The sequence below is a fragment of the Phodopus roborovskii genome, unplaced genomic scaffold, assembly GCF_943737965.1.
Source record: "Phodopus roborovskii unplaced genomic scaffold, PHOROB, whole genome shotgun sequence".
Taxonomy (NCBI): Eukaryota; Metazoa; Chordata; class Mammalia; order Rodentia; family Cricetidae; genus Phodopus; species Phodopus roborovskii.
In genome coordinates this window covers 33,202,089-33,274,177 of record NW_026126480.1, presented here as the reverse complement: position 1 = coordinate 33,274,177, position 72,089 = coordinate 33,202,089, and positions in this window count along the sequence as shown.

Below are 72,089 nucleotides of genomic sequence, written 5' to 3'. Positions count from 1 at the left end.
GATCCAGAAATAAAGGCTGCTTGGCCAGGCTTCCTTCAAGAAGCCCACGTTATTAGAGGAAGGAGCAAGCAGAATCCCAGAGGGAAGTTATAATCCTCTTTGCTGTGTCAAAATAGAAAAGTGAGTTTAACTTCTGATTTCCTGGTGTCTGTTTGGCTACAGGTGTTTGAACATGAGCTTGCAGAGAAGTTTCCAACTGCTTAGACTGGAGGTTGGGCATGAGGTAGAGCTCCCAGCTTTAGGATTTGTCTGGACACAGTGTTGTGGGCCTAAGCTGTTTACAGGCAAGGTGACTGATGTTAATGTTGAGTATAAGAGCTGACATTTAAGCTGAGCCCATTTTATAAGATGCTCTTAGCTCTATCTAGATATCGGAAGTATCAGCAGATATATTTAAGAATCTGCATATATGCACATTGGTATGCAACGAGCCGCCAACTAACAATTTGAGCATCCGTGGAAAGGCTACAATAAATGCCCTTCCCAGATAGTGAGATCAACAACTAACTTATCCATGGACCCCTCATCTAATACCTGTTGGAAACTGAAGCAAACACCCATACCTAAACACTGAGTCGAACTAGAACCTAGACGCAGATGGAGAGGACAAGACCAGGTTGCAGAAACACATAGAGACAGCTGACCTGAACAAGGAGGAGCTAACAGGCCCCAAGACTGATAGCTGGGAATTCAGGCCCCCCTGAATATGTGTCTCAGCCAGAAGGACTGAGCAGTCTAAGGGACCAGTGGAACCAGGTTGTATCCCTGGTACACAAAGGACCTTGCAAACACATTCCCCATGGAGGGATACTGCCTTAACCTAGAGAGAGGAGAGAAGTCCTAGTCCCTACTTCAAATGACCTGTCAGATCTACACGACCCCACCTGGATGGCATTGCCCTACATGTGGGATTGGGGTGGGGGAATGGGATGGGAGGGTGGTCAGGGTGCATGTGAGGGGGCAGAGACAGTAAAAGGGAGGGAAGGAGGGAGGGAGAGAGGGGCAACTGGGATCGACTTGTAAAATAATAAATTGAAAAAAAAAAAAAAAGAAAAGAAAAGAAAAAGAGGCCATAAATTTGAAAGAAAGAAGAGGGTGATAGTACCTGGAAGGGCTTGGAGGGAAGTAAAGGAATAGGAGAACAATATGTTTATAGTATAGTTTCAAAAATACTTTTATAAAAAGAAAAGAAAATTTATGGTGAAGAGATTCCACCCAAAGTGAGGCTGGGAGTAGGATGTTTTTAAAATTACTGATTTTTATTTATTATGTGTGTGGTATGATTTATACTACACATGACATGCATATGCCATGATGCAGGTATGGAGAACAGAGGAAAATTTTGTGGAGTCATTTCTCTTCTTCCATATTTACATTAGTTCCCAGGACTAAATGTAGGTCATCAGGTCTGAGCATCAGGCAGTCTTTAACCATCTCATCAGCCTGACACCTATTTTTTCTTTTGTTAATTATTTTTTCTTATTTTACATATCGATCTCAGGTCCCTTTCCCTCCCATCCTCACATGTCCCCTCCCCCCCCCATCCCATTCCCCATCCACTCTACAGGGAGGGTGAGGCCTTCCAGGAGGAATCATCAAAATCTGTTAAGTCATTTGGAATAGGGCCTAGGCCCTCCTCCCTCCTGTCTTTAGGTTAAGGGAGTATCCCTACATGGGGAATGTGCTCCCAAAGTTCTTCTGATGGCTAATTTTAAACACATTCCCAAATGAGTTTCTAGAAATGAGAGAAGGAAACTACAGATAAGATTCTCAAACTTTGGATTGTTGATACACTACATATTCTGATTCAGTAGTCTAGAGTAAGACTTGATACTACCTTTCTAGAAAGTTCTCAGATTATGCTAAAATTGCTGTTTGTCTAGCAGTGTTTCTCAAATGTTGGTGTAATTAAGACTCACACAGGACTCACACAAGTTTGTTTTTTGTTTTTGTTTTCTTTTTTTTTTTGAGGTATAATTGGGCACTAGCCTCTCTATAGATAGTAAGGTTTCAGATGCTACACCATTTAATGCATTGATTCTCAAACTTGGCTGCATGTTAGAAACATCAGGAAACAGTGAGACATTCTAAATTTAACCTGCATCCAATAAATGTTAAAATGCAGCTACAAATTTAAACTGGCATCAGCAAATTCTACAAACTTCTAGAGTAATAAGGATGGCAGTTTCTTTTACCAAACTGGAGGCATTGTAAATTTTAATCAACCAGGGACTCTGTATTTTTTACAGGCACCACAAGTTATTTTTCAAGCAAGTCAAATTTCAAAGTAAATACACACATGTTGAGTATGGAACAAAATGACTCCAGGAATCTATGATAAAATGTTTGTACTTGTTTTCATCCAGGATTATGTCCATCTCTCTAACTGCATCTTGAAAACTTGGACACCATCTAAACATGAGTCTTTGTTCACCTTTGTTTTTGCTGTTGCTGAGAACAGTTAGTGGTCTTGAGATTCCTAGGATCTGTTAGCTTCATTTACAATGGGAAGCTTGTTTGCTGATGAATGCTCCCCAGACACCTACATATTGTAAGGAATCAAAACCTTTAGGAGGTGGGAAATGGTGGGCTGCTTCTAGGTTATTAAACAGTTACCATCATGGAGAAGGCTTGCCCTTTCCAATCTCATTTTACTCCCTGGTTCATTACGTAAGCAATAAGCTCTGATGAATCCACCACCATAGCCAGAGGTCCACTTGGGGCATCTGGTCTTAGACTTGAACCTCCAGAACAGGGAGCCCAAATAAACCTTTTCTCTTTATCAGTCAATTGCTTCAAGCATTTTGTTATAGTAATCCAAATCCGACTGACACAAGAGCCACTCCACTATTAAGTCTAATGACTTTTCTGTAAATCTGTTATAGGAAGGTCACTGTAGCTCACTTCTGTTGTCTGTTTCCAGAAAGTTATTATACTTTCTTCCAGTATAATTTGAGGATCTTTTTTCCTTCCCATGTTCCTATCCAGATTCAGGAGTTGGCACACAAACTAGAGTCAAATCAATCAATGCATGGAGGATATTTCAAAGATGGTCATGCACACAAACTTCTGACACAAGTAAAACTGAAAATGAAACAGTGAAACAAACAAAGGGCTCCTGCTGCTGGGATGTAGGCATATTCCCATTATCTGAATAGGATAGGGTATATGCGGGGACTGCTGAACATACTCCATTCTGTGGGAGGACATCCATCATTGAGCCTGACACTGCAGGGCTCTGTGAAATATGAAAACTGAAAGACAGGGAAAAGTTAAATTTTTGTTATACCACTTAGCTACTGAACCCAGCTATGCCTGAAGGCACAACCCTCTGTTTTATGCTATGTGAACCAATTTAAGTTTTACTCAAACTGAATTTGTAGATTTGAATGTTCTCTCACTTAAAAGTAAATGTGATTTTACTGGTGCTGTTAGTGTTGTGCAGATGACACAGATAAAACCCTCAAGAACATGGAACTTGACCTAAATCTTTAAAAAAAAAATGTGAAAACTTGAGGTGAGCAAGAATGTCTGTCCTCTGAGTACTTCCCATCTTGCAACAAGCACTAGATCGCTGACACAAAGTGCCATGCCTGGCTACTGTCTGAGCTACTCTCTGAGCAGCGAGGAGAGACAACTTCTCTTGCCCATCTTGACAGCATCTGAGAAGTTCAGTGCACTCCCTGAGATGTGCCTCTTGATCTCACTTCAGCAGCCAACCACCATGTGATCAGTTAGCGCTATGAGTTTGGGGCATTTTTGAAAGATTCATGATGAAATTTAAAGTAATAAAGCCAGCATATGACACCTCATTAGTTATTAATACGAACAAAATGGCTTGTCCTCACTAAAGCAGCCTCCTTAGCCAAGAGCTGTTCTGTGCCTGGAGGCACTGATGGTATCTAGAGCTGTGTGCTACTGGACTCTTCTGAAAGATCAGGACTTCTGAAGGTTCTGCTGACATCCTGTCCCATGCACAAACACCACTAACTATGAGACTATGGAACTCCCAGTTTTTACAAAGCCAAGGCTGCCATATCCCCTGCTCTGGTTTCCACCACTCACCTGGATGAATCCTGGTTGAAACAGCATAGGTGAGGTTCAACACCCAAATTTCTCATCATCTTCTACCCAATCAAAAAGTCAGGGCTATTAAGTTAAAGGTCACTGAACATAATATATTTACTAGCAGTGAAATGTCGCCTCCAAAGTTCCTATGATGAGGGTGCCTGCCTAAGTGGTGGCTCCACTGGAGATGATTGGATCACAGAGGTTCTGGCTTTGTCAATGAAGGAGTCCATTCATGAGTTCATAGTTGAATGGGCTATTAAGAAGTGAGAAGAAAGTCATTAAAGGTGTGAGCTGCAATGGTAAGTCTTGGGCTTCTCTCATCTCTCATCTGTCACCCCTTCTCCACAGCTATCTTGAGTGAATGACATATCCCTACTGCAGCCCAGGCTGTCCACTTCACTATATCCCAGATCAAAAGATCACAGAATGCAGTTGGGGAGATGGCTCGGTATGTAAATTGTCTGCTATTTAGGCAGAAAGACATGAGTTCTCAGATTCCTAGCACTTGTGCAAAAGGCAGCATGGTGGCATGTATCTGTAATCCCAATGGTGGAATCTGGTGCAGGTGGAAGGCTGATGGTGCAAGACAGGTGTATCGTGGGAGCTCATTGGTTATTCAGCTCCCGGTAACGAAAGACTGTGTCTCAAAAAGTAAGGTCACATCAATAATGAGCATACTAATATGGAACGGGAAAGTCTCACAGTGGGCTCCCACCTAGACAAAGAACAACAGGTAGTTAAGGAATACTTAGAATGATAAAGTGAGGGAAATATTTCTTCCCCAGGGAAGAGTCCCAAACCACTTATCATCAGTTATCCAATACCAAATTGTTGGCCCAGAAATCATAAAGATTCAAGTAATAATAGACAGACTGAACAGGATGCGCACACATACACATACACACACACACACAACACACACACAGAGAGAGAGAGAGAGAGGAAGAGAGAGAGAGAAATATGTTGTCTCACAACAAACAAAGAAAAATATGTAATGAAAATGAAATATCAAGAAAGAGAATGGAGGGAGGAAAAGGAAATTAAGTCATTATATTTTAACTTAAAAAAAACCACAGTAATAAAGTCAAACAAGACAGAAGAAGATACCCAGTATTGACTTCTGGCCTATGCACACAAGGAACATGTGCACATATGCACACATGCACATACACACACACACACATACCATGAACATGTATACATATACATTATGTACATGTACACTTACACACCCCAAGTACACATACAAACACACACAATGTGTGCACACACATCATGCACATGTGGACACATACATGCCATGGACATGTACACATATACATATATACATCATGGACATAATGCACATGTGTACACACTCTGGACATGTGCATGCACACACACTCATACCATGGACATGTATAGACATACACACATACACACTGTGACACAGACAGACACATACACTACACATACATGCAAACACACTCTCACAAAAAAGCCCACAAAGACAAGAAGTGACCAGGAGCCAAAATATAGGCTCCCTCCTTTAGAGGAGGTGGTTTGTTATGGTGAGGAGAAGCAACAGACAGGATGGCTGTAGTTTGTATCCAGGAGATTCAGAGCATAACAGTTGACTAAAAGCTACTTGGAACTGAGACAGAGCACTTGTTTTCTTCATCTTGTGTTTTTGTAGGCTAGTGTTTGTGATGTTTCTCCTTTTCTTTTTCTTCTTCTGTGCATCTGTTGTTTTGTCTTCCTTCTGGCAGGCCAATGTCCTGCATATTAGTTAGGTCAAATTGGTGAGGGTCATAGTGGCACCAGTGATGCAACCAAAAACACAGCTGTGGTCTTCCTTGGAGAGACAACTCACCAGCAGGCATAAGTTAGTGATGACAGCTCCTTCAGTTTTAACAGTTCTCTAAGATCCTTGTGCAATCCTGAAGAAAGATTTAAAACATGGTGCCAACAGAGAAATTCAGCAAACGAGGGTTTACTAAGTTGTTTTCTTTTTCATATGTTGCAGCATAAAAATAAACAAATAAAACACAAAAATAGAACTGGAGACTACTATTATACCCCAAAGCAATCCCCCTACTTGTTTCAAACTGTAGAAAAGTGTGTGTATACTAGTAACGCAGTGGAGGCAATGGAAAGAACACTTGAAACTCCTGACTCATGAAGTAATGATCCTTAACCTTGGAGGTTATTAAATCACTAATTAGAGACTTCCCCTAAAATACAAGAGTGCTGGGGGGGGTTAGGATGTGAGGACTGTATGGTTCATACATTATCAAGGAAGGCTGGAAAAAGGAGGAGAAGAATGAAGAGTAGGAACAGGAAGAGGGAGAGTAAAGGGGAGAGAGAAAGGAAGAAGGAAAGATGAAGGATGATCAATAAGAAGGGGAGGAGGGGAGGAAGAAAGAGAGGATAAAGAGCAAGAGGGGGTAAAGAAAGAGGAAGAAGAGAAATGTGGAGAAGAGGAAAGAGATGTGGGGAAGGTAGAGAAGAGGACGGTGGAGGAGGAGAGAGAGGAGGATAGGGGTGATGAGGAGAAGGAAAACTATTAACCTGGAGCTTAAAGACATCAGAACATTCATAGGCACTAAGGACTATCTCCTACAAATGTGATTTTCATAAAGATCTAAAAGCATATGTCATTGGTTTCCAAAGCATTTTGCCTATACTGGGGTTGAGCACACAGTGTGTGCACCCTAGATGAGGAGGGCCTGATTTCTCACTATTAGAGGAAGAAACATTACTTTTGGAGGAAGAGCAAAGGCTAAACACCAAGTGAGAGACAGAGATAAGTACAGTCATGTTAAAGAAACATGCACAGGTCAGAGATGCAAACTCAGGAAGGTGGGGGTATGGGGCATCACAGCAGTGACCTAGAGGAAGACTTGTTTCTGCCCTATCTTGATTTTTAACAGCATTAGGACTGGGTATGGAAGCCTTGTGTCTAGTAGTACAGAAAGCAGGGGATGTTCAGGAAACTAACACTAATCTGGGTGATATCAGAGGGACATAGGAACCAGCCAGAAAAAAAACCAAAAACCAAAAAAACCCTCTGAGGAGGCTGCATCTATTTGAATGAGAAAATAAGTGACATACCAGGGGTCCTGAGCCAAAGTGTGAACTAAATGCCCCTGATCCCAGTCTGTCCCATGTTAGTGTTTTCTGAATGAAAGCAGACTCCTTACAGGAGGATTGCCAATCACACCCATGCTCCTCCTCCAACTAAGAGATGGGAGTTAATTCCCTGCTTGTGAACACAAGCTGGGCTCACTACCTCCACCCCAAAGCAAAGGGGAAATAGTATCTTTAAACCAGGTAAGATATGGGGACAAGGCCAGGAGCTGATACCTGCTTGCTAAGAGCAAGGCCCTGGGTTCTATCCTCAGCATTTCAGGAAACAAGAAGGAGGTCAATGAGTCACAGTTGCCAGCGACTGCTGGGTGCATGGTCTATGAAGCCACACGATGGGAAGGGCTGTTCACAACTGGCTTTCTCCAGAGTCTTAATATGTAGCTTAGGCTGGCCTGGAACTCCTGATCCTCCTGCCTCAACTTCCCAAGTAGCTGAAATTGTAGCCATTCATTGTCACTCTTGGATTTTTTTTTTTTTTTTTTGTGAATGTGTTATTAAAAATAGGGGAAGTGGTATGAATGATACCTAGTACATCCTGTCATCTCTGGAAAATCCTTTCTTAAAAACCTGGAACTATTTCAAAATTAAAGATTTTGAAAATATATAAAAATATATTTAAGATGGCAGTAGCACAATATGAGCCTATGTGGCAGCTATGGGGAAAACTTGCCTGTCGGTCCAAATATTTAATCAGGTTTGAGAATTGCCTCTCCAACAAAGGGTAAGAGATCACCCATAAGCTAGGTAGGATGGTGCAAATCTGTAATCCCAGCACCTGGAAGACTGAGGCAGGAGACTCTCGGGTTCAAGGCCATCCTGGGCTACAAAGTGGAACTCAGCAAGTAAATGGCAAAACATATAACTGTCTACACCAATCTCTACAGCTAGATGGGAGCACAAGTTTGTTTGTCCCAATCACTGCTTCCTTTAAACAGTCCATACTGTGAACAATAAAATTCATCCTTCTCACTTGGTAGTGTGAAAACCCACAAGGTTCGTGTCTTATTTGATCTATCTCTCTGTTCGTGATATAGATTCAGGTTGCCACACGTGGTTTTCCATATGTCCATGTCTTTCCAGGTCCAATGTGTCAGTGATATCAGATCGAATGCTCAGAATTAGTACACTTGGGAGCTGGTGTATGACTTCTCCCTGGCAAAGGGGACAGTGATTTCTTATCTGATGTAATTCTTTTTCTGGCCCCAATGGGACAGTGGCCTTTTCTGAGGGCATTGCCCACATTTTTACTCTTGGCTTCATTCTTTACCGTTTCAAACCCCTGAATGGAAAAATTATTATTTCCTGCATTCTGGGGGGCAAGAAAAAAATGGAAGAAGGACCCAAGACTAGTCAAAAACACCTCATAAGGCAGGACATAGGGTGAGGGACTGTTACACCTGGGTGTAAACATGGCAGTGGGTGTCCCAGGTACAGGATGTTCAATGCTGGTGTGAAGGGCATGTCAAAGGTATGAATTGGATCCTGCCCCTCCACACTGTCTGCTCCTTCAGCTGTTCTGATTTCCATTTAGAAAAAAAAGCACAGCCCTGATGGAGGGAGGGCCTGCATTGCCACCTGACAGGGATGATCTTCTGTACATATGTTCCTCTTACTGGTTGATGAAAATAAAGCAGTTTTGTCAATAGAGGCAGAAAGTTAGATGGGACTAGGAGACGAAAAGAATTCTGGGAAAGGTAGACAGGAAGAGACCCGGAAGAAACATCATGTAGAGACTTGGAGGATAGAACGTACCAGGTGTTCCCTGGTAAGATAAGACCATGTAGAAATACATGGGTTAGTAGTTATGGGTTAATAATTAAGACAGAGCTAGGCAATAAGCAGCCTCTGTCATCAGCCAACAGTTTAATAATTAATATAAGTTCTCTGTGTGTTTATTTTGGCTCTGAAAAGGCGTCTGTGGGACCAGGCTGAAAAGAAAATTCCAGCAACACCCTACAACTTTTCTCACCTCACCAGCATGCTGCTGTCACTGGTCCTACTCTACCTCCACTGTGCATCAGTCTTAAGCTGATGAGCACTCCAGAGCTCCACATTGCATCAGCATTTTTGCACACACATTCCCCTGAATTCTTGGAGGGCAGGCACCATCTCATTAGGAGTGCATCTCTTAGTGCGCTCCTGCTCCCTCAAGCCTACACAGTGCCCTTCCTATGGAACTGCAGAGTTTGACTGTTAGTGCTCATTCCCCACATATTCTTCACTAGCAGGCAGGCAATACCATAAGAAGGATGTGAGTACTTTACACATGCTTTCCTAGTACCTAACACTCAGTCAACAATCACTAAGTGTTTGATTGAATGGATACTCATGCCAAGAACTGTGATATGCCTGAGGTATTTCCATTTGCAAGAAGCAACTTAGCCTGCCACAGTGTCACCAAGGCAGCTGGAAGATACAAACCCTGGACCTGAAATAAAAGGAAAAGGTGTTGCTCACCAAAGGTCAGGTTAGAACTGCAGCTTCTTTAGTGAATCTCTGGGTACATCTTCACTGGCTGATGCAGAGTGCCCAGAGTGACACCTGAACAGGCAGATGAGGCACTACAGGAGAGGGAGCCTGGGCTGATCTTCACAGCAGGCACCTGCTCTACTTCTTACTTCAGGGGAAAACTATCTCTTAGGCACGTTGGAAAGTTCCCTGACACTGACCAACTATCCATTTCTCTAATTACTTACCTCAACAGAGCATCCGTCAATTAAACTGAATTCTGGCATCATGAGAAGTCAGCACAAATCCACAGGCTGGAGGATCCAGCTCACGCTCCACTACCAAGACAGGCCCAGTCCCAGCACTTCTGACCAACCATACATACCCTCAGTGGGTCAGATAATTTAATTTGCTCTAGGAGCCACTTCATTCATTATCACCAATTTATTACAGAAGATACAGTCCAATTTATTGTAAAAGACAGAGTTCTGAAGCAACCAATGGAGAATAGAGAATATGCAAAGCATGGGTGTGTTGGCAGAATTTTCATATTACTCAACACCAACTCCAAAGACCCCAAATTACCTTGTTTGGGGTTTTTAATGAATGGCTCATTATGCTTGGATGATTTGTAAGTTCATTGACCAGTAGTGCTTTTTAAAAATTCTAAGTACATAGTAGTTGTACAAGGTGGCAGGCTTCATTATGAAGCTCACACAAGTGTGTCATGGGCTCTGATTGTATCCACCTATTGCACTTTCCAACCCACATCCTTGTTCTTCTTCCCCTGAAATGGTGCACTTTCACTTGCATATTCTCTTTTTAAGTATGGATTTTACACACAGGAGGAAATAAATGATTTTTGTCTTTTTCAAGTCTAGCCCATTGCCTTCAACATAATTATCTTCAGTTCCACCTATGCTCTTACAAATGATGTAATTTCTTCCTTTAAAGCTAAATCAAACTCCACAGTATATCCATTCGCCTACTGATTGATACCCATACGGATTCCATAACTTGCCTACTGAGAATTACGTCATACTGATGATCAACTCAGTCTCTACCTCCCTCATAAAACAGAAAAAATACAGAAGTGTTCAACTCTCTTTTCACATGGTTGGTTGCTCTGGCAACCAGCCTCCATCCTGAATCTACAGGTACCTACCATGATAACCCTTGTTATCACTGTCTCGGGTTTGGTGGACAAAATGATATTCCTGTCCCTCAGGAAGTCCTAAGTGCTTCAGAAGCTCTGTGTCAGGGGAAGAAATACATGATGAATTTTTAAATTATCCCATGGGGTTTCTGTTTATCAATGGTTGCGTAAATAGGCCCTACGACACTGGAGGAAGATGCTACTTCTATCATGAGACAGTCTCCAACCAAATAAGTCATGGTGTGCTCCCAAGAAATGTAGACATGGAGGAGACTCATGAAATCTCTAGGGAAGAATAGTGGATATGTACTTGCAAGGCCTAGGAACCTCTATTCTAAAGTAGTTTAACAACTGCAGTTAAAGCAGTATTGGTTACATTTTCAAAATATTCAGATACACCCTGTGGAGTTCTCCTAGCAGGGATGGAAGTTTGAAGCAGTAAAGAGGTCTGATGCCTGGAACTGGCGGCTTTGCAAAGGCCAGCACATGAGTCTGAGTGCAATTCTTGGGGAAAAGATGATCAGCAGAAAATAGAAAATGGAAAAAAAGAAAAGTGACAGTTGAGTCCATGGAGCAGGTAGCCAGGAGCCCGAAGTTCTGCGGGGACAGGACAGTATGCATGTGGTGACAGCTCTGTGTCCCTATGACTTTTTGCCATGCCAGCAAATAAAACTTTCTCTCCAAGTATTTGTTGAATTAGGACCTGGATATTGGGATTGAAGAGTAGCCTCTTCAACCACAGAAGCAGGAAGTCATTGGGTTGGCCTTTGAAAACAAGAACCCAGCCCTATCTTGGGCTTTGAGTGCAGGCAGCACATTTACCTACCTGGAAGTCATTAGCAGACAGCTGAGAGCTTTGGTATAGCACTATTTATCCATGGGCTCCCTGGTAGGGAACAAGGCCCTTTCCATGTGAGTCAAGCACCCAGAAAGGAGAACAACACTAGAGAAGTTGCCAGTCTGTTTCAAAACTGGGTCAGGACTGTGAGCCCTTCATCTACTGCTTGTTCTCACCTTAGAGAGTATGCTCTCCTTTTCTCAGAAACAAATTCTCCCTGCATCTCAACAGTGTAGTATGGATGGAGTCTACAAAACCTAGAATTTGAAGATGAGATTTCAATGACAGCAGGATGCGACTGTAATCCTACCACTCTATGGATTGGAAATTGAGACAGTGGTGCTGTGAGTTTGAAGCCAGCCTGGGCTATTTACGGAGACCCTATATCAATCAAATACAGGGACTGGAAGCAAGAAGTCATTAAAACTCATTTTACAGAAGTGAAGAAAAGGCTGAAGAAATCCCCCACACAAGCATCATTGCAAAGAATGTAAGTTGGTGCTATCTATTGAAGGATAAAGGGCCTCTGGGGTGCTGCAGTTGCACTTTGCCTTCGAGACAGACCTGCCTGTGTGATGCTGTGCTATTTAATTTAGTAAAATATCAAAATCAACCTGTCTGTCAAGAAAGGAACCCCTAAATAAAGCTGAATGAAGTGTTAGATAGCCACAAGGGGCTGCTTTTGAATGGAAATGTAGGAATGATTGAGGATGATGGTTTTGGGCTTAGAAACATGGTGATTCTATTTATTTTCTTATGTGTGAAAACTTATTTCCCAAGATGACTGTAATGGTTAACTTAGGGCAAGGGAGGGAGAGGCTGGGGAATGGGGCTGGTGATGAGAGCAGTAGACTTTAGCTTTTTAGGGGAAGTATCTAGTTTTGTAGAAGAACATATAAATATGTTCTATGTGATCTAGCAGTTAGACAGAGACAAATTTTTTTCAGTTCCTTGCTTTGTCCTTCACTGTGTGTCTTTGGGTACTTTTGAAGCTTCTCTGTATCTCACCTTTCTCGTCCATAGGCAGCAATAATAACAATGGTGATGATGTTGAAAATGATGCCAATGATAATGATTACATTAATAATACCACCCCATATAACATTATAAATATTCAAAGTGTTGGTGCAGGTACAATGCTTAGAACCATGTTGAGCACAGAGGGAGCCATCATTAAAGGTTAGCTATTAGTAGTGCATTTCATATTACCAAACAGTTTATAATACCAGTCAGAAAATGGATGGATGAGAAAGGAAAGAGAAGAAAGGTTTTTGTTGTTCTTTCTAGAGTACAGACAGACTGTGACCAGCATAGCATATTTATGGAACAGAGTCCACTGTGCTCTCTTGAAGAGACAGTGTTTCACTGGAGAGAAAAAAAAAATCCCAGGGTCCTAAGAATCTAGACCACAAAGTTGTCTAGTTTCCTTCCAGGCTTCTTGGGTGAGTCGAGTCGTCTAGATTTTATGCACTTTGTCTACTGAGCTACAAGATAATTTGAGACTTGCCTTTGCTGATCTCTGCCTCTTTGGTTGTGGTTCTAGTTAAATCATCTCTTCATGGCTGTGGAAGGAAAAATTTCCCATGAAAATCAATTCTGTAAATGTGCAGCCTTCTTTTGCTGAGTATACAGGAGGGTAAGCCAGGGTTTGGCTTATACAACCCAGGTTACTGCGAACTCATTATTTTCCTGCCTGCTGAGTGTTGCAATTCCAGGTCCACTCCACAGTGCCTGCTCATGCATATCTCTTCTATATGGACTGAAGCCCATGTGTCACAGGTAATCTGACTGAAATCTGCGGGTAGGATGTTCAACTACTTAGAAAGTGGAGATAGGACAGTGGGAACACATCCTATTTCAGAACACTCTTTTCTGGCTTGCAGATGTGACTCTGTATATTGTAAATAAAAATTAAAGAAGTGAGCTGGATGTGATGACACATGCTTATATGTAAGCACTTTGAAGGCTGAAATATGAGGGTCTGGAGTTCAAGATCAGCCTGGGACATGTAGGGAGATTCTATGCAAAAATATGTGTCTGAGTCAACAGATCTTGTGACAACAGAGGATGGCATCTTTCAGTTAGTGCTCCATCCTCAACATCCAAGGTAAGATTGTTCTTTGGAGACTGTGTGCTTTGGGCATCTGCCTTCCCATCTGCTCCTGTACCTCTCCTCTGTGGCTTATGAGCAGGTGTTTGATATATTTGGGCTGTTTAGGTACAGTTAGATAAAAGAAAGAGAAAAACCACTCCCTGCAATTCTCCATGTTTGGTGTCAGCTCAAGGACATTTGCCTTAATAGTGCCCCTTTAATGTCTTGGGGGACCATCTCTTCCAAAGATGTCCTCAGACCCAGATCTAATTGGAGACATTAGGATGAATCAGCTAAGTCCCAGGGGAAAGGAGTGGCCTAGGGACCTATGCATCATTGATGTTTTCTTGAACATGACTGTGGGCTGCTCACAAAAGAGCCAGGGAGGTCCCTATATCAGCTAGGCTGACAGCCTTATGCCCCTGTGGTTCCCAGGGAAATCATGCTTTGGTTGATCATGGTATTTCTTGGAACACTAGCTCAGGCATAAATACACAGCCGGAAAATGATGCCATCCTGGAAGATATACACTATGTTTCTGGCAAGAGATTCTGGGCATATCTCTTCCACTGCCTGCTGCCCTTCACAGTACCCAGCTGCATAGGGGGAGGGTCCACAGCTTTGAGGCTGAAGAAATGAGGGAACTGAGCATGCATACTCCCTGCTTCCCCCAGTATACAGATGATCCTGTAAGCACCTGTTTGAGGCCCTGTGTAGCTTGTACCCAGCATCTCCCATGATAACTGACTGACCTCCTAAGAGAACAGAAAGAAGTCTCCCTCAGGTCAGAAGTGTTCCTTACCCTACCCCATCTACACAGGGCTGCAGCACCTCCTTCCAGAAACACAGAATCACAATATATAAGCAATATAGCTACTTCTGAGAAGGGAAACAACACACATTCACATGCACGCACACACACACACACACACACACACACACACACACACACAAATAATCTTGGAGGACTACGGATGTAGATTGGAAGCTGGTCATGCACTGGGACCTGGGTTTGGTTCCTAGAACTGTAAGGAACCAGGTTTGTAATTAATCAACTGTAGAAATTGCCTTATCAAATATATTTGAGTGCATAATACTATACATGGTAAAACATTTTGAAATACAACTGTGCCCAGTGACAGTGATTTCCCAAGACAGAGTAGTTGTTCCCAAAAAGGAGATGTCTACATCCTCAATCCTGGAGCCTGTAGTGCACAACAGGGAGAGCAAGATAGCCCTGCTGCAGCTGACTTCCACACTGGGATGCAGAGTTCAGGTAGTCACAAGATCCCTCTAGGGGGAAGAGGGTCACAGGGACAGAAGTAAGGATGGGATCTAGTGAAAGGATGCAGGCCTCCAGTGGGAGAATGTATGTTTTCCAGAGGAGGAGATTGGGGTCCTCCATAGAGGAATGTGGATTGTAGATTCTAGGAGCTGAACAAAGCCAGGAGGGGACTCTCTCCTTAGGACCCAGTAGGGCATTGATGTGACAACTTACTTTAGGACTTCTGACATTGAAAACATCAAGTAATGTGCCTGTCTGTTTTAAGGGTCTAAGCCTAGGTTGTTTTCTAACAATGCTGCCCAGTGTCTGAAGATACTTGGTTCCCTCCCCAGAAGCTTCTCATGTAACAGGGCCCTGGACCTCCATGGAAAAGACCTTAGTACAGCTGACTTCATGCTAAAGCCCCCCTGTTGATCTCAGAGTCTAGCATGGAGGCCCCAGTACTCTGGAAACAATGATCAAATCCACCAGAGACCTATTCCATTGTTCCAGGATCTGGGGAAGTCTATAAATGCACTAACCTTGTTTTTTAGCTTCTGTGAGAACTGGGATATGATTTTTGTACATAAGTTGTAAAGAACAGTGAGACCTGGGGCTACACAGTTTGGGCAAGGTCCCCAGTGTAGCCTGCTGGCCATCAAATAAGGACTTTGTATTGGCTTTAAGAGTCCATGTGCTTGGCTGTGGATCTCTACATCTGCTTCCATCAGTTACTGGATAAAGGTACTTTGATGACAATTAGGGTAGTCAGTCAACCATACAATTACAGGTTATGGCCACTTCAAGCACCCTCTCCATTGCTAAGAGGAGTCTTAGCTTGACCAACCTACTTTTCTGCATGTGTGTGACAGTTGTGTAGCTTGGTCTGTCTGTTTGTGTAGCTTCTAGAAGTGGGATCAGGACCTGTTCTGGCACTTAAGCTGGCTTTTCAGAACATATTCCCCATGCTGGGTTGCCTTGCCCTGCCTTGATGCAGTGGGAGGAGCTTGGTCCTGCCTCAATTTGATGTACTATTCCTTGTTGACAGCCATGGGAGGCCTTCCCCCCTTTGAAAACAGAGGAGGAGTGGATGGGGAGGGGGTAGATGGGAGGTGGCAGGTGGAGGAGAATGGGAGGAGAGAAGGGAAACTGGTCGTTATGTAAAACAAATCAAAAACTTTAATTAAAAAAGCCCATGTGTTTTCTGAAGGCGTTACCTTGCAATACTTGTTCCCAGCAAATGCAAACATTTCCTATAATTCATATGTATGTGTATGCGCATGTGCATGCACATCTCTGCATGTGTATGTGTGAGAGAAATAGCAAGACAGAGACAGAGAGACACAGAGAGAGAAACATGATGAAATACATATTCATAATGGAAAAGAGGGAGCAAGAAGCATAAGAAATGTGGATATCTTACATAAAAAAAGATTGCATCATGTATATAAAGGTGTGTGTTTGCTTTTACTTTACAAAAATACCATCCACTGTTCCTCTTCCTGTATCTTGTTTTTGATCTCCCTGCAGCAGCCTGTACTGGAAACCTTCCCATATCCGTGCACACAGATAAGCTGTATTCTTCAAAAAAATTGTTAATATAAAATATGGAAGGAAATCAGAAGCTACAAATCAGATTTGAGACTCAGCCTGTTTGCTGCTCTGGTCTGTGAGGGTCACTTGTTTCCTTCTGTGCACTCTGGCTGGTGCCTAGAGGAACTTATAGATAATTCAGCAGGAGGTGGTGGAGAGGGAGGATGCTGGCTTGCTTCTGGTATTGTGTGTGTGTGTGTGTGTGTGTGTGTGTGTGTGTGTATGTGTGTGTGTGTGTGTGTTTTGCTTCACTCACATACCTAGTACTTCTTTCTGACAGAAAAGAGGCATGGTGAGTCTATAAGAATAGGTGTCATTAGTGCCTGGATGTGAGTAGTGTGTCTCCACTCAGTTCTTTCAGAAATCACTGGCACAGACAACACTTGTTTCTCTGAAATTCAGCAGTTCCCACTCAAACTGTGGTAGAACACTTCATATCTGCTTTTTGGAATCTAACTTCTGGGCATATCAGCTTCATGACAGTACTCTTGAAGATCAAGCTAAATCAGATACCACAAAGAAAGCTCCTCACGTCAGCCAGGAAACCTCAAAGCCATCCCAAAAGTACTACAGCTCACAGAACTAAGAAGACCCCCTTTGCTCACAGTCATGACCTCGGTAAGGTGAAAGGAAAGACACTCAAGTTCCCCTGTGTCAGAGTGTTAGAAATCACACTGACATTCTTTATGGTATATTATGGTGGAGACCCACAAATAGCACTTAATTTCCCAGATTCTGATGATACTTGAGAAGCACACCTGATCAAGGAAGTTCAACTGAGCCCCAGCATTGAGGGGCTTTCTGGAAGTCACTCATAGCATGGGATGCCAACACGGCTAGCCTCTTCTACTGTGTCTCTAGATTTCATATGTAGCATGGTGGAACATTACTTTAGTGTGGCCCTAGGCCCAAGCATACCCAAGGATTATTTCATGTAAGTCACCTTGACATACCTACCGAGGAAGATATTCCAAAGGACACAGAGCATTTCCTTGGAGGAAAGCATGGGTCATCATGCAGGACCTTTAGAATGTGCAGGTTTGGTCAGCTCAGGTCTGCTGAGCCACAATTTCTGCACAGTACACAGTAAAGAATGTGAGGAAGTCCTTTCCTTCCCAGACAGCCTTCTTCTATGCTGACCCCCACCCAAAGACTGCTACCACCCTACTAAATGGCTGTCATCACATACTTAGTGACATCTCAGGTGATCTTTGAGATGATTCCCTGTCCACCATTCTATAGAGACGAACACACAGTTCTAAGAGCTTGGATAATTTATTTAATGTCATACTGCAAGTATGTTCACAAAGATGATGCAAAGAAGAATCTGAACAGAGGGACAGATTGTAATACCTGATGTGTTGCTCACAGATATCAAAAGTGCCACCACAGACAGCTATCAGAGTGACATTTTTTTTCGTAAATACCCAGAAAAACCATTTATTTTCATGGGTTTTTAGTGTTACTCCACCAGGAACATTCTATGGATTTCTGAGTTTATTTCAATTTCCCTCATAGCACAATCATGTGCACATGTGCACATGTGTATTGAAGAAATTTAGGAAAAACTCAGGGATGCAAACAGGACCTCCCCTTTGCTGAGAAAAGCCATTGACCCACAGAATGGGCACAGCTCTTTCTGTCAGCCATCAAGGACACTCAAGTGAGATAGCACCTGCAGTCTCTGAGACTGGCGACATCTGGAGGCTTGGAGAGGGAAAAGCTGCTGAGCAGAAAGGACATGGCATCTGATCAATCTTGGAAATATGATTTTAAATGTTACACATTTAAATTTCTTGGGCCCTGTGCCAAATCATGAATCACTGAGTATTTAAAACTCCCCTGTGGTGCCATTTACTGCTTCTTTGAATATATAGGAAAACTATAATAGTAATTATTTCAAATTTGTAATAGCTATTTTCCTAATCTATATAATAGGCTATTTGAACATTGGAATAATTTCTGACTTATTCATTGTCACATTTCCAACATTCAAAACAGTGCCATGTATTTAGTGGTTTTTCAGTAAATACTCTGGGATGGTTTGATGCAGTATGACAGGAGATATGTTCACTCTAAGATTACTCTTTCTCTCTGTGTGAGAGATAGATAGATAGATAGATAGATAGATAGATAGATAGATAGATATGACCACTTACAGATGATATGCTGTTTTGTTCAAATGGACATCAAGCAAACAGGTTCAGAATCCACTGGTCTGAGATTGACTTTCAGCTGTGTGACATTTAGGATTATAACTTTCAGGACACAGATTGAGCATGCCTAAGTTCTTGGGACTGATTTTCTTTTAGTTTAGTTTTAGCAAATGATATCTAGTAGATAAGTCCCAAGTCAAAGCATAAAATTAAATTTTGTTTCATAAATGCCTAACACATAACTTGAAGGAAAGGGTTATAACTTTTTATTACCTCTGCATTTTATCTGAAATATCTAGAAGTTGGGTATAAACTTTCAACACCTGGTACTATGCCAGTGCTCAAATATTTTAGATCATGGACCATTTAGATTAGACCTGTGTTGATTATTTTACCTGTGTCTTTTTCCTCATTTGTAAAGATGGAGATAAAAATCAATGGCTTGCAAAGCTGAGGACTCAGAATGTAAATGTAGATGATGCAGGCTATGCCTCCAAATGACGCAGGCTATGTCTCCAAAGATGGCTATAGCATTGTTTTCATCCCATAGATGCTATGGCACCATGAACCCTAACCCTAACCCTAAAGAGTACACTCTTTCCTGAAGGACTTTGCTCTCTTGCTTCAAATATGGGCTCGCCTTGTCATGCATTCTGTTCACTTGGTGACAGTACACAAAAGCTGGATAACTAAGTCTTAAAAGACCTTCTGTTGCCATCTTCACCTCTTAGCACACTGCATTTTGGAAACCAACCTCCATGCTGTGAGGAAGGCCAATCAGAAGAGATTCAACGCCACACTGGTTTTACATTGTGTACAGAGAGCAGAGGATGAATTTCATCAATGAAACTGTTACAAAGTATGAAGGGCAATGAGGTAAATGACTATTGGAGTTTTTATAAAGGAAACCTGTGCTATATGATGGAGCAACACCTGGTTTTAGTTTACCTAAGGTGGGAAGTGGAAAACTGGACCAGATAAGTCTTAAATTGTTGGTATTTTCAGCAGAATACTGAATGTAGTAATTGACTTTTTCACTATATTAAAATATGGAATGGAGGAAAGCATAAAGAAACAAATGTTCAATGTTCAAGAATAATTCATATAAAATACTGTCAAGCATGAACCTGAGGTTTAGGAAAGGTGTTTTATTTCCAGTCTCTCCTTCAAGTAAAAAGAAGTCATGAAGTAAATAAAACCCTGAAAGGAAATGATCACATATCACGGAATGCTACTAAAATATGGCCCCAGGTTTTAGAGCAAGGAAAAGATATGAATACAGTATTCTATATTAAAGCCTCAGATAAACCGAAGGAAGTACCTTCTAGACCCCAGCATATAGATGAAAGCACCTAGGAAAACATTAAAGCTGCTGAGGCCTAGGATCTTAACCTCAACCCAAAGGGGACATCAATTTCTTGTAGAGATTGGAAGAATCAGCTGGGACTAACCTCGAAGTTCTTCACTATGAAAACCTGCTCTCCTAGTGTTGGAAGGGACTATGCAAGCAGTCAAGGGAGAAAAGGAATCAATAGTCACATCCAACTATAAAGCCTATGTCTCCACCACACACATAAAAAAAATAACCTGCTAAGACATCCTCAATAAATGCAGCAGTGGTATTTTTATCTTGAACATAACCAACAGCTGTCTAAACCAGACTTAAGGCCTTCTCAATGGTTGAGAATTCATTCCTGGTAATAAATCTAGCCAACTACCCAGAATAGAGGTCACAGGCATTAGAGGAGAACCTATAACTGCCACTTTCCTAAAACAATATGTTTTCTGAATGTATTCTTAAAGATTATCCTTATACCCACAAATAATTGTAGCTCTCACCTGATATGGAATATTATTTTAAGATGTGTCACATTTGTTTATGCTGTGGAACATTTGTCTAAAGATGCAAAGGTGTGTTGTGTTATTTTATGTTGCATTTGTTTAATTCTGTGAAGCTGTGTTACTTTGCCTGTCTAAAACACCTGATTGGTCTAATAAAGAGCTGAATGGCCAAGGAGAATAGTGAGGCAGGAGAAAGGATAGGTGGGGCTGGCACACAGAATAAATAGGAGGAGAAATCTGGGAAGGGAAAATCAAGGAGCAAGAAAGGAGAAGAACTTCAGTGCCAGTCACACAGCTACACAGCAAGCCACAGAGTAAGAAATAAACAAAGGTGTACAGAAATAAAGAAAGGTAAAAGCCTAGAGGCAAAGGGTAGATGGGATAATTAATTAATGCTGGCTAGAAACAAGCCAGGCTGAGGCTGAGTATTCACAAGTAAGAATGAGCCTCTGTGTTTGTATTTATTTGGGAGCTAAGTGGCAGGCCCCACAAAGAGCAAAAGACAAGCAACTACACTCATCCATAATCAAAGCTTACTTTTTTTTTTAAATAGATGTAGACTACTGCAGAAACCCACGAATGTTGAAAATGCAGAGAATACTTGACCATGGGGTGCCAAATACCAGTTGGTACATCTGCATCATAATCCCTGTACCTAAAGCTCAGGGGATATTATAAACCAGAAAGCAAAAAGATTGTGGGAACTAGAGGACCACACTGTCTGATGCTGCGTGGTACCCACTACATGTAACGAGGAAGCTTCACTCATGAAATCTCAGTAATATAGTCCTCTATACAAGACCTGAATAATGAAAACTCCAGTTGGCATGCCAAGGTAGATAGGGGAATTTTCACAAGGTCCTACTCACAGATGAAGAGCTACAAGCTGATAGAGGGAGAAGCTGTTTTCTTCAGGGATGAGCCCCTTGTTTGGTTATCTAAGCCCCTGTGGTCAGCACTAAACATATGAGCAACACTAAATGCGCTCTCCTCAGGGTTGCACTTATGTACATATTTATATATTATATGTATAAGTAACAGTAACAATTTAAGAAGTCTTCAGTTTGAGAGGGAGACATGCAGTGGGTTGCAGGTGGGAGAGGGAGGGATGAAAATGATGTAAATACAATACCCATGCAAGAAATTCTCAAAAAAAAAAATCTTAAATTGAGAAAAAAGGTGATACTGACTTGAAGTAAAAGAGTCAAAGACATTTTATAATTTCATTATCTTTTATGTTTAAGTGTGTGGTGTTCACACTTGTATTGCAAGAGTGTGTGCTGTGGGTGCACATGGGTACGTATGCATACATGTGCATATAGAGACCAGAAGTTGAAGCCAAGCATCTGTTTCAACTACTCTTCAATATTGTTCTTTGGGGCATGTCTCTCGGGCAAATGCTTAGTTGGTAAATATGGTTATTCTTGCTATCTAGCCTGTTCCCATGACTTATGTCTCTACTTTCTGAGGCTGTATTGCAGATTATTTATTACCCCAAGGCATTTTATATGGGTACTGGGATCTGAATTCCAGTTCCTCCTCTTTGTATGACAAGAACCTTAACTGCTAAGCAGCCCTCTCCCCAGCCCTGAGACATTTTTAAATGAAAAAAACAAAATTAACAAGGAAAACTCCTTCTGGCCCCTCACATGTCTGAGAATGGGGAGAAGCTTGAAGAGATACTCAGCTATAAAGAGACCACTTCTAGTGAAGAAAAGGAAAGGATTTCACTAAAGTCAAAATCCAGAGCTCAGGTGGCAGTTAGAACCACCGAGAAAAAGTCTAGGGAACACCAATGGGCTTTGACCCATCCCCATTCTCTTGCCTATAGAGCAGAGAGAGTTCACAACCCGTGTATGAGATTTTAGAGTCTCCCTGGACCAGTGACAGCTGTGAGCTCCAAGGCACCGGCCCTTGCCTTGCTGTTTAAGTGACTGTGGAGGACAGCTCCACAGGCCTGAAAAGAGACTATGTCTGAAGAACAGTACCCAAGCACCCTTATTTAAAATGTGATGCTGAGGCTGAGGCAACAGAGGGCTAGGACTGTTGCTATTCTTGAGATGAATAAAAGCTACATTTCAGAGGAATATAAGTTATAGCCATAGGGTGGCTTTTAGCTGAGTCTTCTTCCAATGACTCCCATTCCATCTACTCTTTGGCAGTGAGATACCAAAAGGTGGGGAAAAAAAAGAAACAAATAAATGAAGAACCCAAATACCTAATAATGGGGGCTACTACATGAAAAAATATGCAAGACGCTAAAATCATGCCAAGAGATGAACATTTAATACCATTATGTGAGTGATGCTTGTGACACATCTCCAATTTTTTAAAAATGTTTTTTCTTCATTGTATGTTTTATTTGTAAGGACTTGTTGGTAAGATTTTTCTTTTTAATTATACATATTTATGATGCAGAGTATGAAATTTTAATATATGTCTTTTAATGTGTAACAGTCAAATCAGGGTACATAGTATTTTCCTTAAACACATGGCATGTTTTAAGTGAGAAAAGACACAGTGTAGTGTGTGTGTGTGTGTTCATGTGCACATGTTGATTGTTTCTAGTCTTGATTGTTTCTGGTCAATGACATGTGGTGGGAAGGAGCTGAGAAGCCTCCAAGCTTGATCTTTGGAGGGCATTAGTTCTCCGTTTTCTCTTTGAACACTGACCTTGGTACCCAGACTGCTTGCTATATGAAGAAGCCGGCCGGCTGTGTAGAAAGTCCAGCATGCACAAGAACATTTTCCCTGGTGAGCTATACATTAACAGGCTATCCAACAGCAGGTGCTTGTGTATGAGCCAAGCAATCATGAAACCTAGTGTTCTCTGTGTTCCCACCCACTTCCCTAAGAGAGCAGCTACATCTAGTCACAGAGTGTGGGAAGCAAGTTGTGTTAAGCAGCTACGTCTTAACATTATTTATTGCCCAGTCATAAGTAATATTGTGATTGCCACTGTTTTAAAACTGTTTCCATGGTGTTTCCTTTTCCCCTTGCGGTGGTCAGACCCACACTGAAGTCAGTGCACAAACAGAAGATGGTTTGCTCATTGCCAGTCACCTTTACTGACAGCAGAGCGGCTCTGCCGATCATCTGGTACACATGCAGTTCCAGAACAAATCAGGCTTCCAGATTGAGAGACACAAAGATGACACAGATACCTGTCAGCGCTATGATGAAATTTAACAAGGATGAATGCAAGGCCCTGAATTCCTATTTAAAATCCAGGTGCCCAAGGACATGTGGCTTAGCAGGAACACACTTCTTAAAATCTCAGTCTCTTTTCTTCTTACATTAAGCTTGTAAGTACAGTGAGAGTGATGAGGCTGCCAGGAAATAGGCCATGACCAGCGACACCGTTAAGGAATAGAAGTGAAGCATCCCAAGTGACAACAGCTGTGCACAAGCTCTACGGTGAACAGAAGACACTTGGAAAGTTACACTGATCAGCTGAGGCCAGAGGCCATCACTGTAGGTAAACCTGAAGTACTAACATGACACATGACCCTCTCTCTCTCTCTCTCTCTCTCTTGAGGACATGTTCAAACACAGAGAGTGGCTTCCTGAAGCTTGAGAATACCAAGCTCTCTGCACACTGCTGTCTCTTGGGTACCCATGCTGATGACAAAGTTAACCAGTTAACTAAATATAATAGAGGATTCCCAATAGCTCCATAGCACAGACATTAGTAACACCAGCAAGCATCTCTCTCTCTTCATATCTCTCTCTCTCTCTCTCTCATGCTCTGTTGCTTTCTTGTTCTCTCTTTCTCTCTCTCTCTCTTCCCCCTTCTCTATTAAGTTAGAGATATTTACCTTTTTAGTTATAGAAAGTGCTTCATGGCTTTCCTCTGGTGTACTCAGCTCTTGAACCCTGGGACCATTAGTACAATCAGGATTAGTGGACAGAAGCACACCATTATGCAAGTCAATCTGAAAATGACTAAGTAGGGGTAGTGTAATGAGTCTGCCACACTGGAAAAATTGAGGATTCATAGCTTGGGTGGAATGGAGCAGGAGGGTGCAAGATTTCACCACACCACTTGGAGCAATTCACAATTAACTTATCCATTACTTGTTTCTTTCTCATACTTCTCCATTTAATATTTCCAGACTGTGACTTATCCCAGATGACTGAAGTAGTCTGAAGCAAAATTCTGGGTAAGAGAAGACTACTGTCCTTTGAAGTAATGTATACCCTGATGCATAAATAATGTGGCATTTCATTTTTAAAATTTGCAAATGTCCATCCTGTACTTGGTTTCTATCCCTTGAATTAACAAATTATTACTAAATAGATTATGGGTTTCCAAAATGAGTTTGTGGCTCATGTGTTTATAAAACCAAGTAAATGAACAAGGCCATTTGGGAGAATGATGTGTTGTGAAGGAAACAGATAAGGATGACAGAGCAGGAACTGTTTGGAGGATCAAACGTCCTTCCACTTGGTTATTCAAAGCAGTTCTCTCGAAGGTATTGATATATAAGATGGAACTTAGCTAAGAGGAAAGTCATCAGAACCATAGTGTCCTGGGGGGGGGGCAGGAGCAAAAATAGAAAACTTATCTAAGTGTACACAAGGTAAAGTGTGTGTGTGTGTGTGTGTGTGTGTGTGTGTGTGTGTGTGACTATATGATACTGATACAGTTGTGCCACACAGGAGGAAGTTTTGGACTGAGTGTCACCTGTAAGTGTATCTGTCCTAGCAGAAGTGATATTCACTCTCCCAAAGTATCTTCCACTGCAATGCTTTGAGTCTTAAATCAGGTTTAGAATTTGACTGGCATGATTATTGTGCCCAGAGGAAATGAGGTTAGCAACTGCAGGTACAGTTGTAGAGTTCCCTAGCATTCTCAAAAGTCCATGTTTATCCTCCTGGAAAGCAGGCATGGAGAATGTGAGTAGATGTAAGTGTGTGCCACAAAGATTTTTTTAATGCACTGGAGGAAGATGTGGATGGTCGGTCAGCTTAGCATAGAATAGATACTTCTAGTTTATATCTATAGCCAATGATACAATCTGCATTGGTGGGTCACACGTTTCTAGTGATAAGAAAAGTCCAGGTAGAGCCTGGATGCTGCCTCATAGTTGTTGGAGATGAATATCAGGCAATGGATATGTTCATGGTTCCCAGAGGACCAGCATAGCCACAGTCATTCATGGTGACTGTTACACAGATGGCTCCTTAAATAGCAGCAATCCAAGCAGTTATGAGAATTTTTATGTTCCATTTTCCTTCAATTATTTAATTTTTTTCAAGGAGAGCCCCTCGCGTGACTTTTGAGCCTCAGCCCTGTTCTTTTTAGGAAGGGGGATAAATCCATAAGGGACACACTTTGCAGGTGGCAGTTTTGTTGGACTTTATCAGTGTCACTTGGCTTCATTTGTTTACATATACATTTATGCAGCTAAGGCTAGCAATGGGGGGTTGTATTTATGGCAGAATGCAGCGATTACTTTTATAAGTTGATTACCTTATAAAAGAACAATATTGATTAAAAGAAAATACACCTAGGCAACAAGTGATCTATGCTGGAACTGTAACTAGGGGAAGTCATTATTCTAGTGGCAAGCACATGAGTGGCATAAAAGGCTCTGGTGAGACCTTGAAGTCTTTCCCAACTCTGAGCTCTTTAGAATCTACACAATACATGGTGTTTTGATGCTTTGTTCTTTAAGTGGAAAGTCAGTGTGTCTCCTGTATGGAAAACATATCTCTAAGGATTTTCACTCCTCCCATTCTCATCTTATTTGCAAGGTTCAGAAAATTTGGCAGTGGTGACTTGTTCACTTAGCCACTCTACTATGACATCAGGCTGCTGGGTCAAAAGTTAGCCAACTCCAAAGTACTGGCATGAAGATGCTTTATAAGTAATTGACCTTTACAGTCTGTTGACTTTAAGGAAAGCTTTCCCTAACTTGGGTGAGACTGGCCTAATCAGCTGAAGGGCCTGAAGTCCAAAGTCTAAGAAGGAAATCATGTTCAAACTGAGAGAGACATTCTCCTTCTGATCCCAGGCTTGGAACTTGAGATCATGATGTGAGACATCAGGTTTATATCCCACATGTATCCCTTAGATTTTACTCCGGCAAGCTCCAGTTTGTAAATCAGATTAAGACAATTCTTCTCCCCACTTTGCCCATGTCTTCTCTCTCATGGTCCCTTGACTGATAAGGAGATATGTGACTAATACTCAACTCCAATAACTGAGTTATAAACCAGCAATATCACAAGCTCACAAGTGGTGAAGCTCCAAGGAATTTATTATTTCTTGCTAATGAGACAAATGTGTGTGTGTGGGGGGGGGGTCAGGCAATGCTTGACCCAGGGGACCAAGTGAAAGCTTACTTCTCCTCATTTCCTGAGGATAATTTCTGAGTGCTGGTCACCCTTGAAATTTCCAGGTTCATATCCTTTGGTGACCACAAGTAAAGATAGCATCATACACACAGACCAAACAGTTGTCTTGAGCTTTAGTGTCTCTACTCTCAACTAATCATTTGTCTGCTTTCAAATGACATCTTTAGGCTTCACCCATTTCCCTGAAGATATTCTGAATACTGTTAACAGAAGTTGAGGGACAAGTATAATGGAGATTCATCACACAATAAAGTCTCAGGCACTAGTGCACATCATAGCATATGGTGGCTGGCACAGGGAAGATGATATTTCAGCTTGTCTAGAGTGGGGCTTTGCATTCTGCATCTATAATGGGCTTCATGGAATAGTGCTCTGACTGGGCTGCTAGTTCCAAGGCATTGCGCAAGTCTGTGTCAGAGCCTTGGTGGTGGTAAGACCTAGAAGGGCACATTCTACCTTAATACAACTTCCCATTGTCACTGCTGCCTCTTGTGCTGGGCCTTGGCTCCAATACTCTGATGGAGACAACTGTCCTGCTGAGGCAGAAGCCAAAAGCCACCCATATACATATACTATGCAACACAAGCCCCAGAGGCTGTTTTTTCTTGCTCCATGTAAGTGAGGACAGAAAAAGATGTCCCCATATCTGGGGTGCCTTCATACAGGCATCCACAGGCCCAAAGATTTACGCAGTTCATTGGCTGGATCAGAGAAACAGCCCAGAGCTGCTGTTTGTATGCTATGCGTGAGATTCACTAGAGAAAAGCAGAGGTCAAGGTAGAGTCATATAATTTCATGGTTGAAGACTTTAGCCTATACCACATACTCCTCAGATAAGGTGTTTATTGCTGTAGGGGAAATTTGAACTTTGTTGGACAAAGGAGACCAAAGACTTTTACTTTTTAAATACCATGTTAGTCTTTCAGCCGAAGGCTTACGGTGAGCGCCTGTGTCTGGATTTTAAATAGTGCAGGATTTGGGAGGCGTCTGATACGAGAGAATCACTGAAGCTTAGAGAAAATGTCTACAGTTGCATCAACTGTTCCAAGGCATATGCCAAACTGTCAGCAGCCAATTCAAGCAGCCTGTGAGCATAGAGGGGAATACTTAAAACTTGTTAGGAAAATCTTATGAATCAAAAACTGATCCAATTTGAAGATATTGACCACATGGCTGTCAAACAAATAAATAAAACACTTCAAAATCATCATTTTAAAGAAGTGATGTTTTAGGGCACAGAATCTGACCAGGATTTGACCTATAATTTGTCATTATGTTTCACAGGAAGACAAAGTGCAGCCCAGGCCAAGGCAGAGGCCAGGGGTGAGCAGAGGCCAGAGGTATACAAAGGCCAGGGGTGGGCAGGAGCTAAGGGGTTGGCAGAGGCCAGTAATGAGCAGGGGTTGGAGGTAAGCAGAGGCTGAGGTAAATAGGGGCCAGGGGTAGGCATGGGTCAGGGATAGGCAGAGGCCAAGGGTGTGCAGGAGCTAGGGTGGGCAGAGGCTAGAGTAGGAACCTGATTCCACGTCAGATATCTGACTTCTTTGATAAAATAATTGGAAAGGATGGAGGATTTGTTCCCTCTTGCTGTCTTTCATTTCTTCATTTGATCTTACATGCTATGAATGTGCTCATGAACAAATTCCAGGGTGAAATCAAGTCTGCAGTGGGAAGCATAATCAATCAGAAACTTTTGGGCATTTTCTTTGTTTAAATGTACTTTTCATAAGGACTGGAGTTTGCCTTAGTCAACACTAGTATCTACCACCCAACACACCATGGAATAAATGTTCTTGATACCTGCATTATCTAAAAGTATGTTGATTTCTGGTGTGAAAGATAGGTTTGTGGGAGGAAATCAAAACATATGCCATAGGAACAGGGGCATGAAAGCACCTGGTAGTACAGCCAGGCATGATGAAATGCATGGAGGGGTGATGACAGCATAAGCATGAAAGGGTAAGAGGGCACTGGATTAGGATGCATTCCATCAGACACCTTTGCAAGTAGCAGCATGGGAATCAAATTAGTTTAATCATAAGAGAAATTATACTGTCACATGTAATGGAAAGGTTTTCTCGTCAGATATGATGGGATCTAGGTGTCAAATGATGCCATCAGGGATTTTTCTCCCTCTATATCTTGGCTCCACTTTCAATCTGTTTTCATTTTTAGTCAGGCTTTAAGTCAGAAGTAAAGCGTGAGCATAAGCAACCCCATCTTCCCTATTTAGGAATCTTAATGGGAACAGATTGTTTTATTTTTTCATACTTTTTATTCTTCTCTCACGCAATATGTCCTGACCACAGCCCACCTCTCTAGCCCCCCTCACTCCCCTCTACCACAGATCCATTGCCTACCCATATCAATTCAGGAAAAAAAAAGCAGTTCCCAAATGCTATCAACCAAACATGATATAACATGATGCAATAAACTTGGCATGTACTGTCACACCAAGGCTGGACAAGGTAACCAAGTAGGAAAGAAAAGAGTTCTACAAGGAGGCAAAAGAGTCAGAAATACCCCAACATCCACTACTGGGAGTCAAATATAAAGCCCAAGCTATGGTTAGGGTACATGTGAGAGGGCAGAGAGGGTAAAAGTGAGGGATGGAGGGAGGGAGGGAGAGGGAAAAAACAAAGAAAAATTAAAAAAAGAAAAAAAATAATAAAGCCCAAGCTAAACAACTAAAGAATGTATGCAGAGGGTCTGTCACAGATCCATGTCACAGATCATGGTTGCCATTTCAATCTCTGTAAGCCCCTATGACCCTTACTTAGTTGACTCTATGGGCCATGTTCTCATAATATCTCAACCCCTCTGGCTCCTACAGTCCTTCTTCCCCCTTTCTGTGGGATTTCCAAGCTTTCCTAATGTTTGAGTATGGGTCTCTGCATCTGTTCCCATCAGCTGCCATAGGAAGCCTCTCTGGTGACAACTGTGCTAGGAACCAATCCTATGAGTATAGCAGAATATCATTAGGGATCATTTAATTGCCCCCTCTCTCTGTCTTTGTCTCTCTCTGTCTGTCTCTCTCTGTCTGTCTCTCTCTCTCTCTCTCTCTCTCTCTCTCTCTCTCTCTCTCTCACACACACACACACACACACACACACACACACACACACATCTTTGGTTCTATTCTAGGCCTCTGAGCTATCCAGCTTCCAGATCCCATCCATATGGGCATTGCTGGGCATGGGTTCCCTCTCCTGGATGGTGTGAGACTCATGTTAGACCAGTCATTAGTTGGCCACTCCCATAAGCTCTGAGCCACCATTACCCCAGTGTATCTTGCAAGAAGGACAGGTTGTGAGTTGGTCATAGAGTTTATGATTGAATTGGTGTTCAAGTCCCACCACCCACCAAGAAATAGCCTGGTTACAGATTATGGCTCCTTCAGGCTCCATATCCTCCATTACTAGGAGTCCTCTCTAGGGTCAGCCTCATAGGTTCCAAAAAGTGCCCTTAAATTCCCACATATTTGAGGCATCTCTCCTTGTACTCTCTCCCCAACCTAATCTCTTCTGTTCCTATTCCAAGGGAGATTCATTTGTCCCCACCCCCAGACCTCTCCAATTTGTCTAATTTATCTGGGCCTGTGGATTGTAGTGTGATTATTTAATAGCCAATGCCCACTTATAAATGAGTACATATCATATGTTTGTCTTCCTGGGTCTGGGTTGCCTGGCTCAGGATGATTTTTTCCAATTCTATCCCTTTTACCTGCAAATTTCATGATGCCATTTTTTCCTAACAGTTGAATAACACTTCATTATGTGAAGATGCCACCTTTTCTTTATAAATTATTTGGTTGAGGGACATCTAGGTTGTTTCCAGTTTCTGGCTTTTATGAATAAAGCTGCTATGAACATAGTTGAGCAAGTGTTCTTGCAGTAAGATGTGATAGCTATTGGCCCAAGAGTTTTATAGCTGGATATTGAGGTAGATTGATGCCCAGTTTTCTAGGGAAAGAACATATTGATTTCTATAGTAGCTATACCAGTTTGCACTCCCACCAGCAATGAAGGAGTGTTGCCTGTGCTCCATATCCTCACCAGCAAGAACTGTCATTTGTGTCATTGATCTTAGCCTTTCTGACATGTATAAAATGGAATATCAAAGTAGTTTTGACTTGCACGTTCCTCATGGCTAAGGATGTTGAACATTTTTTAAGTGTTTCTCTGCCATTTGAGATTCCTCTGTTGAGAATTCTCTGTTTAGATCTGTACAACATTTTTAATTGGATTATGTGATTTTTTGATGTCTAGTTTCTTCAGTTCTTTATATATTTTTGATATATATATATATATATATATATATATATATATATATATAATGTTGAATGTGGAGTGGATGAAAATCTTTCCCCATTTTTTGGTTGCTATTTTGTCCTATTGAAGGTGCCCATTGCCTTGCAAAAGCTTTTCAGTTTCATGAAGTTCCAATTATTGATCTTAATATCTGTTATCAGTGTTCTCTTCTGTTTATGAAATTGTCTCCCTATACTGATGCATTCAAGGTTATTTCATACTTTCTCTTCTATCAGATTCAGTGTGTTTGGTTTTATATTGAGTGCTTTGATTTACCTAAACATATGCAGACATCCAGTTAGACCAGTGCTACTTGTTGAAGATGCTTTCATTTTTCCATTGTATATTTCTGGCTTTATTATCAGAAACCAGGCACCTATGGGTGTGTGGATTTATGTGGGGACTTCAATTCGATACTATTGATCAATGTGCCTGTTTTTATGCCAATACCATGTGGTTTTTATTAATTACTATAGCTCTGTAGTATAGCTTGAAATCAGGGATGGTTTCTGGATATACTCTAGATGTACACTTGGAGCTGGTATGGTCATAATAATAAATCAGGACCTCAAACTGTTTAGTATTGGTGTTAGTCAAGGATAAGAATCATAGTTCTTTTTTTCTTCAGGCAATTGGTGATAGCTCAGGGAATACAGTATTCTCTTTGGCCTATTTCAGTTATCTTCTTAACCCTGAATCTTAGAAACATGAACAGTATCACCCAAAACGCATTGGTTGAACTTGCAAGTAAAAGTTCTAACCAAACAAAAACAAAACTATGGGGAAAAAAAAAAACAAGAAAGAAAGAGATTACACCCAAATTCCAAAATATTGTCTATAAATGTTTGTTTTCATTTAATTGGAGTCATACAAGTCAATTCAGAGTAGCCATTGCTATTTACTAGTGCAGATAGGAATAGGGAGGATGAATGAAAAAAGACACAGAATAGTTCTCAAGCTTGTTATCTTCAGTGTTTCCTACAAAAATGGTGACCTGTTCTAGTGTTCCATAAAGCAACAGTTGACATTAGATTTTAGTCATGCAAATTACATAATTAGTGTAGTAAGCTTATATAGTAGAAACTACAGTGAGAATTTCAGAATGGCAGTTGTTAGTATGGGAAGCAGGGCCCTGCTGAGATATACAAGATGTCTTGAATGTCTTCCTATTTATCTTTGACTTGAGGCTTTGTAGTGGCAACAGTAGCACCTTACCTCAGTTCTGTCACATCTCTCCTCTGCCCTATGCCTTTGTGTGGGCAAAGGTGGAAGTATGAACACCCAGCGTGGCATTCAGTATGTCTACAGAAGCTGATGTGCCGTGTGATGCAGGCTGGAATAAAGGTCAAATGTTCTGTGTTCCATCTCCTTGGTGGACAATTCCTTGTCATGCTTTCGTCACCACCTAGGAGTGATCCAGCATGACCTAGCAGCCTGCAGCAGATCTCACCCAGTCAGCGTCTAACCACACCAAAAAGGCTGTGTTTCTTAGCACACAGAGCAAGGGCAAGCCTTTCTATCACAGCAATCAGAGAGGTCTGTCAAGAGAAAAGGGAACACTTGGAGTTCATTTAAGAGGGTGGGGGAAAAAAAGTTAAATCTTCGAAGGTCTACCTGCAAGTCTGTAATCCTCACTTCCTGGAGTTGTTTGTTCAGAAAAGGCTATTAGGATGCAGGTGATACTAGGTGACTGAGTTAGACAATGACAGTGAGGGCAAAGAAGCTACCAGTTTCAACATAGTGGCCAAGGATTTCAGCAAGATTAGGGGAATGGAAAATTCCTTGGATACATTTTGTGGCATATTTGCACACTATAAAGATGTATTTCTGTGATTGGTGTAATAAGATGAATGGCTGATAACTAAGCAGGAGAGTATGGGTGGGATTCCAGGCAGAGAGATCTTTGGGAAGAAATGCAGAGTCACCAGCCAGATGCAGAGAAAACATGATGGACAAAATCAAGATGAGGTAATGAGTCTCATAGAAGGTTGTAGATTAAAAATACAGGTTAATTTAAGTTATAAGAACTGGTTAGAAGCCAGCCTAACGAATGGGCCAGAGAGGATAGTGGTTCTGGGGATAGGGCTGGAGTGGTGAGAGGGTATTCTCTCTGCTGAATGTGGGTGGAGGTCTAAGAGCAGAAGAGTTCTGTAGATGTTGTCTTGATGATAGCTTACAATTGGTATCCTCCTGCCAAGAATAATTCTGTGACCCTCTGGGTGTGAATGTTTGTATTCTCTGCTGAAGGAACCTAATGAAGCAGCATTTTAAATAACACAATTAGGCTCTTCTACAGTGAGGGTCTGCAACAGGGTCTCTGGGGGCCCTCCCACAGGTCCAAATGTCCTTGGTGTAACTACGGAATGAGGTGCAAAGATTAGTCCCAGGTGATGGGGTACCTGAACAGCAAGGTGATGATGATGGTGTCATGAGTCATTTGTGTTTGTTTCAATATGATCAGTACCATTTGAAACAGAGGTGGCAGGAGTCAGGCAGGAGTGGGTTTGGAGTTGATTGAGGATGTTAGTCACTAGTCCTACCATCAGGTGTGCTTCCTCAAACTAAGCTAGCAGAAGCAACAGAGAGCATTGTAGGAAGAGCAACAGAAGACAATAGAGGACCAGTATAAAGAATTGGATCTGGCCAGGAGTAAAAAGAATAAAGGACTCTTGCAGCCAGGGTTTTTCCACAGCATCTTAAAGGGTCATTTTTGCAAATGCATCAAAAACAAATTAAAGAAAGAGAACAAGCAAGGAAACCATCTAAAGAATCTATGGCATATATTGTCACAAGTATTAGATACTAACAGCCAATTTGTGTCATTGTCATTAAAAACAGGATGGAGGACCATTGTTTTTGTAGAAAAAACTTGAGACAGTTTTTTGTTTGTTTGTTTGTTTTGTTTTGTTTTTGAATTTTTGGCAAACATAAGTTCAGAGTCATCTTTCAGATCTTCTCAGTTATAACATTGTCGGAAACATTAAGAGTTTAACATCATGGTTTATAAAATTTTTGTTTAGTAAGGTGAAATACAATTGTACAACAGGATGGACCATGTATCAGAGTTATGTAGAAGGATAAGGTAACTATAGTTGGCTGTTTTGAGTAGGTGTTCCCTGCCGGTCTGGTCCCACTGCCCCACCAGCCCCAAATAACACACAGAGACACTATATTAGATATAAAGCTGTTGGCCAGTTAATAGTGTTTCTTATTGGCAAGCTCTGTCTTAAATATTAACCCATTTCTATTAATCTAAGTATCTCCATGTGGTATCATCTTACCAGAGAGAGGGGCCAGTGCCCTGTTCTCTCTGTCCTCTATCTTGAATGTCCTCCTTCTTCTTCTCTCTTCCTAGTCTCCTAGTCTCACCTATCTTGCTTTCCTATTGGCGAACTGTGCTTTATTCATTAACCAACAAGAGAAACATATTTACAGAATGACATCTCCCATCATCTCCTCTTTTCTGTCTAAATAAAAAAGGGGGTTTTAACCTTAACATAGCAAACTATATAACAAAACAGTTATCAAATAACCACAGTTATCAATGTTTAGTTCAATAACATTTAGGAAGATTTAAAGAAAATATTTTATCATCTATCTTATCATTGTGAGTCTGAAGTCTTTTATGTAACTTATCTTTAATCCTTACAAAGGAAAGCTTTAACTATAGTTATCTGACTTCAACTCCATCAAAGACCACAGAAGGATAATATATAAACTCTAAAAATGACAGAGACATCTCACTGCCTGGTCAGTCACCTGAAGTTCTTCTGTAAAGTTCCATCTTCAGCCTATAGGCCATAGTGTGCCTGGAAGACTCCTCTGCAAAGCAGGAAACTTTAAACTGTCCATCTGTATTGGCAGTTTGTCAGTCATTTTTCTGTGTCCTGCAGAATGTCTGGCAGACTCCTCCATGAAGCAGGAACTCTGTAGCAATGTCTATCTTGTATCAGCAGTCACTTTCCTGTGGGTCCTGTATGTCCAGTTTATACAGCATAAAGTCTAGACAAGAGCAGTATCTTGCCCAAATGGGCTAGTCTTGCCATATTGAAAGCAAACTCTATAATGCGTTTCTTTGATGTCCATCTTCCTTTCTGATGCAGGTGGTATTGCCAGGAGCAGTTATGTCTCACTGTCAAGAAAATCTCTAAATCATTTTAAATGCCATATTCTGTAGGTCTTTGAAAGGTTTGAAGAATGCCTATCCATCTCAAATACCTCATAAATACATCTTGAAAACCTAACTTAATTCTAAGTTTTGACTAACATAGGTAACTATCTATAATCTGTGCTAAGTTATATGTTACATTTTTAAATGAGCTATATAAACACAATACCTAAACAAAAGGAGAAATATACATATCACAAAATTGACCTTAAGTTTGTACCAATAAATGAAAATCCATTCCAAGGCAAAGTATTCATATCTATACAATTATTCCCTTTTTATCTTTAAAGAGATTGGTTGTGGTCATTAACCATTTACAACCAACTCTAATTAAATGAAAACAAACATTTATAGACAATATTTTGGAATTTGGGTGTCATTTTTTCAATACTGCTTCCTGATGGTAGGGGGTGCTGTCTTGGGGATCATAAGACAATTCAGAAATCTTGGCTGTAGTCTGCAAGGCTGTCTTATCCCAACTGTTTTGAATGTTGGATCACCTGGAACACTGTTTCAGGGGGTCTTACTTGATCAAACCATGTTAGTATGGAAGGAATCCATAGCTTTTTATTTTCTGTGGAAACAAAAATAGAGATCCTTTCCCCCAGTAACCTGTCCATGAACTTAAATTTTGAAGTCAAAGCATTTTTAAACAATATAAATTGAATTAATCCAGCAGCATTTGTTTTAACTGTTAAACAATTTAAAGACAATATAATACCATACAGTATCCACACTCTTTTTGTGCTTTCCATCTTTATATGGCGTTTTTTATTACTCTCTTTCTCCTACTTCTATTTTTTCATTTTTTTGAGATAGGGTTTCTCTGTGTAACTTTTATCTGTCCTGGAATTAACTGTTTACCAGGTTTACTTTGAAATCACAGAGATCTGCTTGCCTCTGTCTCCCAAGTGCTGGAATTAAAGCCACCACACCCAGCTACTCTCTTTCTTTTTATTATTCTTTTTAAAACCATTTTACCCTGTTTCTTTTTCTCACCCAAGCCTACATATATTTTAAAACACACTGTAAACCTTTAGTAGTTTTTCTTAATCTGGATCTGTCTTTACTGTAAATCTTTCTCTTTCTCTGGCCACAAGTCTTTTATCTGCTATTTTGCTAAAATGAAAGCCATAGCTGTACTATCCATGTTCTATCCAAGATGGCGACAGGTAGCTTTACTGCCAGAACTGAGAGATGTGCTCATTGCCTTGGTCTACACTGCCATCCAGCATCATGTTGCTGGATTGAAGATGTAGTCCCTGCCATCACCAGCTCTAGTACACACCATTAAGTTGTTAGCAGAGCTCTTTAAAAGCCATGAGGTTTTTTGCTGCTTATGCTGAGTCAGGAAACCTCCATTAAAGGAGCCACACAAGTGTCTGTTTGTCTCTACCAAAACAGAGCCCAACTGAGAAAAATGCTGCTACCAAGAAGCCTTGCTAGTCTCTGTTCTTTTGTTTCTAAAACCCTTTCTTAAGCTTTTGTTAAATTTTAAGTGGAAGTTCTTATTAGCCACATTGCTGGTGCCATTTTGTTACGGGTAGGTTTTCCATGCCAATCTGGTCCCAGAGCCATGCCAACCCCAAATAAAACACTGAGATGCTGTATTAGATATAATTCTGTTGGCCTATTACTAATATTTCTTATTGGCTAGCTCTGTCTTAAATATTAACCCATTTCTATTAAATCTAATTATTTCCACATGGTACCATCTTACTGGAGAGAGGGCCTGGCTTTCTACCCTGTTGGTCCTACATCTTGAATCTCCTCCCTCCTTCTTCCTCTCTCCTCATAGTCTCCTAGTCCTGCATATCTTGCTTTAACCAATAAGAGAAACATATTTACAGAATGACATCTTCCATCAGTTGGCTATTTGTTGCATACAATTCCTGTACAAGGAACAAACACGTAGGAACTTTATAAAGAAAGTCAGTTGTTATACTCAGAATCTGATTGACAATTTAAAAGAGAAATAGAATCTTATTGGGTATTTTTATAGGATTGTTTAGCCAAGTTTTAGGGACATCACTTGGATATTCTCAATAACTACTCAAGGCTGAGTTTGATGGTAAGAGTATCTTGCAGCCTTCTTTAATCAGGGAACATGGGTGGTTAGTGTATGGACCCTGGGACTAGTTTTTCAAAGGAAGGAATGAAGGCCAGGATAAAGTGCATGACCAACTGAACTAGTATACAGGTAACAACATACCAGTCATGTGGTAGCTTAGGCACAAGGTTCCCCTGTTCACAGAATCTCCATATGGAGACACTGAGACTATAGTGATTTCTATTTGCCTCTCTGATGTTTAGATGTTTAGGATATGTGTTTCACCTCTTAAGATCTTCAACTAGGCAAGAGAATCCATCCCCCTGTCACATGAAACATGAGGAGTAATTCATCTTTCCTATTAATTAGGAGAAGTATTTCCTGGTCTGGTCTATATAGCTAGGGCTAGACAGGCTCGCACAGCTGGAGGTGGGAGCAGCAGACTACTAACAGGTCTTGTTTCCACATGCATCCTTATCCTGTAATGAGGTCAGCAGGCAAATTACTCTGTGCCCTATCTGAAGGAAAGTGCACCACATGAGCTTGGGTGTGTCCTGCCATGCAAGTACATTGTAATTTAACCCATTTTACTCAAGCATAAATTTTTAATGACCAGTTTTTAAAATACACATTTTGGAATATTATTTTACATTGAAAAAACTTTAAGTTTACTTTAAACTTGTTTTGAGTTACTTGCTTTAGACATAATTTTGACAATATACACCAAAGTTTGTATAATGGGAGATATAAATTGGTCTTGCCTTCCAATCGTGTATCTACAACTGAATACATTTTTACTTAGCGTGACTGCAAACACAGTTCTGAGCACATTAAAGAACTTGATCATTTATAAAGAGACTGACCATTAAATTTTATGTCTTAGTAATCTTTGCTTTAACACTTTACCATGAATTAGAAACTCTCATAAGACTAGAATTTTTCCTTTAGGTAATTTCCATTCTTACTTTTTTCTTTTATATTTTTTACTTTATTTAGTAATATGATTATAATGCTATGTTCCCTTCTCTTTCCTGACTCAAGACACTCCCATATACTCCTATTTCAAATCCATGGCCTCCTTTTTTCCTTTCTCCCCATTTTTTAAATTTCATTTTACATTCTAACTACAGCTCTCCCTTTACCCCTCCTTCTATCCCCCCTTGCTTTCTCCCACCTCCCCTCCCTGCTAACTCACCCCCAGCCCATCCCTTCTCATGGGTAAGATAGATTAGAATTTCATAACATTTATCCATCTTAAGATTTTTGAGCCTTAAAAATTATAATGTTTGAATTGAAACTCTTTCAGTATCAAAAATAAAGTTTAAACTATAAATGTAGTTCATGGAGAGATAGGGAACCTTATTTTTCCTGATATTACTATATAATATTTTATAAAATACCATGGTTTTTTGCAACTCAGTTTCTCCAAATAGTTAAAGCTTTACAAAGTTAGCAGAGACATATGTGATTAGACATGTATCTTTATGTCAGTTTTGTTAGCATGAGTAGACCATTATAAACTTAGGAATTTATTGACCTTAATCATTAAGCACATATCATCCTTAAGTCCTGTCCTTCATAGCCCTTGTGTAACTTATTTGGATCTTCTGAGACTAGCTTGAAGCTTTATCCTCATCTACTTTTTTTTCATTCTTAGGACAAATTTCACTTCATCATACAAAATCCATCCTTATCCAAAATATTTGGGTCTTTTATCAAAAACATGATCTCATATTTTATATCTATCTAAACATTTTTCTCAAACATAACTACTATTTCTTTTTATTTCTCTAAACAAGAGTTAAATTCAAGTTATATACATGGTATACTGTAGCAAATTAAGATCACTAGTACATAGAATTTTAGCTATCAACTTTTTTGTATCAAGTTTTAAAATAATTCTTCTCTGCTAGGACTTTTGCACCTTTTTGCCATCTCCCTCAGTGGCCTTACAGATCCTGAGAGAGAAAGTTTGTTTCAGCAACAGCTTCAAAGATATCCATGGCCTTCAATGAAAAAACATTTTTGTAAACAAGAACCATGGGGGAGTATTGAGATAAACATCTGCAGTTACACTTAGCCATTTTAACTTTTATGTATAAGTCTTTCTTTATTACATTTCTTAAATATCATGAGGCATAACAGTAATGCTTTAAACTCACCATTTGTTGTAAGGAAAGTTTCTAAGAGAAAGTGTTAGGCAATATCTGGGGCCTTAATTCAGTATATACTACAGCTTCTCTATTGCTGCTCCACATTCTTAGCTTTTAGCCTATATACCATAATCTGGAAACCCTTGAGGTTTTTTTCCTTGGCTAGAGTTTATATTGTTGTAAAGAAACACCATGACTGTGGCAACTCCTATAAAGAAAAACATTATTTGGTGGTGGCTTACAAAGGTTTAGTTCATTATTATCATGGAGGGACATGTTGGTGGGTAGGCAGACATGGTGCTGGAGAAGGAACAGAGAGTTCTATATCTTGATCTGTAGGCAGCAGAAGGAATCTACCCCACTAAGAATGACTTGAGTATATATGATACCTCAAAGCCTTCCTCCACAGTGACATACTTCCTGCTCCAGCAAGGTCACACCTACTCCAACAAGGCCACACCTCCTAATAGTATAAGTCCCTATGGCCAATCATTCAAACACATGAGTCTATTATATAGGTGCCATTACTATTCAAACCATCACATGTCTCATCCAACTGGGGCATAACTGTATACAACCAGCTGGGAAGAGTAACTAGCTACTTGGGTGAAGGTCCAATGACTTTACCTAGATCCTCCTTCTTTGAAGGAATATTAACTTAAACAAGTAATTATTTTAAGCAGATACAATTGGAGTTCTTACAGAGAGATTTAATATGGAGGTCTCCTTTATCCTTTCACTGTATGAGCTTCCTGTTAGCTAGTTTTATTGTAGATACACTTATACCAAGAGAAACAATTGTAGCCTCTATTGATATGCTTTACATTTTGGCTGTTCTCAAATACATAATGCCCCTTTCCCTGGGCTGTTCTTTTTTTTCCTTCTCCCTGTAACAGAGTCAGATGGCCAGCCTGATCTGGGATAGAAGCTTTGGAGAAAAATTTGAGACAAAAAAAAATGCTTTGTCTTAAGTAAGCAGGCCAACTCACAACTCCAGAGCCAGCTTTTCAATGAAGTAAACCAGCGTGTAACAATTTCCCAATATTATCCATACCCAAAAGACATTTGAATCTCTGTAAGACTGAACCCAGTGATGTATACATCCATAATGTGTGTATGCATGTGCACATGTGTGTGTGTAGATGAAGGCAGACAACCTGAAAAGCCTAAAAAGTATTTTTCTTTCTTTTAAAATGACATCAAGTTGCAGAATAAACTAAGTGCCTATAATCTAGAGGCCATTAACAGAAAATTATTGGTATCAGGTAGTCTTTTTCCCTAGTCTTTATAACAGAAAGTATAAATAAAAGCAAGAGTATCCAGGCTTCCTGTGGCAAATACAAAGACAGGCCAGAGGTATAAAGTAATGAAATCCCATGTAGCTTCTATGTTCATTCTCTCTTTGAGCCACAAAGCATGAGACTTCCGTGTACAGAGAAAACTTGTCTTATGTAGAAAAAATTGTCCTGTATCTGTTGTGATTCTGGGGTGGAGTCACAGACTTACCATCTGGCAAGGCTACTAGGATACAGGAGGTCTCAGCAGGAATAAAAAAGTAGGAGAGAATGCTGGACATTTTGGAGCTCCCACTCCACCAGTCCTATAGCAATTATTTAGCTAGTTTCATGGCTGTTATGGCTGGGACATGGCATTATCCTGACTTTGTAGCTCACTTCCTATGGAATGGAGTAACTCTTTGTGAGAAAGGAGTGGAAACTAATTCAGTTTGGGTTCTCAGTGCCTTTGGAAGCGAGACCTTATTGCCAAGGATGAGAAGAGTTAATAAGATAAGTTGAGAGTTATATGGGGAGAGGAGCCTTGTACAATTCCCCATTCCATTTTATGAAGTTATATAGATCAGTTTAGGTAATTAAAATCCAAAGTTTCCAGTTCAGACCAGTGATGGCTATTGTCTCATATATATGAAGGCTAGATTTGAAGTTAGATTTCCAAGGCAACACAAAAGAGACAGAAGGCAGGAAAAAGAAAAGTGTAAACTCACTAAAAGGGACTGTGTTTATAAACACACACACACACACACACACACACACACACACACACACACACACACACCCCAAAGGGACATATGCATCAAGAGGCACCCTCTCTCCTATGGGAAGTAGGGGAGTCTGCCAAGAGGGAAGGGAAGACTTGGGAATATACATAGCAGGGGTTAGAGAATGGGAAATTATACAGCTTCAGAGGGCTACCCATGGATCTATAGTCTTCATTCCCTGTATTTGTCTGTCCAAACATGGTCATGTTATCTTTAGAATAGAAAGGATGTGAGTGATACTGAGTCACTGAATTAGGCAATGACAGTGAGGGGGTGGGGGTGCTGGAGTTTCAGCATGGTCTGGTGGGTATCAGGAAGCCTTGGGGGAATGGAACATTCCTTGATGAGGGCCTAACTTAGTTTGTTCAAGATTTATCCTGATACTCCCCATCAAGGATCACCTAACTGTATGTGGGTATCACAAAATAGTTGGCAACAGTGAATGTTTTCTGAGACAGCAATGACAAAAAATTATTTTAAAAATCAAACATGTCATAGATATAAACTGTTCCTGGAGGTTTTCACCCACAGTGCATCACTGCAGCCCTGGTTCTGAACAAGGGACATGCACACTTTGCCCTGCACATGTCATCATGCACACATAACCAATGAAGGCTGCTGGAATCCCCCAAGCTCATGCTGCAACTGTGGTACATGATAAAATGTTAAGTTCTTTTTACTGTCTCTTACAGAAGCAGGATGGTTTAGTTATGGAAAACCAGGGCTTGGAGTATATTCTCTCATCATTCCCTAGCATGTCAGTGTCAAGTCAATGCATCTTTGGATTGTATTGCCTTAGAATGTTTGATTTTAAAATTGTCATTTGAGTTTCTGACTGGTTTCATGAAACACCATTAAGTGGATTTGATCTTCAAATGGAATAGAATTTCTAAGTTTCTAAAACAACCTTAAACAATTCTTGCCATTTTCACTATGCATTTCTGTAAAGTGGCATTATCAGCACTGACAATTTTAAAACCAAAATACTGATTAACACAGAAGAACAGAGAAGATAGATGGTCTATGTCTCAAATATCAATTATTTATCTGGTTTAATTATCTATATAAAAATAAAAAGAATCATTAATCTCATTAGTGTGAAAACTTGTTTTAATTTTTAATAAATGATATTTTATGTACATTAAAGAATGTTTTAAATACATTTCATTATGCTTTATTATGAGTAGGTAAAGTTTGATTTGTATGTTTCATATACTTTGATAGCCAGGATTGTGCACAAATTTCTGTACTGGAAAGTGGTCACAAACAAAAAAAATAATTAAGAATTTGTTCTCAACACCACATGAAAGTTTAAAACTCTGAATCCTCAGGGTCTGAAATGTCTAGATACATGGATGGGTAAAACACTGCGTGATGCTGATGAGATGAACTAAGGTGTTGATGTCAACTGTGAGGTAGAGTAGAAGAAAAGTATCCACAGTAGAAAAGATAGGATATGGTCTTTGAATGCAAGAGAATGGGAGTCATAGTACAACCTTGACTTTCTAGGACTTTAGGGGATCCTGTAAACCTCATGGGATGAATATTACACCAATATCTATGATGTGAGAGGTTTCTAGGGCCTTGCTGTTTTAGTTTGCTTGGATTTTAAACTGTGGAGAAAATAATCTAGGTGACTTTTCTCATGCTACATTGGTGGTTTACCAACTATCCGAGGGCTTCAAATGGGCTGCATTTCGAGTCCTGATACAACACTGATGAGATGGGGGGATTTGGATGAGACATGGGTGGCTGGTTTAGACACTGTTATCTTTTTCCTCATTTGAAAGACTCAGGCTGGGCCTAGAAACCCTGTAGTTGTCACATTTACTCACATGTGTGGCTGCAGATACTGACTGTCAGATGAGGGTTTACTTCCAACATGGATGTGTTCCAAGGCTTTTAGACGCAAGCAGCAATGCATACAATGGTGTTCCATTGGTTAAGGAAGCCACAAGTATCTGCTTATAGTTAACTGACTGGATAACAGAGCCCATACTTTCATGGAATCTTGTTCATGTCAGGTGGTAAACAAAAAGGCATAGGTCACATGATAATTTCCTGTAGCTGTACAAATTTTGCAGCTCAGAGTAGCATATCTTTAATCCTATAGACAGTAATGCTGATAAAAATATAACACAGGCCATACTGTCAAAGTAAAATTTCCAGGAGTTATTTGTTAAAAGTAAAATATTTAAGCAACTTTAATAGTGTATTTTAACCCTAGCATATCATGTTATCATTTTAACACAAAATCAATTTAATAATTACTAATATTGTTTGCAGGTTGTATACCAAAAATTCAAGATTCATTGCATGTATTTCATTTTCAGTGCCTCTTAATTTGAGTTAGTGACAATCAGATCATACAGCTCCAAATGAAGGTTGGAGTTATTTAGGCACTGACTATGAAATATCTAACTAGGAGGCCAAGCTCACATACACAGTCAGGCAACAACATCTCCCCTCTACGAGGGATGGTTTCAATTTTAAAAGATATTTTCCCATCCTTCTTGGGGTACACTACACTTTGATGAATAATCATAGGTTGAGGGAATGGGAGCACTTATTATAAAATAATATGGTATGATTTTCAACAAATGGTTCTGTCTTAGCTAAGGTTTCTAATGTGATGAAACACCATGATGAAAGGTAACCTTGGAAGGAAATGGTTTATTCAACTTCCATGGAGGCTGGTGCTTAGAGTTTGTTCTTCTTGGTTTGCTCCATCTGCTTATATCACTCAAGATCACCAGCACAGAAAAAGTACCACCCACAGTGAACTGGCCCTCCCACGTCAGTTATTAATCTGAACAACACTCAACAGATGACTTGTCCATAGCTAATTCTTATAGAAGCATTTTCTCAATTAACATTCCTTCTTTCCAGATGTCTAGACTTGTATCAAATTAACAAAAATAAACCAACACAATTGACCACTTGTCAATTAGACACTCAAACACATTACTTATTTAGCTATGACCTTTCTTTTATAGATAATCTCCAAGATCTCATATTAATATCAATACCATAATATAAGATATTCTCATTTTTAAAAGTCCTACAGCCTTGTAAAATTCAAGTTTCTGCCACCCCCCAAGACTGGGGCCTGCACACCCACTAGGGAACCTATCCTGGAGGACTGGCTGATCCAGAGTCTGCCAGTGTCCTGGTCCTGCCTCTACCCACGGGAAAAGCCCACCTTCCAGAGTCCTCTCCAGAGCCTCCTGAGACTGGGGGCTATGTGCAGGGGACCTCAGCCTGGCAAGTCAGCCCATCAAGAGTCTGCCAGCATCCTAGTCCCACCTCCAACCACAAGAAGAGGTAAGCCTGGGGCCTGCACACACATGGGGGAGCCCATCCCAGTGGACCACCTCCATTCATAGAAGGAGATCACCTTCCAGTGCCCTATGCAGAGCCTATTGAGGACTGTGGACTGAGTACAGATTAACACATTCCAGCAGACTAGCCCATGCAGTCTGCCAGTCAGCTAGTTCCACCACCACCCACTGGAAGAGGAGAGCCATCAGAATATTGGAGCTGTTGCACCCACCAGGAAGAGAATCTTGGTGCTGGACCCACCAGGAGAGGGAGAGACCCCCACAAGTACACACTGGAAGAAGGGATGAGTAAACAACAGTATAAGAACACAGTTAACAACAGAAAGATCAATATGACACCACCAGAGTTTAGAGACTCCACACCAGCAAGATCTGAACTTCTCAACACAGATGAAGCAGAAGAGAACAACCTTAAAATCAACTTCATGAAGATGATAGAGGGCCTAAAAGAGAAAATGAGAAAATCCATTAAAGTAATGGAAGAAAAGACAAACCAAAAACTGAAAGAAACAATTCAAACAGTGGAAGATTTGAAAACTGAAATAGACAATAAACATCCCCATCACACACACAAACACACACACACATGAACACATTGTCTGATGCAATGCTGGAAATAGAAAAGCTGGGTAAATGATCAGGAACTGCAGATGCAAGCATAATCAACAGAATACAAGAGATGGAAGAGAGAATCTCAGGCATTGAAGATACACTAGGCGAAATAGATTCATCAACCAAAGAAAATCTTAAGTCTAACTAATCCCTACCACAAAATATCAAAGAAATATGGAGAACCATGAAAAAGCCAAACCTAAGAATAATAGGCATAGAAGAAGGCAAAGAAGCCCAGCTTAAATATGCAAGGAACATATTCAACAAAATCATAGGAAAAAAACTTTCCCAACTTGAAGAAGAACATGCCTATGAAAGTACAAAAAGCTTACCGAACACCAAACAAACTGGACCAAAAAAAAAAAAAAAGTTCCCTCACCACATAATAATCTCAACACCAAATATACAAAGTAAAGAAGGAAGATTAAGAGCAGCAAAGGAAAAAGGCCAAATAACATATAAAGGCAAACCTATCTGGATTACACCAGACTTCTAAATTGAAACTCTGAAGGCCAGAAAGTCCTGGATAGATATTCTACCAATACTAAGAGACCAGGGATGCCAGCCCAGACTACTATATCAGCAAAACTTTGAATCACAATAGATGGAGAAAACAAAATATTCCATGAGAAAACCAGATTTAAACAATACATATCAACTAATCCAGTCATACAGAATGATCTGGAAGGAAAACTCCAAACCAAGGAACTTAATCACAACCACAAAAACATAGGCAATAGATAATCCCATTTTACTAAAAACCAAAAGAAAAATGGTGAGAAATCCACACACTATAACACCAAAAACAACAAGTCCAAAACAAAGAAGAAATAATCAATGAACATTAATATCCCTCAATATTAATGGTCTTGACTTGCCTATAAAAAGACACAGGCAAATAGAATAGATACAAAGACAGAATTCATCCTTCTGCTGCATACAAAAATCACACAACTTCAAAGACAGACATTTCCTCAGAGTTAAGGGTTGGGAAAGGATTTTCCAATCTACCAGACCCAAGAAATAAGTGGGTATAGCAATCCTAATATCTAACAAATTAGACTTCAACCAAAGTCAATAAAAAGAGATGAAGGTCACATTACATTCATCACAGGAGAAATATATCAGGATTTCTATGCCCCAAATACAAAGTCAACCACATTCGTAGAAAAAGCATTACTAAAGCTGAAATCACATATAAAATCTCACACACTTATAGTGGGAAACTTCAACACCCCACTCTAACCACTAGACAGGATCACCACACAGAAACTTAACCAAAATACAAAGGAACTAACAGAAGTTTTGACCCAATTGGGTTTAATAGACATCTATAAATCTATACCATCCGAAACAAAATAATATACTTTCTTCTCAGTGACACATGAAACCTTCTCAAAAATAGACCACATACTTGGCGATATAGGAAACCTCAATAGGTACAAAAGTATTGGAATAACCTCCTGTATCTTATCAGACTACCATGCTTTAAAGTTAGAATTCAATATCACAAATTGCAGAAACCCTACAAACACATGGAAATTGAACAATGTGCCATTGCACCATTCCTGAGTCAAGGAAGAAATAAAGAAAGAAATTAAAGACTCCCTAGAATTCAATGAGAATGAAGACACAACATACCCAAACTTATGGGACACTTTGAAAGCAGTGCTAAGAGAAAGTTCATAGCACTAAGTGCCTACATGAAGACACTGGAGGATAGTCACATTAGAAACTTAATAGCACAACTGAAAGTTCTAGAACAAAAAGAAGCAAACCAACCCCAGAGGAGTAGACACCATAATCAAATTGAGGGCTGAAATAAAGTAGAACTAGGAAAACAAAACAAAAAAACCCAAAACAAAACAAACAAACAAACAAAAACAAAGAATCAATGTACTAAAGAGTTGGTTCTTTGAGAAAATCAACAAGATAGACAAACTATATCCAAACTAGCCAGAATGGCTAAAATTATAAACACCAATGATGACTCATGCTGGAGAGGATGTGGAGAAAGGGAAACTCTCCTCAACTGCTGGTCGGAGTGCAAACATGTACAGCCACTTTGGAAATCAGTATGACAGTTCATCAGGAAAATGGAAATAAGTCTACCACAAGATCCAGCAATTCCACTCTTAGGCATATACTCAAAGTTGCACATTCAAACAAGAAGGACATTTGTCCAAGTATGTTCATAACAGCATTATTTGTAATAGCCAGATACTGGAAGCAATCTAGAAGAAACCATCTTGAATAAGGTAACCCTGACACAAAAAGACAAACATGGTATGTACTCACTCACATGGATTTTAGACAAAGAGCAAAGAATTACCAGCATACAATCCACACCACCAGAGAAGCTAGGAAACAAGAAGGACTCTAAGAGATACATACATCGTCCCCCTGAGAAGGGAAAAGGAACAAGATCTCCTGAGCCAGTTGGGAGCAGAGGGGGAGGGAAGAGAAAGTTAGGAGAAAGAAAAGGAACAAGGCAGGGGGTGGGAGAGAGGAGAACATGAGGGAGCTGGAAGATTCAGTCAGGGAAAGGATAGAGGAGAGCAAGAAAAGAGATATCATAATAGAAGAAGCCATTATAGGTTTAAAGAGAAATCTGGCACTAGGGAAATGTCCAGAGACCTACAAGGATGACCCCTAGTAACAAATCTAAGCAATAGTGGAGAGGCTGACTTAAATGCCCTTCCCTGATAGTGAGGTTAACAACTACCTTATTTGCCATCCTAGAGCCTTCATCTAGTAGCTGATGGAAGCAGAAACAGACACCCACAACTAAACACTGAGCTGAACTCCTGGAATCCAGTTGCAGAGAGGGAGGAGTGATGAACAAAGGGGTCAAGACCAGGCTGGAAAAACTCACAGAACAGGTGACCTGAACAAGGAGGAATTCATGGACCCCAATCTGATAGCTGGGCAATCAGCATAGGACCATCCCAGACCCCCTGAAAGTGGGTGTTAGTTAGGAGGACTGGGCAGTCTATGGTGCCTCTAGTAGTGGATCAGTGTTTATCTCTAGAGTATGAATGGACTTTGGGAGCCCATTCCACATAGACATATGGGGAGAGCCTAGGGCCTGCTCCAAATGATATGACAGATTTTGAAGATCTCCCCTCACCTTCCCTGGGGAGCAGAAAGGGGATGGGATGGGGGTTGGGGTTGGGGCAGGATAGGGAAAGAAGTGAGGTTGAGAGAACTGGGATTTACATGTAAAACAGCTTGTTTCAAATTTAAATTAAAAAATAATCATAAAAAAGAAAAATTCAAACTTTTTAAAAATTTAGTATATTTAAAACAACCTTCTCTCTAAAATATCCAAGGTCTCTCTAAAATATCTACAATCACTTAACTTTGGGTTCTAGTAAAAATTTTTTTAAAAATTTGTTACATACTTTCTCTCAGAGGGAAGAATTAGGGCACAGTCACAATCAAACCAAAGCAAAAGCAAAATTCAACAGTAAAAAGTTTACTGCCTATCATCTGGGATCCTCTGGGATCCAGAGTGTTCCATTTCTCCTATTCATCCACAACATACACAGCATCTCTGTACGCACAGGTAGGCTCCACTCCTCACTTTATGCTGTCCTCATTTGTTATTTTTCATTGCTGGTATTTCCAGTATGTTGGGCTCTCCACTGTGACTGTACTCCAGCTTTACCAATAGCTTCATCTGTGTTCTCTTCAGGGACTCTGACCACATGGATACCAAGCCTCAACTTCTGTCTACAACTCCTTCAATCCTGGAGCTTCTACTACAACTGAACCTTCACCTTCACCAATGGATTCTCCCAGTTTTTACAGTGCCAAGTCTCAGCTCCTTTCTACGAACCTTTCATGTTTCCAAAACTAGTTCTACCTAGGAGACTTACACAATTCCAAGTTTTGCTGCCAGCATAAAATGCAACCTCTGGCCCCTCTGAACCACAGCTTCTATGTGCTGATGCTGAGGAAATAACTCCAGGTTTATGATCCCCAGAAATTCTGATTACTTCATCTCAGTTGACTCTTAGGCCTCAGCTGACTAGTATCAGCTGTCTCTGTCAAGCAAAGGTTTCATTTTAGTGTTTCTGGAATCTCATTAATCACAGCCAATCCTTCAAGATAGATGGCCAGAGCCACAAATTTATATATATATATATATATATATATATGTGTGTGTGTGTGTGTGTGTGTGTGTGTGTGTGTATGTGTGTGTGTGTGTGTGTGTATGTATATATATGTGTGTGTGTATATATATATATGTATTTTAAATTAGAAAAAATCTTATTTTATATATCAATCCCAGTTCTCTCACCCTTCCATCCTCTCACGCCCCCACTGACCCCTCCCCATCTCATCCCCCATCCACTCCTCAGGGAGGATGAGTCCTTCCAAGAGATATCATCAAAATCTGTCAAGTCATTTGGGACAGGACCTAGGCCCTCCCCTGTTTATCTAGGCTAAAAAGTCTGTTCATGAATTAGGGATACATCCTGGTTCCACTGCCAGAGGCCCCGTAGACTGCCTAGTCCTCCTAACTGACACCCACATTCAGGGGGCCTGGTCTGGTCCTATGTTGGTTCCCCAGCTGTCAGACTGTGGTCCATGAGTTTCCACTTGCTCAGGTCCACTGCTTCTGTGGCTTTTCCTAGCATGGCCTTGACCCCTTTAGAACCACACATTCTTAATACAAAATATTGCACAAATGACCAGTAGAGTTTTGACTTCCTTGTGAATCTTTCCAACTCAGGCCTCCATCATCTCCATTACTCTGAACAGTCTTATGTTCAAGCTTCCCTAGAACTGCACACTCAGCACAACCACTCAGTGGCTTTTCTAGCCCAACGTGAAAATGGAACCATAACCCTTCCCCAAAAACATGGTAAAGTCTGTCACAGCAACACTCCATGATCCAATACCAATTTCTGTCTTAATTAGGGTTCCAACTGCTGTGATAAAACATCATAACCAAAGGCAACCTTGTTACCAACAGTCTTCCTAACAGCCTGGTACCACAGCTGCATCAGCCCCAAATAACACACAGAGACATTGTTTTAGATATAAAGCTGTTGGCCAGTTACTATCATTTTTTATTGGCTAGCTCTGTCTTAAATATTAACCCATTTCTATCAATCTAAGTATTTCATGTGGTCTTATCTTACGGAAGAGTGGATCCAGACCTTTTTCTCCCACAAGTATCTACATGTTGAATATTCTCCTACCTGTCCTTATCTCCTAGTCCCTTCTATCTTGCTTTCCTATTGGCCTACAGGACTTTATTCATTAACCAATAAGAGAAACATATTTAAAGAATGACATCTCCCATCATCTTCTCTTTTCTGTCTAAAATAAAAAGAAGGGTTTTAACTTTAACATAGTAAAACATATAACAAAACCGTTATCAAATAAGAACTATTATTAACAATAGTTAGTCCATAAACATTATCAAGAGTGAAAGAAAATATTCTATCATTCATCTTTATGAGTCTAAAGTCTTATATGTAACTTATCTTTAATACTAACTAAGGAAATCTATAACTATAACTATCTGTCTTTAACTCCATCAAAGACCACAGAAGGATAATATGTAAAAACTCTAGAAATGACAGAAACAACTTGCCTGGTCAGTCACCCAAAGTTCTTCTGTAATCTTCCATCTTCAGCCCATAGGCCATAGTGTGTCTGGCAGCAAACTTTAAACTGTCTCACCTGTGTTGGCAGTTTGTCAGTCACTTTTCTATGTGTTCTGCAGAATGTCTGGCAGACACTTCTATGAAGCAGGAACCCTGTAGCAATGTCCTTCTTGAATTAGCAGTCACTTTTCTGTGGGTCAAATAGTCCAGACAAGAGCAGTATCTTGTCCAAATGGCTAGTCTTGCCATATTGGAGGTAAACTCCATTATGAGTTTCTTTAGTGTCCGTCTTTCTGATGCAGGTGGTGTTGTCAGGAGCAGTTGTAACTCACTGTTAAGAAAAACCCTAAATCATTTTAAATGCCATATTCTGTAGGTCTTTGAAAGATTTGAAGAATGCCTATATAATTGAAATATATCTCTATATAATCTAGAAAACCTAACAGTGTGAGTTTTGACTATTATAGGTAACTATCTATAATCTGTACTAAATTATACATTTTAAGTGAGCTACATAAACACAATACCTAAACAAGAGGCAAAATACACATATCACAAAATTAACCTTAAATAGTATCAATAAATGAAAATTCATTCCCAAACAAAGTATTCATTTCTATACCATAATCCCCTTTTTAACTTTAAAAAGAGATTGGTTGTGATCATTAACCATTTATAACCAACCTCATTTAAATGAAAACAAACATTTATAGACAATATTTGGGAATTTGCGCTTTAGAGGAAAGGGTTTATTTCAGTTTACACTTTCTACATCACATTTCATTGCCAAGGAAGTTCAGAGCATGAACTAGGAGACAGTAGCTAAAGAAGTAGTTACAGAAAACTACTACCTTCTGGCTTAGTCCTCATGGCTTCTCAGCCTTTCTTATACCAGCCAGGACCAGCCCTTCCTATAGTAAGCAGGGCCCTTCCATCAGTCTTCCATTAACCAACAATAACCCACAGATTTTCTAGTCTTATGGAGGCATTTTTTTTCAACTAATGTTCCCTTTCTAGATATGTATAGATTTATGTCAAGCTGACAAAAATCAACCAGCACATATTAAAGTTGCTTGGGTCCCTTGATTTTTCCAGAGATGCAGTGTTGGGATAGATGACTGAGATAGAACAGGGTAGATCAACTGTGAAGGATGAGAGCTGCCTCCTGCTTTACTCATTGATGCTCACACTACATGTGTGCATCCCTACACTCAAACCTCAGATCTGAAATGCTCCAAAATCTCAAACTTTTATAAAATATCCTCATTACTCTATAAGTAGATAATTTCATGCCATCAAATTTTTGCTCATGTACACAATGGTTTAAAATATTGTATTAAATGGTCATAAATGTATAAAATAATATTGAACATAGATTTGAGCCTCATAACTGAGATACTCTATATAGATCTAAAATACAAAATCATATGTGAAAGGAACTCTGGTCCCAGGCCTTTCAGATAAAGGATGCTCTGCCTAAGTATTAGTCCACAAAGAGTAAATGCCAAGTGTTGTACACAGTAATTTGCCTTCCTCTCCAGCTTCTCGGGTGCCCCAGGGCCTCTGAACGCCATGCGACTGACTGTAGCAAAGAAAAGATGAAAGCAGGAGGATCAGACTTTTTTTTATACTCACAGCATACAGGATGTTCTCTTTCACTTTAGGCTCCTCCGCTTCTGGGTATACAGAAAGCCACCCCCTTCTGCCCCCACACTCCATCCCTTTTCACCCAACATAAATGACATTTCCCTTGGTAAAGCTTTGCCAGAACCACCAATCACAGTCACTATTTTCTTTTTGCCATTCCAAATTCCTTTGTCTATCTTCCATCTTCACCTTTAACACTGCTCTACTATGACAGTTTATTCATCTCTCTTTCTCCCTGATGTACCTTTACATTCTCCAAGGGAAAGACCATGCCATTCATCTCTTCTTTCTCTATAATGAGAAGGAAGGCTTCATCACAGCAAAGACTCAGTCATGAGGGCTGCTTTGGTTCATTGAATAGAAGAAACATTAATTGACTCATATGGGAAAATGAATGTGTGACCTTGGCTTTATCTATTCCCAGAGCTGGCAGACAGAATTTGCATGCTTTTGTCGTGCTGGGTCAAAGGAGCCATAGGCAGTTCAAAGTACTAGGGGCTGAATACAGGGACATGTTACAATCCACTTCTTTAGTAAGATAAAGAAGACCCATTATTCATATATGGTGGGGAAGAAGTCAATGCAGTTCCTGGTCCTCTTGCCTATGACAATGGTCTTTCTGCACAGTCTCTTAGAAGGTGATTAATGTAAGCTCGTGCTGAGAACTTCAAATTGATCTTGCCAAAGAAAAAGTCATTTCTCTGCTTGTCCTTTGACTTCAGAGAGAAAATACGGAATGGAAAGTTTCAAACAACCTGGAATACACACAAGATGTTTTCAAAGAAGACACAGGATACGGGCCATCCTGGGGTAAACACATGCGGGTCTGTCCTCTGTCCTGAAGATTCATTTCATTATCACATGACCCCCACTTCCAGTTTCTGGTGCTGTGTTGTTCTGCTTAACCAGGACACACCTGGTCCTTCACATGATACTCTGACCTCACAGGTGATTGATTCCACAGTTACAATGGCACAGAGTCATGTCAATTTTCTGATGCTGTCTTAAATTCTGGTCAAGTAGAAATGAATTCCATATGGTCCAGCATCATGTTATAATGGTAATAACAGACAGAGATTATAACCTATGGTCAGAAAGCCTGTAATAGGGATGCCCATGGAAGATGCTTACAATATAGAGGAAAGATTATTCACTTTGTCTCTTTGCTCACTTACCCAACACACATGCACACGCACACACACACACACACACACACACACACACACACACACTCACTCACTGTGTATACCACAGAGAAATGTCAGAGATGTTGTTTCTGAGGATCTTTACATTTAAAAACAGCTGGGACTCCTCAGAGATCTAAAGAAACAGCTCTATGACTGGGCTTGGGGGTCAGAGGACCCAGTAGCATCAACAAGGCTGTGGACTGAGTAAGGGCCACACATAAGGCTTTGAAGACTTCTTTGTGGCAGTATTTTTTGTGTATTTTAAATTTTTTGTTATTGTTGCTGTTGTTTTTCTAGGTGAAAAGTTTGGGGCTCACGGATAACAAGGTGTGATTTATATCTTTGAACAATCCTTCTGGTTTCTGAAGGATAGCGTTAGGTCAGGTGTAGAAGCAGAGAGATAGGTTGGAAAGTGATTGTTGTAGCTAAGTTGAGGAATGATAGTGCATTAGACGAGGAGGTGACAGTTCAGATGGAATGGTGATCATAGGCACACATCCAGGCATGCAGGAAGGCAGAGCAGAAGAGACTATCACAGAAGTGAGAAGCGCAAGGGGTACAGGAGTGAAAAATGGTTGGGGATTTATCTTTTTAGTCACTAGGAATAAAAAACTCTCAAAGAAACATCACCACCATAAACATCATCATCACCATCAGCTTTACCATACCACTACCATCACCACTATCACAAGTATACATCATTATTATGAACACCAACATCATCACCATAGTCACTATCACTATCTTCATCACTGCTTACCAATACCAGACATCATCATCTGTATCACTGCCACCATCAGTCTTATCACCACTACCAACCAGTACCAGCACCATGAATCATGACTGTCATTGCTATTAGTATGACCTTTATCTTTTTCATTCTTAGTGCTATTGTAATGGATACTTGTTTTAGTTTGAAGAGAACAATCATCAATATTGGCTCATTAGAGTTTCTTCTTTAAACTTGTGAATCTTGATTTCTCTGCCTATAAACATACACATATTGTTTGAACCCTTTTTCATTACTCCATTAATACTAGATGGCCAGTCTCTAGATTGTGCCTGCTTATCCCCATTGTCTATTCTAAATTTTTCAGTAAGCCATTCCCAGATCTTTTTACAGTTTTATAGATACCATCATGTGTTGAGCATCCCACCCTTCCCCTGTGCATTCTAATCATTCCTAAAACTTGAATCATTTTGAGTGTTTGGTTTTTCTTATTATGAATACAAGAAGATCTTACATTAAGAAACCAACAAAATTTGACTTTCCTCAACTCTTTTCCTGAGGAAATTACATTTAGCCTTTAAAGCATTTCACAACTTGGGAACCCCAACATTATCTCATGCCCTCATTATTCAGTTCCTCAGTGAACAGCCTCCAACCCCTCTTCAAAGAAAACTCCCACACAGCTTCTAGAACATTCTTTATTATTAAGTATATGATCGTTACTTGAACCATCCTTTTCATAATCAATAACCAAGTATTTACTCATTTTTACTTTAATTCTTTAATAAGAGCTCACATACAAATCTGTCCTTTTGAAGGCATTCAGCTCTGTTTTGACTGGTGATGGTATTGATGGCATCCACCTGTGTGGTATTTCTGGTCAGAACTCTTTTGTTACTTGCTCACAGAGCAGATTTTGGAAATTCCACCACTTATTAATCACATCAGATAAGAAAGAGACAGTCTTTCCTAGTGGGTCTCATTATATTCACATATTCTTTAAGAACTTTGCCTGCTTCCTGAACAAATACCAGTAGCACAAACTGAGATCAACAATTAATAAATGGGAAGTCCTGATATTTAAAAGCTTCTATAAGGGAAAGGACATAGTCAACAACAAAATGGCAGCCCAGAGAATGGGAAAAGATATTCATCAACCCCATATCTGTCAGAGGGCTGATTTCCAAACTATCCAAAGAACTCAAGAAGCTAGGTACTAAAACACTAAATAATCCAATTTTAAAAATGGGGTACAGAACTAAATAGAGAATTCTCAATAGAGAAATTTAAAATGGCTGAAAGACACTTAAGAAAGTGCTTAACATCTTTAGCCATTAGAGAAATGCAAATCAAAACAACTCTGAGATACAATCTTGCTCCTGTCAGAATGGCTAAAATCAAAAGCACCAAAGACAGTTTATGCTGGAGAGGATGTAGAGAAAGGAGAACACTCCTCCACTGCTGGTGGGAGTGCAAACTCATACAACTACTTTGGAAATCAATATGGTGGTTCCTCGGGAAAATAGGAATCAGTCTACCACAAGATCAAACAATTCCACTCTTAAGCATATACCCAAAAGATTCACATTCCTACAACAAAAACATCTGTCTATGTTCATAGCAGCATTATTTGTAATAGTCAGAACCTGGAAGCAACCCAGATGCCCCTCAACTGAAAAATGGAGGCAGAAAATGTGGTACATTTACACAATGGAGTACTACTCAGTGAGAAAAAAATAATGGAATCTTGAAATTCACAGCAAATGGATGAAACTAGAAGAAACCATCCTGAGTGAGGTACCCAGTCACAAAAAAGACAAACATGGTATGTATTCATGCACATATGGATGGATGTTAGACATAGAGCAAAGGATCACCAGCCTACAATCCACACCACCAGAGAAACTAGAAAACTAGGACCCTAAGAGAGACATACATGGTCCCCTGAGAAGGGGAAAGAGACAAGATCTCCTGAGCAAATTGGGAGCATTGGAGGAGGGGAGAGGGAGTTAGGAGAAAGAAAAGGGAAGAAGAGGAAGAGAGAGGAGTGCATGAGGAAGCAGGAAAATTGAGTCAGGGAAAGAATATAGGAGAGCAAGAAAAGAGATACCATACTAGAGAGAGCTACTATAGGTAGAAAGAGAAATCTGGTAAATTTCAGAGATCTACAAGGATGACCCCAAGTAACAATCTAGGCAATAGTGGAGAGGCTACCTCAAATTCCCTTCCCCTATAATGACATTGATGCCTACATTATATGCCATCCTAGAGCCTTCATCTAGTAGCTGATGGAAGCAGAAACAGACAGCCACAGCTAAACACTGAGCTGAACTTCTGGAATCCAGTTGCAGAGAAGGAGGAGTGATGAACAAAGGGTCAAGACAAGGCTGGAGAAACACATAGAAACAGCTGACCTGAACAAGGGGAGCTCATGGGTCCCAGTCTGATAGCTGGGAAATCAGCATAGGACCATCCCAGAGCCCCTGAAAATGGGTGTTAGTTAGCAGGACTAGGCAGTCTATGGGGCCTCTGGTAGTGGATCAGTATTTTTCCCTAGTATACAAATGGACTTTGGGAGCCCATTCTACATAGAGGGATACTCTCTCAGCCTAGACTCATGGGAGAGGGCCTAGGCCTTGCTCCAAATGATATACAGACTTTGAAGATCCCCCATGGAAGGCCTCACCTTCCTTAGGGAGCAGAAAGGGGTTGGGAGGGGAACAGGGCAAAGGGGAAGGGTGGGGGAACTGGGATTAACATATAAAACAAGCTTGTTTTACATGACCATGGCACAGACTGTGTTTAAACAAAAAAGAAAGTATGTATCAAAAACAAAACAAAACAAAAGTTTGCCTTCTAGCATATTCAATGATGTTGACACTCTGCACACAGCCATTGGGGCATCACTCTTTAATCAGCAATGCAAAAACTAAACACTGAATGTGGTGGCACATAGTTGTAGTCTCAGCACTGGTGAGGTAAAGACAGGATTATGGGGCTCACTGGCCACCCAGCCTAGCATAATCAGGAAGTTCCAGGCCAATGACTCCCTAGGCACACTATCCAAGGCTATTTTCTGGCCTTCACATATGTGTGATAGGAGGGGAGAGTCAATTTCACTCACACTCTTGTCATTTGAGAAGAGGAAATGACAATTAAGGAAATGTCTCCATAAGACTGATCTGTAGGCAAGCATGTGAGTGCATTTTCTTGATTAGTGATTGGTGTGGGAGGGCCCAAGCCAATTGGGTAGTGCCCTTTTCAGCCAACCTCCCTCCCCCACTCCATCATGCCTTAAGTGATACTTCCTTGCAAAAATAAGCAGGCTGATCAAGTCTTGGGGAGCAAGTCAATAAGAAACACTCCTTCATGGTCTCTGCTTCAGTTCCTGCCTTGAGTTCCTGCCCTGGTTTCCCTCAGTGATGGAGTGTGAACTGAGAGTTTTAAGCTGAATAAATAAAGTTGGTTTTAGTATTAGAAATCTAACATACACACACAGAAATAAAAATAAAAAAAGTGAAAAGTTGATGTAAATACAGTACTCACATATGAAATTCACTGAAAAATGTTGATGAAACAAGAAGACATTTCTTTTTTCAGGGGATTTATTCTGATTAGTTCTTTGAGAATTTCATGCAATGCATTTTAATCATATTCATACCCCCACACCCCCAACTCCTCCAAGGACAACCCTCCTTTTTTATCTACCCAATCTTATGCCTTCCTTTTATTTTAACCCCCACTCATCAAGTCCAGTTTGTGCTGCCCATATATTTGTGGGCATGAAGCGTTCCCTGTGACCAGGGAGTGGCAGATTTACCAGGAGCAACATTCTGAAAGAAAACTAACTCTCCCTCTCCCAGCAGCTACCAATTGCCAATAGCTCCATGGAGATGTGTGGAAATTAATGGCCAACTCCACTTTCCATGCTGACATTTGATTTGGCTTGAGTTTGCACAGGACTTGTGCATGCTGTCACACCCTCAGCTTGATAACCTATGCAACTTCCTGTTGTGTGAACAAGATACCTTCCTTGTTATCTGCTATCTCTGCCTCTAGCAGTCTTTCTGCTTCCTCTTTCTTAATGATCTCGGAGCCATTGCAGGAGGGGATGTGATATAATATTCCACTCAGGACTGAGATCTCCACATTCTCTTGTTATGTGCTCTTTAGCCACTTGTTGATGGTTATGTTAATCACCATCTACTGCAAATAAAAGCGTGTCTGATGAGAGTTGAAAGATTCACAGACCTATGGGTAGTATGATAAGTCATTAAGAGTTGGTTGAATGCTATGTCCATTTAGAATAATTAACTATTAGTTTCCTCACTAGAGACTATGACCTGCCTGGTCACATCTTCTTTGCCCAACAATGGTTCCAGGTATTAATTTCATCTTGCGGAGTAGGACTTGGATACATATGAAAGGTGTGGGTCATCCCCAGGATACTCATGTCACTATTTCAGCAGTTGTGAAAGATTTGTGATTTCTTTTCTTCTCTGACAGTACATGTAACACTTTACAGCACTACAAAAGCTGGCCAATAAAAATGAATCATCCTAGTCAGTACCAGCATGCCCTCTCTTCATATTTTGTGATTCAAATAACTAGTGTCTTCAGCAACATTGTCTAAATAGAACTCCAAACTCACGTCCAGCATTTTTCCATGCTAATTGTGGGGATATTGTTAAGCATGAAATGAGAAAGCCTGAGTTAGAATCTGGGAAACTTGCTCTGAGTATGCTTTTCTTTCTCTGGAATTGCCTACTAGGTCTCAGACGGTTTTGAGCTCATTTCAGTCTGTAATCTCATGAGCAATGTTGCATGCATTCACTTAGGGCATTGTCTTCAGCAGCACAGACTTTTGTTCTGCTTTCCCTGTGCACTGATCACTACCTAAAAGGAAATCTTGGTATCTTGTTCACAAATATTTGATCAGAGATACTAACATATCTGGTGAGTTTTCTTTCATATATGCTTGGTATTTAAGTTATGTGTTGCAGGAAGACAAAGTGGGGGCAGAAAATAACCTTCCATCATTATATTTGGGCCACTGGTAATTCTGCATGATAACTGTAGTTTGAGTGTATGCTTCAGAGTTCATGAACTAAATTCCAAACAGATGTTTTCCCACATCTTGCATGAACTCCCCACTTCTTGGCTCCCTAATTCTCAGTGCAATCCTATTCTGCCCTTCTTTCACTGAGCTACACTGAGGAACTTGTTCTTTTTTACAATGTCCCTCAGGGCATTTTCTTCATTGTTACTTCTATGTATCAGGATTTAGCTAAGTCTATGGATGACTTCTCTCTGGATAGACCTTTTCCTTTTGGGTAATGACCTATCATTTCTCTCCATGGTGTGCTTCAATACACCCCTAGATATCTATAATTATTTACACAGTGGGCACGTATATTTATTCAGTGGGCACTTAATACTCTTTTACTTGTAGAACCTGTAGGGGAAAAAGGTCAGCCAAGGAAACACACCCTGAGCATAGCCAAAGAAACACACTTTGGCTCTGCAATCATATGAAAAGAAATGACTCTGACCCTGAAACCAGTGCCAAAGAAACACACTTTGTCCCTGGAATCTGAGCCAGTGAAAGAAATACACCCTGGCCCTAAAATTAGAGTCAAAAGGCTAAAAAGGACCATTGAAAGAAACACACTTTGAACCTGAAACCAGAGCCAAATCTAACCCTCAGTCTTTGCAGAAAACCCTGAGAAGGAGATCTAGCTAGTCTGAGCTCAGGGATTGAAATCTGACCAATCACCACTCTGGAAATCTCCCTGGAAAAACTTCACCCCCTAAGAATCCCTGTGTCTGTTCTGCTTGTGACTGTCCAGCTGCCTCCTTTCACCTTGGCAGAAGTCAGCCACTCTCCTGGGTCCTTCCCTGCCAATAAATCTCTTGAATGAGGTTTGGGTGAGACCTTCCTTTGCTGGAATGGAGCAGAGGAGAGAAGTAACTTTTCACCCATGCCAGAGCAGGGCTGAGCTAGAGGAGCAGGGCTATAATACTTTTGTCAGGGAATCCATCCCCCAAAAAACCAGAGTTGTTACACTACACACTGGCTGGGGGAGGGAAGTGGGTGTCTGAGCCAAACTGTAAGGACTTCACCAGAGAAGCCCTTTCCTGCAGGAGCAGAGTTGATACACTGGGAAGCCTTCCCTGAAGCAGGGTAGTAAGCTGCTTCTCTTACTGTGACCTGTGATATTCCTTGGCTCCTGACTGTCAGAATACATTTCCATCTGGGCTGTAAACCTCAGTATTCTGTGACTCTGAAGTGCCAGAATCCCTGTCCATCCCATGGGAGCTGTTGAAATGCTTACAGAATTCTATGGAGACAAAAACATTTTACAGTTTATTTCAGTATTAATTGTGGTTTCTGTTGTTATGATAAAGCAAAAAACATCTTGGGGAAGAAAGTTTATTTGGTTATATGTTCTGATCACAGTCCATCATTACAAATCCAAGGCAGGAACCTGGAGGCAAGAGCTCAAGGGAGAATGCAAATACCATGGAGGAGTGCTGCTTACTGGCTTGCTCCAAATGGCTTGCTCATCCTGTGTCCCTACAGCATCTAAAACTACCTGCCCTGGGAAGACATTGCCCACAGTGAACTGCTCTCTGAATTCTCACATCAATCATTAATTAAGAAAATGCACAACAGGCTTGCCCACAGGACACTCTTGTGGGGGAATTTTCTTTATTGATGTTCTCCTTGTTAGTGACTGGGTGCTGGTGGTGACCAGCCTTGACTGTGAAAAGCATTAAGTCTTTTCTCACTTCTTCAATTCACATCTGCCTGGAAAATTCTTGGTCCTAGCTCTGAAAATGCATGAGAGAGAGTTGGGAATGTTCTTGCCACCTACTTAACCTTTGTCCCTTTGATAGCCTCTGAACACAGTGCAGTGTGTGTCAAGAAGTACATATGTGTTTGCCTTTAGGTTTGGGATGATTACCACTGTCTCGTTCATCATTCTTCTCTAATACCTTGAAGACAACAGCTTTCAATACCACGTGCATGCCCTGCAGCATCATGCCCTTTCACTTTTATGTCTCGGGAATTTTATTCCAATAGTGTCATCACTATTGATTATGTGTCTGCTCCACGCATAATGATAACACTAATACCTTGCATCTGTAAAGTCCCTATAAACACTCAACTTTGCAAGGAAGCCCCAAGGTCATCTCCTCTACCATGGACCACCCTACTGGTCCCAGGCATTGATTTTTGTCTTGTTGAATCTTCAAAATCATGTGAACTAAATTAGACTACTAATCCTAATTTAAAAATGGTAAAAGACAACATGACTGACTTACCCAAGGTCACGCGAGAATAAATGACTGAGCTGACATTCAGACAATTGTCCTTGTAAAGTGACACAATATGATCAATATGACCACAAAGCGTTGTCTCTGTGGTATGTATGCATCTGCTTTTACTAGATAACAAACTTTCTCAAACATAATATAGTGACATAACAAGCATAGCAACAGAATCTTCCATTTAGCTCATCACACTGTGGATTGGCAAAATAGCCTGAACTCCAAACAGTGGCTTTGTGAGTCTCACTGGGCCATGGGAGGGATCAGCTCAGTACTAGGGCAAACCTCGGGGAGCTGACTGGCCTGGGGAGGGAGTCAGGATGCACAGTTAATCTGTAATGGGCTTTTTCCTCCAGTGATCTTAGACCATTGCAAGGTGCCTGCCTGAATCCTAGACAGGAAAGGAGCTGCAGGCCCTCTATGGGTTTTGTCTCAGAAGTTGAATACACTACTTCTGCTAAATTTTGTTAGCTAGAGTAAGCTAAAAGGGTAGCCCAAATTCAAGGGAAAGTGGACTACATCTTTCAATAGAAAGGCTACAAAGTTCTAAACATATCTTTACATCCATGTTGGCTGCAATATTACTACAATAGCCAGTTAGAAATAAGTTTAGGCATCTAACAACAAATTGATGGATAAATGAAATGATGGCCTATATATACAATGGAGCTTTGTTTATCATGAAGAACAAGGAAACAATGCCATTCTAATGAAAACAAATGTACATTTATATTATAAAATTTTGTTTTTTAGTGTTAAATTTTAGAAGAAAGGCTACTCGCTAGGGAGGTTTCAGTCCAAGACCAGGCACCTATTGCCATGTGCCTCTGACAAGGTTGCACATCAGGCTGGGAACTCATGGTCCACCCAAACAATTTACATCATGAGCCAGAGAAGAAAGGGAAACAGGAGCCAGACACAGTAATGCATGCATTTAATCCCAACACATGGGAGGCAGGAGGATCTCTGAGAGTTCAAGGCCAGCCTGGTCTACATAATGAATTCCTGGTCTACATAAAGAATTCTGTCTCAAAAATCCACAAGGTTGGAGGGGGGGTAGAGAGACTGGATTTCCAGACTTGCCTTTGAGGAAATGCTCTCACTGATATAAGAACCTCTTACAAAGACCCACCTCCAAAATGCCCTGCTGTCTTCTGGTAGGAACATTCTGGAATTTTGAGGGACACATATACAAACAATTGAGATTAGATACAAATACTTAAAACTAACTCACATATGAGACTATACTAGTCTTCAAAGTCCCCACACATTATCCTCTTTTAACAAAAGAGGAATCCTGAAGAAACAAAACCAAGAGTTATTGGTCACTCTGTTCCACTAAGTTTAGGAAAGCTGAAGTTCAGAGAACACCATAACAACTCAATGCTGTGTATCTCATTGTAGTCCTGGTTATGGTACTGTGACATGAGTTGAGCACACTTTCTGCCATATCTATTCACATTGCATATATGATGTGAATGCCTTGCAAAGATGGAAAAAGCACAGATACTCCTTTATAGCAAAAAGTGATTATAATAACAATTTACTAATTGCTATGGGAAGATTAAGGCATGAGGTATAAGCATATAAGGTATGCTTACCCACTAAGTGGCTTCAGGATGGCCCAGATGTTTTAGGGTATGCTTTAAGTATGCCTACATGACTTTAAACATTTATACCTTAATAAGACATTAAATGTATTAGGGTTTCCCTGACATTATCTATTTATACTCCACAATTTGGTTTTATTACCCACAATTCTAAGGCCCATAAGTTAGGACTCCTGTGGTTATGGTTCATTGCATCCAATGTAAGCTGGTATAGGCAAAAACAAATGTAAAAATCATGTGTTCATTTGCATGGTTAGGACACAGGTCCTCTTAATTGTGCTTGTTGCTAATTTTGTAAAAGCTACCTCTCTTATTCCAAGTGTGCATCCCTTCATCTGGTCGCACCATTGTTTTTGCAAAAGAAACACAGGTACTGTAAATTCCATGTTCAAAACTTAATAGCTCAAGGAGAATAGAATATTACAGCATCTTATTCCTGGTAGCTCTGGTAAAATTACAAGGAGGACCCATATTAGATAGGCCGGAGCCATGGGTTCAGCTCAAACCAATCACTATGGTCAAAGACATGATGTACTTTCCTCCATCAGAACTAGACATATTCCTGATGTTAGAGCCCTTCAGAAATGTGGGAAACACATCTTCAAAGAAAACGTAGTTACTAGGTGCCAGCAGAAGTCAAGGGTGCTGACAAGAGAACCTCAGATACCCACAATATCAATGAGAAGACTCAGATTAATGAACTCGTGTCTCTAAAATGTACTTCTGAGTAGTTCATCCTTGTTGGCAGGTCCTGCTAGTGTCCTGATCAGTTCTACAGGGAAAGCACCAGTCAAAATAGTTGTACTTGTAACCATCATAGTAATATTGGCTTAAGTTCTAAGTTCTTTAGTATTTTATCCTGTTTTGTTTGGCTTGTAATGTACTGGGAATCAAACCTAGAGGTCCTCCTGTATTAGACAAGTGTCCTACTACTGAGGTGCATCACCAAATGCATATGAACTTACTTGTTGTTACAGCAAGCCCAGTAGATGGACACTACTATTATTCCCAACCACAAGGCAAAGAAACTGGTTTTGGGGAGATTAATCATGTTTCTCTTGAAGAAACCCTAAGTTCAGTTCCCAGCACCCACAAAGGGTGGCTCACAATCTGCTTAAAATACAACTCCACTGGATTCTTCTTTCTTATTCCATAGGCACTCGCACTCATGTGCATAAATCCACACCTAAAACATACACATAATCAAAAAGAAAATAATCTAAAAATAAACCACATAAGAAAAATATGCCATTTAGCTCTTAAAGCATATCTACACAAACACCTCTGAAGATAGGATGAGTTAATGCTGGAATCATGTCCAGTAAGCAACATGCATCCCTAAACTGCCCTCCATGAATTTATGTATTATGTTTGATGTGAGAAGAACCAAGCTTAAATGAGTCCATTTATAAGCTACCTTATGATGGACAAAACTTGGGAGACAGGAAATAGATGAGTCCTGGTCAGAGTTGGAGTGAGGGGCTGATTCTAAAGGACTACAAAAGGAGTTGTGAGAGCGATGGAATTTGGAATCTCATTCATGGTGTTTATTTCCTAATGGAATGCATTTGTCAAAACTCCTAGAAGCATGTACTATAAGACTGGATTTAATGTATGCAAACTGTACCTTAATAAAAATAGGGGCAAGCCTCAGAGACTGATCACTCTTGGCCATAAACACATTAGTGTCTATTCCTTTGAAAACTAGTGTTTTAATACATTTATCCTGTTGGGAGAATGTTTTTTTTTTTTTGTTTGTTTGTTTTTTGTTTTTTTGTTTTTTTTTTTGTTTTTTTTGTTTGTTTGTTTGTTTGTTTTGTTTTGTTTTTGTCTTCTCTTCCCAAGAGGTGAAAGCCATCAACTTTGGCAGTTATTCTAGGTCAGGTAGTGGCTCAGCACAGGGAACACAACCCTCAGGCAAGTCAATGGTGCTTCCTTAGTCTTACTTTGCTTGTCCCTTCTGGTTGCAACCTTGTGTTTCTATCACTGGGCACTTGAATGAAAGAATTCTGTTCTTGAGTCCTGTTGCTAATTTGCCAGCACATCCATGACCAATTTACAACCAAAATTCCACCATCAATGAAAGGTGCACCTGACTGTGGACTTTTTACCCTCCTACTGGTTTTTTGCACTCCTTTTCCCTGAGCTGTGTTGTGATAGAGTTTTCCATGGGCAGTGGTTTGTATGATAACAAGATTCCTACTGGATTTGGCTGAGGTATACAGTAGCAGGAAAGTGGAGAGCAAGAAAGAAATTCAGGCACTATCCTACTCAGTTCAGATGGTTTCCAAGGCAAAAGCTTCACATCTCCCTTGCGTTTGCTCTTTTGAAAGAGAAAGACCTGACAAGAGTCTCTAGACTTTGGCAACACAATCTCTCTGCCTCTCTCCCTCTTACTCTTGCCGCTCTTTCTTTCTCCAAGACTCAATAGCAACTTCTTGTTAGTGCTTATAAGAGTTGTCATGTAGTCTATGTTGAGTCTCCACTCCTCCCTCATCTAGGCAAAACAATTCCTAGTGTCAGATTCCTTCTTTTTTAGACACTTGAAACCTTTTATATGTTCTGCTTGAAAGTAGGCATACTTATCCTTCCTGAGATTTTCACTGGTCTTGGTTCCAAAGCTGTGGACATGATTCTTCTCTCACATGTATCATGAGTTCACTGTGAGATCTTGGCCAAGGTCATAAATATCACTGATGTCATCATTGTAAAGCTATGCTGAGAGCTAAGAGCCTCTGTGACCTTAGAGCCTTTCCATAAGGCCTGCTCTACTATTTTCATCTTCAGTCTTAGTTACATAGTCCTCCAGGAGCTTCTGCTAATGTGATTTCCAGTTAGAAAATGATCTGGGCTGAATCCAGGATGTGGTGATTGAGTGGCCTGGCTGGGTAAGGCCTAGCAATGTCATCATACCACTCTGGACCAAACAACTAATATCCATAGTCCATACCTTTAGGTTTGCCCTGTTCTGAAGTCATAGGCCCCACCATTGGAGGAAGCACACGGGCACACAGGCAGCAGAGGAAGCCAAATTTAGAGTTTGGAAATGGGGGCCTCACCTGTCTGTGTTTGCTATGATTCCAGCCTCTAGCAGATGCTACTGTGACTACAAAATTACCATGGCAGCAGGAGCCAGTTAACCGGAGCACTTCTCTCTTCCTTGCCTAGAGATGAGAGAGAACATCAAGCTTGGCTTGGAGAGCCGATCTGAAATTTGAAGAATCAATGCTTTGCTTTCTAGGCTGATTGGTAAAGGGGAGTAATTTACTTTATAGCCAATCAGGAATCAGGAGAGATGGGGGTAGGCGAAGAGAAAGAGACCAGGGATTGGATATCCCAAAGGGCCTGCCCATAGTGACCTATTCCTTTCATCTAAGCCTTACCTCAAAGTTTCCATAGCCTTTCAAACTGGTACCAGTAGCCTGAGACTTGGCTGTTAAGATGTGGGCCTATGGAGGATGTTTCTTACTTAGTACATAAGACCCATATTATATACTTTTATTGGAACCTGATTTTGGAAATCCTGTTACTGTTCAAATACTTGTCACCTTCTTAAAGAGTATTTCTTTTACCAGCCCTTCAATCTGCTGAAGCTGTGGCCTCCTCTTTACCAAGGTCCCAAGGCAGCCTAGAAAGCAAGGCATTAACTCCAAATTCCAGATGGCCTTTCCAAGCCAAGATTGATGTTCTCTCTCATCTCTAGGTAAGAAAGAGAGAAGTGCTGTGGTTAAATGGGCATTGCAAGATTAGGCTTCCAAGAGGCTGGGCTCCAAATAGACCCGTGCTTATTTTTGTCCTGAAGGATTGGCTGTCCTGAAACCATTTGTTCTGAGCTTAATGATGTTTCTAAGCCTAAACTTCTGAGACGTAAGAGTCTCTGAAATAAAGGGTTTATGGCTATCCAGAAAAGGAAAAGGGCAAGGTAGCAGCTTAAATATATTAGCTGGACCAAGACCTAAGAGTGCTTTCATAAGCTTTGGGGGAAACATGCTGAGCCTGTTCCAGTTACAGATTAGAGGGTTGGCTAGATAAGGGACGTGGAAAAGTTCCGGGATGGAAAGCAGGACTAAGGAGTAGTTGTTTCTGGATTGGTTAAGGATAACACCTAGACATTTCATACATAAGCATCAACCCCCGACAAATAGAACTTATGGTTTTTACATACTTTACTTGATAGTAAAGCAATCATCCATTCTTTTTATACTGTAACTTGTCACTGATTAACCTCCCATCATCTTGACTTCTTTCTGTCCACTGATACTTGGTTAATTAAATTTAAGCTGTCATTTTTTTTCTTTTTCTCTGTTAATTATGTAGAGGTTTCTATAAAAAAAATTTGCCACTAAGTATTCATTTTGAAATAATTACAGATTTATTTGAAATAATTAAGGCTATAAAACAATAAAAGAAAATCCTGTAATATCTTTCATATAATTTCTCCTGTTAGTATCATCTTTCAAGCAGAGTACCGCATAGACATGGTCATAATAAAGAGCACTTCCAAGTCCACAAAAAAAAAAAAAAACCCATGTTATTGTAGCCACTTACTTTTCATTCTTACCTTCTCCTACACCTTGGGTGACCACTTATCTGACCACTTTCAAGAAGGCTATTTGAATAGACTCATACAACATGTACTGTTTTGTGCTGACTTCTCATACCTCAGTGTGACTCTCTCAAGATCTGTCCACATACTCTGTATAAAAACTTCATTCATTGTGATCACTGAGCATTGTGATGTTGAAGGGCCTGAACCACAGCTTGTTTCCATTCACCCATTAAAGGACATCTGGGCAATTTTAAGTTGGGTGTCATGAATAAGGTTGCTATAAACTTTCATGTATTGGTTTTTATGTGAATACCAGGTTTTATATCTTGGTGATAAATGCCCAAGAATATAATTGCTGTGCATATGGCATTTGCATACATTACATTTTTGTTTCTTAAAAGAAATTGCCCAAAAGACTTCCTGAGCGGATGTAGCAACAATGTGTGAGGGCTCCAGTTTCTCTATGTCCTCACTAGTTAGTATTAATGCTAAAATTAAATTCAGACTTTCTGAAATGCTCACTTACTACACTCAATTATTTGATTTTGCACTCTTCTAATGGCTAAGGATGTAGACACCTTTACACATTTTGCATTGCCATCTCAGTGAAAGCCCTTTTTGTGTTTTTGTTCCTTGTCCTCTTGAAAGCCTTGAATTCTTTGTACATTTGATACTAGTCCCTTACAGGCTTAGAAGCATTTTCTTTCATTCTCTGTCTTTTCTTTTTCTCTCCCTTCATATTACTTCCCTTTTGAGTGTATTTCACATATTCTTTCATGCTTCTCTCTAAAAAAAAAAAAAAAGCATCATGTTTCATAGTTTAATATACACTCCAGCTCAGGAAAACATAGCAAATGTGTGACTTAGATAGAGGGTCATTGCATTTGTTTAGCCAGTGAGTCCCCACACTCCAGTGTGGTTTGTTCATAAAGCTGAACTATCCTATCAACTTACATTTGCACCTGCAGGAGGACAAAGCTGGCAATACTTACATGAGTCTATCTCTGGAATTTCTGTTTGTGTTTCCATTCATCTGTTTTCATCTATTCATCAATACCTTATAGTATTGATTATCATGACCATATAGTGAGTCTTGAAATAGGGCAGAGTGGTGATTCCTTCCATTTAATCCCTCTTTCCAATAACTAGGTTTTTTTGTTTTTTTGTTTTTTTTTTTTTTTTTTTTTTTTTTTTTTTGGCTACTTTAATTTCATTGCCTGTTTGTATAGGAAAAAAATCCTTGTATATGTAAGGAAAAATTAACTCTCTTGGATGTTTTTGAGTTATGTTAAACAAATATAGTCATTTATAGAGAATGGATCTTTTTACCATTGGGCACTACAAACTGCTTGAGTTGTTCTTTACAAACAAATTCCATTTTCCTTGATAGTTATAAGGCTATTCAAACAATCTGTTTTACATTGCATAAGTTCTGATAGTCTATGCTTTCCAAGAAATTGCCTCATTTAGTGTAAGATGTCAAATTGGTATATAAGAAAGTTGTTCATAAGACTCTTTCATTAGTGTATCCGTACCTTAGGGTTGAGCTCTGACTGGGGCAATTTTATCTATTCTACGTGTTCTTTGTGAGTATTTCTAGAATATTCTCAGTTTTATGATATTGTTTGTTTTATTGAATTTTTTCCCACTGTTGTCTGTTTTTAATCAGACAAATGTCTGTTCTTTGTTACCTTTTATTCTAGTTACTTTAGAATTAATTTGCTTTTATTTTCCTGGTTTGCATCTTTTTCTGTTTCCTGCTGTCTGCTCTTGCAATTTGATTCTTCTTTTCAGCTCTGCTTTAGTTGTTGCCCTCTAAATTCTGAATTACTGTATTTTTATTCAATTAATGCATGCATGACTCATATATATTTTCCAAGGGCTTGCAATGGATATGTATTCTGCTGGTGGCTGGTAGAAGGTCTCCAAATGCCGATTACATCCTATGAGTGGATAGTACTGTCACATTCTCCTGTATCCTTGTTACTCTCTGTCCATCCAGCGCTGAGGTCTCCAATTGTACCTGTGGCTGGGTGCATAGCTTCTTGGTTTTAACTCCATAGTGTTTGCATCATGTATTCTGCACTGCTATTTAGTGGCTGTGTTTATTTGCTACCCCTTCCTAAAGGTTGAGCTTTTGTTAGGTAACAATTGTTTTTCTCTTTGGTAATTTTGGTCTGAATAACTTTTTATGTTACTGTAATAGCAAGCCATTCTTTTGATTGTTTATCTTTCTTCCATGGTTTTATTTTCAACCTGTTTATGTATTATATTTGAAATAAATTTCTTATCAAGAAGTATTACTTGTGCCATACTTCCCATCTTTCATTTTGTGCATTTAAATAGTTTATTCTTAACCACTGAGACATCTCTCTACCCATAAACAATTTATTCTTAATATAAGTAGTGATATTTTAGTGCTTATATTTGTTTACCCCCCTTATTTGGCATCCATTTTTATGACTCTATATGTACATAAATTTACCTTTAGCCATGTTTAACATACAGCAGCTGGTAACAAAGTTTCTTAGTTCTCTTTTATCTGTGAAGGTCTTGATTTTTACCTTAACCTTGAACAATATTTTTCACTAGATATTATCTTCTGTTGCAAATTATTTTTATTTTGCTTAAAATGATATACTATGTTGTTTCCTTCTGTATATTGGCCCATGAAGAATCTTCTCTGATCCTAATTGCTTCCTCCTATGTATAAGGAGAAGCTTCTTATATTGTCCCAGTCATACCACTTTGTCAACTATATTAAGGGAGTCTAGTTGGTCTTATGCAGGGTCCCCATTTGTCAGACCTGAGCCAGTGATCTCTCACTAGCTCGGGTCAGCTGTTTCTGTTTCTCTATCATGGTCTTGACTCCTTTGTTCATATTATTGCTCCTTACTCATCAATGCACAAACTGACTTAGTGGAGCCCATTCTACATGGAGAGATACCTTGCCCAGCCTACTCATAGGGGTGTGGGGGTGGAGAGGTGCCTTGGTCCTGCCTCAGCAAGAAGATGGGGCAGACTTAGTAGACTTCCAGGGAAGGTCTTACCCTCTCCAAAGAACAGATGTAATGAGGTTATGAAAGAGCAGGAGGAAAGGAGGAAGGGGGAGCTCGGATTAGAATATAAACAAACAAATAAATTAATTAATGAAAATAGGAAAGAAAAAAGAAATCAAAAGAAGAAACTTCTTGTATGTCAAACTATCACGTCTCCAGAGTGAAGCCAACGTGCTAATGCATGACATTTTTGTTATCTTGGGTTTGTAGTATTTTATTAAGAAATTTTGCTTCTATGTTCAACAGGGAAATTAATCTGTAATTTTTAAATTTTGATATGTTTATCTGGTTTTGGTATCATGATAATACTGGTTTCACAGAAAGTTTTAATGGCTTCCTTCTCTCTCAGTTTTATGAAATAACTTAAGCAGTATTTTTATTAATTCTTAGAAGTTGTTCTAGAATTCTGCAGTGAATTGTTCTTCTACTGGTCTTTTTTTTTATGCATATAGAGTATTTTTTATTTAATTTTATATAACAAAGTCCAATTAAATGAAAACAAACATTTATACACAATATTTGGGAATTTGGGCGTCGTTCTTTCCAAACTACTTCCTGCTGGTAAGGGGCGCTGTCTTGGGGGATTCGAAGAAGATTCAGATATCCTAGCTGTAGTCTGTAGGGCTGTTTTGTCTAGCTGTTTGGAATGTAGGATCAGCTTGTACTCTGTTTCTGGCGGTCTGGCGTGATCAAGCCACATTAGTCT